The sequence below is a fragment of the Miscanthus floridulus genome, chromosome 12, assembly GCF_019320115.1.
Source record: "Miscanthus floridulus cultivar M001 chromosome 12, ASM1932011v1, whole genome shotgun sequence".
Classification (NCBI taxonomy): domain Eukaryota; kingdom Viridiplantae; phylum Streptophyta; class Magnoliopsida; order Poales; family Poaceae; genus Miscanthus; species Miscanthus floridulus.
In genome coordinates, this window is record NC_089591.1 from 33,646,401 (window position 1) to 33,717,367 (window position 70,967).

The 70,967-nt window shown below is 42.4% G+C and overlaps 2 protein-coding genes and 1 pseudogene across 2 annotated transcripts; 2 read left to right on the top strand and 1 right to left on the bottom strand.

The window, feature by feature from the left end:
* Positions 1-23,262: 23,262 nt before the first annotated feature.
* Positions 23,263-28,348, top strand: LOC136496639 (protein NUCLEAR FUSION DEFECTIVE 4-like). The gene is made up of 4 exons (XM_066492369.1): positions 23,263-23,749; positions 24,862-25,793; positions 26,217-27,273; positions 27,423-28,348. The coding sequence occupies exons 1-3, from the start codon at positions 23,414-23,416 to the stop codon at positions 26,725-26,727; spliced, it is 1,779 nt and encodes a 592-aa protein (XP_066348466.1). The 5' UTR covers positions 23,263-23,413; the 3' UTR covers positions 26,728-27,273; positions 27,423-28,348.
* Positions 28,349-29,081: 733 nt separating this feature from the next.
* LOC136496821 (uncharacterized) lies at positions 29,082-32,975 on the top strand (annotated as a pseudogene).
* Positions 32,976-34,003: 1,028 nt separating this feature from the next.
* LOC136496410 (uncharacterized) lies at positions 34,004-37,910 on the bottom strand. The gene is made up of 3 exons (XM_066492073.1): positions 37,707-37,910; positions 34,467-34,580; positions 34,004-34,345 (listed from the first exon to the last, which is right to left on the bottom strand). Exons 1-3 carry the CDS (start codon positions 37,831-37,833, stop codon positions 34,299-34,301), a joined length of 288 nt encoding a protein of 95 aa, XP_066348170.1. The 5' UTR covers positions 37,834-37,910; the 3' UTR covers positions 34,004-34,298.
* Between the last annotated feature and the right edge of the window lie 33,057 nt (positions 37,911-70,967).

The window sequence follows — 70,967 nt, forward strand, 5'->3', positions numbered from 1 at the left end:
GAAGGTTTAGATTTTGGAGGGACCTTTGCACCGGTTGCAAGATTAGAAGCCATCCGTATCCTTCTTGCATATGCATCACATCATGAAATGAAACTATATCAAATGGATGTGAAAAGTGCATTCTTAAATGGCTTTATAAATGAACTAGTCTATGTTGATCAACCTCCTGAGTTTGAAGACCCTAGATATCCTAATCATGTTTATAGGTTGTCCAAGGCACTATATGGGCTTAAGCAAGCCCCAAGAGCTTGGTATGAGCGCCTTCGGGACTTCCTTATTGAGAAGGGCTTCACCATTGGGAAGGTCGACACCACACTATTCACCAAGAATATCTTTATTTGTCAAGTATATGTTGATGATATCATCTTTGGATCATCAAATGAAGACTCATGCAAAGAATTTGGTGAATTGATGTCGAAGGAGTTCGAGATGTCAATGATTGGTGAGCTTACATTCTTTCTTGGTTTTCAAGTCAAGCAAATGATAGAAGGCATCTTCATCTCTCAAGAGAAATATACAAAAGATCTTCTCAAGAGATTCAAGATGGATGAATGTAAGCCAATCAAGACACCAATGCCTACAAATGGACATCTCAACCTAGATGAGGGAGGTAACCCGGTTGATCAAACTCTCTACCGTTCTATAATTGGTAGCTTGTTATATTTAACCGCATCTAGGCCTGACATCATGTTTAGTGTGTGTATGTGTGCTAGATTTCAAGCTAGTCCTAAGGAAACTCATTTAATTGCCGTAAAAAGAATCCTTAGGTATCTTAAGCACACTCCAAGCATTGGCCTTTGGTATCCCAAAGGAGCTTTATTTGAATTAATTGGCTATTTTGATTCGGATTACGCCGGATGCAAAGTTGATAGAAAGAGCACATCCGGAGGGTGCCATTTGCTTGGTAGATCACTTGTGTCTTGGTCCTCCAAGAAACAAAATAGTGTGGCTTTGTCCACCGCCGAAGCGGAATACATTACCGCGGGTGCTTGTTGTGCACAAATATTATACATGAAACAAACTTTGCTAGACTATGGAGTAGTTCTAGAGAAAGTACCTCTTTTGTGCGATAATGAAAGTGCGGTAAAACTTGCAAATAATCTGGTTCAACACTCTTGCACCAAGCATATAGATATCCGCCATCACTTTCTAAGAGATCATGTGGCCAAAAATGATATATCACTAAAAGGTGTAAGATCCGAAGATCAATTAGCGAATATCTTCACTAAACCGCTAGATGAGGCTACATTTTGTAGATTGCGGAATGAGCTCAATGTACTCGATTTTAGTAACTTCACTAAAAATTGAGCTTATGTTGTCCCTTGCATTCATTGTAATATACAACATGTTTAAATTTGTGGCAATGCATATAGGGCTTGTCTAACATGGTTAAGATAACCGCCGAAAAGCATGTGAAGAAGCTTAACCTTGGATCAAACTTGACAAGCAACTAGATTTACTTACAAGTATTGCATATGCATGAATGTTGTTTTGTTGTTTTGTTCCATTTGCCCTCTTGTTGCATATTTTCTTAAAAAGAATTATAGCCTAAGGCAAAATATTTTGAAAAATATGAGGGTTTGAGAGAGGTCACTCACATCAGTCCTAATTGGTGTTTATTTGGATCTTATTCAAGTTGGGACTTGATTGGGAACAGGCAGCGAGAAGGAAGTTTGAAGATTTGCTAAAAAAGGTGCACCGGACGCTGCACCGGACGCTGCTGTCCAGCGTCCGGTCAGTTCATAGGAGGTGAACTGCTAGTGAAGGAGTGACCGGACGCTGCGTCTGTGCATCCGGTCAAGAAGGGTTCAGTGTCCGGTCGATCGAAGGAAGACCAAGTTGTACTGACCGGACCCTGCCTGCGTCCGGTCATGGACCACCGGACGCGTCCGGTCCCAATTCTAGAGGATTTGGACCTCTCTGGAATCGACCAGACGCTGGGTGGTAGCATCTGGCGCTACCACCAGAGCGTCCGGTCAGTGGATCTCGCGCGTATTCTGGACTCCTTTCTCTGTTTCCTTTTCTGTCGCGTTTGGGGGACTACTTAACCATACCACCGCATCCCTTTTCGTATCCCGCCGTGACCTATTCTCTGAGACCTAGCCTACACCGCCACCAACTCACTGCCATAGCCTAGCCCGCCGCCATGCTCTTGCCTCGCCACGCCACCGTGACCCTGCGCCGGCCACCTCGCGCCCACGCCGCCGTGCTCAAGCCTCGCCGCGCCACTGCGCCTGAGCCTTCCCGCGTGCCACCATGCCAGCACAGCCCGCGCCGCCGTAGCTCATGCACCACCATGCTCGCTCGGTCATCTCGCCACCGTGCCACCTGAGAAGCCCACTGCCAAGTCTCACTGTGTCATCTCTCGCCGTGTGCTCTAGCCCTATCACCTTCTTGATTGGTAAGGCAAAAAAAATTTCCTTTCAATCTTGATCTATACAATTGTGACCTAGATCAAATTTTCAATGCACTGATTCCCCATTGCATTTAGGGCTGTTTGACCTAACCCTAGCCGGTTCTGAGGTTCCCCGCGCGACAACTTATCTTTTCTCGGTTCATGGATCGTCAGGTAGAAAGCCATTCGATTCAAGTTCGCATCTACATTGCTTTCTCTATTAGGGTTTCGCATCTATTAGACATATTGTATTTATCTATATATCCATCTATTCTATCATGCAGCGAGTCGGTTCCATTGTGGTTCTTCTGGTAGTTGGCAGTCATCTCGGAGCCAAGCTCGTGAGTAAGGATCGAGGCCAAGCCTCGAGAGGTTCAGTTTGTCTGTTGATCCTCATCAGCGTCAGTTCATCATCTTGTCAGTTCAGATGGCCTGCACCAAGAATGTTGGTGGTGGCCTAGGTGATGATGATTGGAGGCCCCCGCCTCGCCAGCCAGCCAGATCAAAGGGCAAGTCAACCAAGTAGGTGACATCCAAGAAGCGGAAGTACCTCGACGTAGAGACAGTGAGAGTAGCAGCTATTGCAGAGGCCGCAGAGCGTGCCGAGAGAGGTGGTGCCCGCAGTGGAGTTGTCATTGTAGATTAGCCGGTTTCACTAGCACTGAGAGCTGTGATTGAGGATGTTGAGCGTCATCACGGTTGTCCAGCTAGGACTACCATGTTTGTAGGACGATGGGTTGCCATTGAGGATGGTCCGTCAGCAGCGCAGGAGCCAGTTCAGTAGACCCAGCAGACCGAGGAGACCAAGCCGGCACCTCAACTACGCCGCTCGAGTCGTACCAGTGCTGTAGTTCCACCAAGGCCAGTTACACAGTGTAGGGTTCATGCCCTCCGCCTAGACCATAGGGTCTGCCTCTAGTGGTACACCTCGACTTGAGGGCCACTACAGCCAAGCAGGTTCAGCAGCTGTGTTTTGTTGAGTTTGAGGTTTGGTTTCCTCCAAGGAGGGATGAGAGAGCAGCTAAGGGTTTCTACACGCCACTACAGGAGGATTTCTACAATGCTTATCTCAACAGTGGGGCAGTGTTCAGATCTCAGAGAGTTTGTCAGATAGATTCTATTGTGGCAGCAGCCAGAGAGAGCATTCAGCCATACTTATCATATTTGCTAGGACTGACAGATTTGATTGGACGGACAAGAATATATGTACCATCTTGGGTTCATCAGTTTTATGCTTCACTCTTCATTGATCCACATCACAGGTTTATTCACTTTGCTTTCAGAGGCAAAGACTACCGAGTGATGAGTGGCAGGGCTAGAGAGATACTGAGGCTACAAGAGCAGCCTATCAAGATGCATGAGGTTTGTTATGGATAGCAGGGGCCTCCCAAGCGTCCTCATGGAGGGCAGGTGCCCCCTACAGATTTAGTGTGTCATTGCTTTAAGGAGCCCTTTGGTGAGGGGTCAAGCAGGAACCCCAATGACTTGACTCCTACAGCGAGAGTGCTAGAGGCCATCATCAGGAGGACACTGCTTCCTAGGTTGGGATACAGGGAGGGCCTGACTCGCTTACAGCTCTGGCTTCTCAATGCCATCATGCAGCAGACAGTATTTGATATCTAGGATCTCCTGCTTTCAGAGATGGAGGACACAATAGCTGAGGGATTCAAGGGTCGCAGGCAGCTTCCCTATGCTCACTGGATCACGTTCCTCATCCGCAGAGTTATGCTTGATAAGCCCCCTAGTATGATGGATGAGTATACAGGTGCCACCATAGAGTTCCCAGCTTACAACCTGTCATAGAGGATCAGACACACCACTCCTCAGGCACCTAGATAGCCTAGCCATCGTCCTGACATGCCAGAGTCCGTAGCTCAGTAGGATGAGATCATCAGAGGGATTGCAACCACTGAGGAGGAGGAGCTAGAGGCACAGCAGGAGGTGAGCGAGTACAGTGATAGCTCTAACGACGACTACCAGCCTATACCTTAGATGCCTCCACACAGACACGATGCAGAGGCTGGTAGCTCTAGTTCTGCTCCACCTGCTCCGCAGACAGACCCCGCTCTCATTACTATTCTTGAGCAGATGCAGTAGGATCAGACACGACAGGCACAGGAGATAGCTGCCAACTTCTCATAGTTTCAGGCTCGTCAGGATGAGTTTTAGCGGCAGCAGCAGCTCCTTCAGCACCAGCAGTTACTTATGCAGCAGCAGCTCATGGGATGCATGCAGCATGTAGTGACAGCCATTGGGGTCCCATTGCCATAGCCTTTGCCCCAGCTTGCATAGCCTCCTACCACTTCAACGACTCCAGCAGTACAGCCCAGTGGGCTCCAGAGTCAGGGACAACCTCTAGCTCAGTTTGCTTCACCTCTTGTACAGGTGTCCCAGTGGTTAGCCTCACCCATGGTAGCCCCGCAGTTCACTCCATTTCAGACGGGCTTCACACCAGAGCAATCTTCCTCGCTATTCGTGCCTGAGACGTCAGTCTCCAAGAGTCTTGGAGCATCCTTCAGCGAGTTGACCGGCATGCCTACTCCGCCTCATATGCATACCGTCGGTCCATCTACAGCAGCTCCAGTCACAGTGACTACTCAGAGGCTCCCTTCGTCTGTCGCCTCGTCAGATCCTACGACAGACATACTAGCAGCTTCACAGGCAGCACCAGCCCTAGCTCAGACCCAGACCACTTCAACGACACTTCCTGCCACAGAGGGTTAGTTAGTTCAGAGCTCAGGGTCAGATGATGATGGTGCCTAGTTCCAGCTTGCCCCACGTACTTCAGCGCCCGACTCGTCCGCTGCAGCCCCGCCGACCGTTCCTTAGGTTTTGGTGCTTGACGCCAAAGGGGGAGAGGGTTTGAGTATGTAGACTCAGGGGGAGCGAGTTTTAGGGGGAGCTAGTTATCTAGTATTAGCTTATTATATACATTTGGAGTTTTATTTGTGTGATACACTATTACTTATGCATTCGTGAGTTTACTTTCATGCATACTATTATATATATGTGATAGTGCTATCTACGTGATTGTGATATATGACATGTGTGATTTCTACTTTGCATTATCTATATGTCATATCACTTGTGTTATGCTCATTTGCTTTTGCTTCCGCATTTATCCTCCGAAGCAAATGAGCTTTGTTACTTGTACTCATGCTTAATTCATATCCTTTGAGTACATTGTGTTGGCTTGGGTCATATAAGCTTGCCTGACTCTCTTGTTCTTATCGACAAAAGCTTATATGAACCAAGCCCATCAAAAACCTCACTCTTTAACATACTCGAGGTGGTATTGTCATCAATCACCAAAAAGGGGAGAGATTGAAAGCATCTAGGCCCCTAGTTGGATTTCGATGATTAATGTCAATACAAGATAACTATGACTAACGTGTGTTTTGCAGAGGCAATTAAGTTAGGTCATGGTAATGGAGATCGACTGGGCAATCTAGTTTGTCATGCCCCTACGATGGAAATCGTTTCGGTTTTCAAAGGATGGACTGACAAGGTTAAGGATAACTAGTTCTAAGTGTCAATTGAAGTTGGAGAGACACTTAGAGTAGTTTAGGACTTTGTTTTTCCTTTGGCCATACTATGAAGGGGGTATGAATGGGTAGCTTGACCTAGTTGAGTCTAGTGAGTTAGGTGTGGTGCACACTTGTTAAAACTAGCTCTAGGTAGCTCCTATGAATGCCTAAAATCCTTTGGAGCAAACTTCATTCACATATGTTCGAAAGTTGGAAGTGAATGGAGGGTCAAATACTGACTGGACGCTGGCTCCGGTGCGACCGGACGCTGGCCGCAGGGTCCGGTCAGTTCATTTGACTGAGGTGATCAAGTCTAGTGTGACCAGACGTTGGAAGGTCAATGTGACCGGACGCTGAGGGCCAGCGTCTGGTCGACTCTAGTAAGGGTCCAGACTTGAGAAAGTGTGACCGGACGCATCCGGTCAGTGGTGACCGGACCCTGAGTATCCAGCGTCCGGTCGATTACAGTAAGCATCCAAGAGCGACTGGACGCGTTCCGGACAGTACTGACCGGACCCTGACAGCGTCCGGTCATCACGTGAAAACTGTTGCGCAGGTTGAACTGACTGAAGCGTCCGGTCAAAATGATCAGAGCGTCCGGTCACCCCACAGAAGCTCATAACGGTTCGTTTTTTAGGCTACCTTATAAATAGAAGCTCCACTCGTGAGTGGAGTCACTTTTGCTCATTCCAACAGCTGAGAAACATGTTTGTGAGTGCCAAGAAGAGCAAGGTCCTAGTGAGGTGTTTGTGATTTGAGAATCCAAGAGTGAAACCTCATTAGTGAATCAAGAGTAGACAAGTATGCATCCATCTTCTCATTAGGCTTCGCGTGGTCAAGTGAGAGTTCGTGCTTGTTACTCTTGGTGATCGCCATCACCTAGACGGCTTGGTGGTGATTGGGAGCTTAGTGATCACCCGGCGGAGCTTGTGGGTGACCCAACTCAAGTTGTGAGCGGCTTTGGGTGATTCGCCGCAACGGAGTGTCGAAGAATCAACCCGTAGAGAGCACTTGATCCTTGCGCGGATCAAGGGGGAGCTACACCCTTGCACGGGTGCTCCAACGAGGACTAGTGGAGAGTGGCGATTCTCTGATACCTCAGTAAAACATTGCCGCGTTCCTCTCTCCATTTACTTTGAGCATTTACTTTGAGCAATTCAATACTTGTCTTTACATTCATAGAATTGCCATGCTAGAGTAAGTTTAGAACATAGGTTGCAAGTCTTTTGTGCGTTGATTTGATAGAAACACTTTTCTAGGCACAAGGGGTTAATTGGGCTATCCGTAGGATTTGATTATTGTAAGAAAATTTAGAATTAGCCCAATTCACCCCCCCCCTCTTGGGCATCTTGATCCTTTCACCTGCGTCTCCAACCAGGGTATGCAAAAACCCTGCTCACTGCTCTTCTACGACTAGCGCAACCAGAGCCAACTGGGACTAACCGACCTGGGGACATCCACTCAGAAAGGATCTAGGAACGGATAGAGAAAGCAGGGCAAGGAGCACACGTCAAACCACGATACTAGGGACTATACCCTGTACGCCTGTAGGAACAGTACTCTACAAGCACCCTAACACAAACAGTGTTGTAGGCGCCTACATTTCCCCTATAGTATTGTGGGCGCCATTAAACTCCATACGGTAAGGCTCTCCCCACATGCCTCTAGGCATCGACAGTGTTGTGGGCGCTGGGATTTACCGTACCGAGTGCACATGGTGAAACTCCTCACAATGCCTCTAGGCATCAACAGTATATACAGGTACCAACATCTGCCATACCCAAACAAGGACGATGGAACTTCCCATGTGCATCTGACATCCAATAGTGTTGTGGGCGCCTACCATCATCCTATACCCATCGGCGTGGGCAACAAGGCTTAGAAGCATTCGTACTCTCTCCCCCTCACTTGTAAGGCCATCCCTTCATCTATAAAAGGAGATGCACTCTCTCCCAATAGACCCTAGTTGATTCAAATCAAGACAAGTTAATCCAGATCAATCAAGTTCACTAGCTCACAATCACAGAACTACCAGGTTTGGACCTTTGGCACATGCTTGAACACTTAGCCCATAGCGGAGCTCCTATCGCTCTTAGCCCTTCCGACTGGACCTCTCGTACACCCTATCTTTCTCCTTCTCGTTTGTAACCCCACTACAGACTTCGACCACCTAGGCTCAGGAATAAAATCATCGATGGACTCAAACTGGACATAGGGCACATTGCCTGAACCAGTATAAACCATGTGTCATTGAGTGCTAGGCCACCTCCGATCATAACGTACGACAAAACTACAAATATTTACATGTTGGTCACTTTCTGCACCGACAAGAAGTTTGAGTACTTCACACCAAATGATGTACTTGGGAGGATCTTGACCTTTGACATGCAAAGAGAATAAGCAAATGAGAGGAAAAAACTTGGAGAATTGCAAGCAAAGTTAGAGGGCATCAAGATCAAAGATGTAGCTCTCAAGGCCAACAAATCAAGGAAGTAAGGCTCTACAAGCAAGTCCAAGATCAACCAACAAGCTTCAACTAGCAAGCCCCAAGCAAGCAAGCAAGTTCAAGAAAGAGTAGAGACCACATCATCTTCAAGTGAAAGTGAAAATGATGATGATCAATATGAGAAGATTGATGATGTTGCTCACATGGGTCTAAAGAAGCAAGGCTACAAGGTAGTGAAGAGAAGCTTTCCAAACAAGAAAAAGAGGACATGCTATAATTATGGAAGCACCGATCACTTTATTGCCAAGTGTCCATATGAGATCAAGGACAACAAATACAAAAAGGACAAGAAAGACGAGAAGGCCGACCAAAGAAAGAGGAAGAAATACATGGGAGAGGCTCATATTGGGTATGAATGGGACTCAACTAGAGAGAGCACAAGTGAGGAGGATGAGAAGGTTGTAACCATTGCTATTCACAAGTCATCCCCTACACTAAGGATCTTCAACAACATGTCCGATGATGGCTACTACTCCCCTCACATTTGTCTCTTGGCAAAGGGTGAGAAGGTAAAATCCAAATCGAATGCCAAATCTCCTCCACCTCCTAGTGATATCTCTAGTAGTGATATTAGTGATAGCTCTAGTGATGATGAATCTAGTGATGAAGAAATAAACATGATAACTAAAAATTTGGATGGAAAGACCAAATTATTCATCACTAAGCTAATGGAGGATTTAGAGAGTGTCCAAGCTGAGCTAGAATCTAGAGAAGAGACTCTTGTCCAACAAGAGGATCTCTACATTGCTAGCAAAGAAGCTCTTGCATTAGAGAGAAGTGAGGTGGAATCCTTGCGTAAGGCTTTGTCCAAAGAGCAAGAGGACCATGATATTACAAAGAAAGCAAATAAAGCTCTCAAGAAAAAAGTATTATGACTTGGATGAAAAGCACAAAGAACTTGAGATGTAATATGGCATTCTTTGGGATAGCAACTCACATCTCCCTAAGGCAAAAGAAAACCTCTACTCCCTCCACTAGTCAAGGCTTTAGAGAATATTTTAATCTTGATTTGAATGCCTATTCCACTAACCTTGCAAACATGGAGGCTATAAGAAAGGAGATTACTAGGCTCAATGAAATCATTGGAAAAGGGTGGATGGGTGAGACCCAATCCAATGACAAGAAGAATGATGAATCAAAAGGGCCACAATCCAAGCAAGAAAGGCATCCGTCAATCAAGGATGGGCTTGGACACACAAAAGGAGCCAAGACAAATGGAAGAAGGATAGTGAATGGCTATGAGTGTGTGTAGTTTGAGAGGAAGGGCAAAATTGGTACAGAATAGCCTACACAGACCGTGGTAGTACAGCGTCCCCAAGCGGCAGTGCCACAGTGAAGGGCGGCAGTGCCGCGCCCCTCAAAAATGGGAAGGCTACCAATTCTCCTCCTGATCAAACTAAGCCCTAAGAAGAAGGTGTACCAGGAGAAATAGGTTTTCTAGAAGCCTAAAAAATTAGTGTAGGCCACCAAGAATAAGTATGCCTATCAATCGAAGACTTATATACCTCGATAAAGCTTGACATCATGCTTGTTTTGAGGAACAATAGCAGTGGGAAAGTGGTTGCAAAATGTGTTGGAAAGGAAACCAACATATATAGGAATACTTCTATTTGGGTTCCTAAGATTCTTGTGACTAACATGCAAGGCCCCAACTCAAATTAGAGACCTAAATCTAGCAACTAAACTTGTTTTATAGGCATACTCCTCCGGTAGATCAAGTTGGGTGCTTGATAGTGGATGTACAAATCATATGACCGGAGAAAGAAGTATGTTCTCATCATATTCCCCTGATGACGCACTCAAATGAAAATATTGTCTTTGGAGACAATTCAAAGGGGGATGTGATTGGTCTCGATAAAGTTGCTATAACCCTTGAGCATTCAATTACAAATGTATTACATGTTGATTCATTGAGTTACAATTTGTTGTCTGTTTCTCAATTGTGTGAGATGGGCTACAATTGTCTCTTTTCAGATAAGGGTGTGGAAGTCTTTAGAATGGAGGATTTCTCTATTGTCTTTATGGGCCAATTAAAGAACAAGCTTTACTTAGTTGATTTCAACAAAAGTAAAGCTAAGCTTGAGACTTGTTTAGTGGCAAAATCTAGCATGAGTTGGCTTTGGCATCACCGACTAGCCCATGTTGGGGTGAGGAAATTGGCCTAAACTTCTAAAAGATGAACACATCCTTGGACTAACAAATGTTCACTTTGAGAAAGATAGGATTTGTAGCGCTTATCAAGCCAAAAAGCAAGTTGGAGCACCTCACCCACCAAAGAGCATCATGACCACCAAGCAACCATTGGAGCTAATATATATGGATCTCTTTAGACCGATCGCCTACCTAAGTATCGGGGGTAACAATATGGTCTTATTATTGTTGATGACTATTCCCATTTCACTTGGATATTTTTCTTGCATGACAAGTGCCAATTTCAAGAGAAGGTGAAGATATTTGTTAGAAGAACTCAAAAGGAGTTCGGTCTTCCCATCAAGAAAGTGAGAAGTGACAATGGGACCGAATTTAAGAATACTCTAGTTGAGGAGTTTCTTGATGAAGAGGGCATCAAGCATGAGTTTTCAACTCCATACACCTCTCAACAAAATGGTGTAGTAGAGAGAAAGAACCGTACACTCATTGACATGGCAAGAACAATGCTAGATGAGTACAAGACGTCGGACATCTTTTGGTGTGACACCGTCAACACCGCTTGCCATGCCATCAACCGCCTCTACCTACACAAGAAGTTGAAGAAAACTTCATATGAGCTTCTAATCGGTAACAAGCCTAAGGTGTCCTACTTTAGAGTGTTTGGGTGCAAGTGTTTCATACTTAACAAGAAACCTAAAATCTCTAAGTTTGTAAGTGTTTCATGGTTATGGATCAAATGAGCATGTCTACCTTGTCTTCAACAAAACCTCCAAGCAATGTTTTCCTAAACGGTAAACGGTCTTTACACAGTCGCTCTTCGTTTAGCGTTTAGGCTATTTACACGGTGTTTAAACAAAGTTAAACGGTCTAAACGGTTTTTTACTTTTAAACAAATATATATATAATTATATATGTGCATGTGAAAAATCAAGTATTCTAGAATTTATACATATTTATCCGAGTAAAAATCAATTATTTTGGTACGTATATATATTTATGCATGTGAAAAGAACCAAATATAGATATTTATGCATGTAACATATCAAGTGTACACATTTATAAATATAATAAACTTAAGTATACAAATTTATCCATACAAAACTGAACTAGATTTACCTCATGTTCGTCTAAACAACCGTTTAAATAGCTGTTTAGCCCGTTTAATACTGTTTATCTCCATTCTATTTAGGCCGTTTAGACCGTTTTTCTCATTTTTTGATCGTTTAAATGGTCAACCGTTTAATTTTTGTTTACCCCATAAACAAAACAATTTACCACTGTTTACCATTTAGTGGCCGTTTAGGTGAACACTGCCTCTGAGAGAGTTGAGATTGCAGTAGACGTGACATTTGATAAATCTAATGGCTCTCAAGTAGAGCAAGTTGATTCAAGTGTTGTAGGAAAGGAGGATCCACCATGTGAAGCAATCAAGCAATTGGTAATTGGTGATATTAGACCACAAGAAGATAAAGCCACTAAAGTGGAGGTTCCTCAAGTTGCTGATGCACCAATTTTTCGCTGACGTACCTGATGCTATACTGCAGCAAACACCTGCTACAACTCCAAAGCACGACAGTGCCGCACCTACACAGTCAGCAGCAGCTGATTCGACTCTAGCTCATGGACAAAACCTACAACCCATATTTGAGCAAGATGATGATGAAGATCTAGAAGATGAATAAGAGGCCATTGAGCATCCAAGGCTAAGGCAAACAATACAACAGGATCATCCCATTGATAATATCCTTGGAAGTCTTCAAAAGGGGATAACAACTCATTCACATTTAGCAAACTTTTGTCAATATTACTCATTTGTTTCCTCTTTGGAGCCTATTAAGGTAGAACAAGCACTTGGAGACCTAGATTGGGTGATGGCCATGCAAGAAGAGTTCAATAACTTCAAAAGAAACCAAGTGTGGACTTTGGTGGAACGACCCAATACCAATGTCATTAGCACCAAGTGGGTCTTCCGCAACAAGCAAGATGAGAATAGAGTGGTGATAAGGAACAAGGCAAGGTTGGTTGCTCAAGGTTTCACTCAAGTAGAGGGCTTGGACTTTGAAGAAAATATGCACTGGTGGCAAGACTTGAAGCAATTTGAATGCTTCTAGCCTATGCCACTCATCACAACTTTAAGCTATATCAAATGGATGTGAAGAGTGAATTTCTCAATGGCCCTATTCAAAAACTAGTCTATGTTGAGCAACCACCGGGCTTTGAAGATCACAAGTTTCCCAACCATGTCTACAAACTCCAAAAGGCATTCTATGGGCTTAAGCAAGCACCAAGAGCATGGTATGAATGCCTTAAAGAATTCTTGCTTAAACAAGGCTTTAAAATAGGCAAAGACGGTCCTACCCTTTTCACTCACAAAGTTAGCAAAGATATATTTGTGTGCCAAATATATATCGATGACATAATATTTGGTAGTACTAATCATTCTTTTTGTGAGGAATTTAGTAGGACCATGACCAAGAGATTTGAGATGTCCATGATGGGTGAATTGAAGTTCTTCCTTAGATTTTAAATCAAGCAAGTGAAGGATGGAACTTTTATTAGCCAAACGAAGTACACCCATGATATGCTCAAGAAGCTTGACGTGGTGAATGCCAAGCCTATCAAAACTCCCATGCCAACAAATGGACATCTAGATCTCAATGATGAAGGGAAAGCCATGGATACTAAAGTATATCGCTCCATGATCAGCTCTCAACTTTATTTATGCGTATCTAGGTCCGATATTATGCTTAGTGTGTGCATGTGTGCTTGATTTCAAGCTAACCTGAAAGAGTGTCATTTAGTGGCCGTTAAGAGAATCTTGAGATATTTAGTACACACTCCTAACCTTGGCTTGTGGTATTCTAAGGGCCCTAGGTTTGATCTACTTGGATATTCGGATTCCGATTACATCGGTTGCAAAGTAGATAAAAAAGCACTTCGGGGACAAGTCAATTCCTTGGATGGTCCCTAGTATCTTGGAGTTCTAAAAAGCAAAATTGTGTAGCCTTTTCCACCACCGAGGCCAAGTATGTTGCAGCCGGTGCATGTTGTGCTCAACTATTTTAGATGAGGCAAACCCTTCAAGATTTTGGATGCCACTTTACAAAAATCCCACTCTTGTGTGACAACAAAAATGCCATAAAGTTAGCCAGCAATCCCGTAAGCCACTCAAGAACTAAGCACAAAGACATCCGACATCATTTCTTGAGAGACCATGAAGCCAAAGGAGATAATGAAATTCACCATGTGAGCACCGAAAAGCAACTAGCCTATATCTTCACTAAGCCTCTTGATGAGTCAAGGTTTTGTGCTTTGTGTAGTGAGCTAAATATACTTAATTCTTGTAACATGGTTTAAACTATAGCACACCTTGATTGATGAACTAGCATGGATAGGAGAAATAAATTGCAAAAATATAAATATTGTGCTTAAAATGTTTTATCATAAGAAACAAGTGCATTACGATCACTGTTTGTATTGATTATTTATTGCAGATCATAGTGTGCTTGAGATATGTGCCAATATCCTATATATATAGAGGTATTTAGTTAGTAGCTAAATTTGCTATACTAGGGAGTGCGGTTGTGTCGCACCTACCCTACAGTAGTGCTGCACTACAGCAGTGCTGAACATGGCGAGCGGCAGTGCCGCACTTTGAGTTTCAATTGAAATTCGGCCCAAAATAGCAAGTTACTGTGGGGGCCCATCCCTTCTATCTGGCCCCCAGGTAACCCTCTCTTCCCTCACTTCACCCAGCAGCCGCCGCCTCTCCTCTCGCACGCCATAAGCAGCCGCGTCGCCGTAGCTCTGTCCAGCCATGCTACCACCTCTGGTGTTGCCATGGCCTGCTGCTGTTCTTCTACATCATCATCAGTAGTAGCCCTAACTCATGGATGGAGCCGATTCATCTATTTCCTCCTCAATCCACAAAAACCAAGGTGAAACCCTAAATCCTTCCCGATCTATGCAATGTGTCGATTCTAGTTGTCTTGGATGGTTGATTGAAAGATATCTAGTAGTTTGGATGGTGTATTGAGGATTGATTGAAGTAGAAATTGTGATTCAACTTTGTAACCAAACTGACTGCTGTGGTAGTGCCGCACACTTAGTGCGGTAGTGCTGCACCTCTATGGCAAAGATGTCAATGCTACACTCCTAGTTCGATGGTTGACTCACTTTATCTATTTCACTCAGCATCTAATGCTAAGATTCATGATTACTAGGCTTTCTCTTAATCATATCTAGATGAATCGATGACATAGACATGCATATGCTTTCTGAGACTGTATAGTGGGCTAGGAGTTAAATTATGAAGTAAGTTCAGTAGACAAGAAGATGCAAAGTGCAGCCATGGTAAAACAGCTGGTGCAGCAGTGCCGCACATCTGGGGATAGTACTTCATTAGTTGCTTCTCTCGCTTGCATGTTGACTCTTCTTAATTACTTAACTTGCTTTATAGGGTAACTCATACTCTCTATTTGTATAGTTTCTCATTTTGGTCTATATTTTTGCGTAGATGGCCTCCAGAGGTGATGATGACTAGAGGAGGAAGAGGAAGATGATAGAGCCTCATGATAAGTAGAGCCCTCGTCATGGTCATGGTAGGACCACAAGGGGCAGTAGCAGTGCAACAGGTAGAGATGTTGCCAGAGACAGGGGCAGAGAGATCAGATGATCTAGGATGAGGAGAACTTAGAGAGGGTTGCCACACTATTCCTCCAGGTGCTTACCCAGATACTCCACCTCATATTGAGGAGTTTGACAGGAGCTACATTAGAGAGTATTATGAGGTTTGACTATAGGTTTTGGAATGAGTTTCATTCCAACTTCTATGCATCTGTGAACTTCAACTCTAAGAAATCCAATGTTGTCAAGATGAAGTATGTTGATTGGGAGGAGATGAAGGCAAAGAATGAGCCAAAATTCAATAAGGTGATCAAGGCTTGTGAGTTATTTGGCCTCACTAATATTATGAGCTTTAGATATAATTAGAATGAGGAAGTGTTAGCCTAGTTCCATGCCACTTTCTTCTATAGTATCTACACTAATGAGATTCACTGGATGACTGGGGGACGGTATTATAGAGTTGATTTTATGACTTTTAGCCGGATCCTTGGTTTTGGAGAGGAGGAGCGAGGCTTCACTTACATTCATGATGAGGCTAGAGCTAAGATCCATGACATTCCATATATGTGGATTGATAGGAGAAGTGTAGATGGGAAGGTCAGTGGCCTGAAGAGCTATTATTACATTCTAAACAATTTGATTAGGCACACTATCAATCCCAAGGATAGAGCAGCTTCTGATCTTAATGGATATGTGAGGAATATGCTTGCTAGATTTGCTCCTAGAGGTGATAGATTTAATGTCTCTTACTTCATGTGGCATGAGCTAAGGAACACCATGGAGGATGGGAGAAAGGGGATACCCTATGCCCCCTATCTCATGTTTATGATTGAGAGGGATCTCTGGCTATAGATTTGAGAAAGATAGTCTTCACACCATCAACAAAATTGAGAAGACCTAAGGGGCAGGTGCTAGCAAGGCAGTGAGACACTCTTCATTAGTTGAGGACGTGCCTGAGTCATCCCGATCTAGGCCTCGCAAGGGAAAAGAAGATGGAGAAATTTGGAAAGTGGATCAAGGCCATCTTCACCACATGCACCTATGTAGCGAGGACCGCATATCAGAACCGATTAGAGAACCGTGAAGCCAACTGGGAGGCTAGAGAGCATGCAGGGCTGTCACCTCTTTCTCTAGTTTAGTCACTGCCGAGGTTTGATAACCTCCCTAGCCTATCTGACACAAATTTGGAGGAGGAGTAGGAGCAGCCAGAGCTTGATCCACACACCAGTTTGAGATCCACCTTGTAGTCCATGAGGAGGAGCACCAGACAGTGAGCGTCACACTTATACCACCCATCACCAAGGAAGGGCGGTGGTGTCTTCTTCTTCCTCCTCCTCTGACAATGATGATGGTGGAGAGGAGGATGTTGCAGGTGCTAGTGGAGCTGCTAGTGGGGATGATGTCGATGGGACACCATCCAAGAGGATGAGGAGTGAGTGTTGGTCTTTCTTCTTTTCTTCTCTTTTTGGCGCTTTATGCCAAAGGGGGAGAAATTAGAGGGGTCAATAACTTTTTCGACGCCATGGAGAAGAGGTTGTTGTAGCTAGAGTCATGTTCATATCCGTTTAGAGTAGTCTTTGTTAGGTGAGAGTTTGAGAGTCCATTAGAAACTCTAATTATGTAATAATGCTACTTAAGTACTTTATATATGTGTGGGATATGGACATATATTAATCTATACTGTCACTTGTGATACAATTGTGCTAGAACATATATCTTTATATGTATCACATGTTGTGTGGTGTCTGTTCTGATCTGTACTATTACAAGCAAGTGCGGTAGTGCCGCACCGAGCTGCAACAGTAAACCATGTTGTGCATAAACTATCATTTGCATCACGTTTTACATACCTGACATAGTATGTAGCACCCCACAGGACCATGGATGTTGGGGGAGCCCCATCACTTTCACTAAAATGTGAATCTTGACTTCTTATGCCAATTTGAGAATTCAATTCTCTATTCACATACTTAGGGGGAGGCTCTACACCCATGGCTCGAAAATCTCAGTATTTATTTTATATCTTTTGTAAGCTCTAATTGGGTTGTCATCAATCACCAAAAATAGGAGAGATTGAAAGTGCAATCAAGCCCTAATTGTGGGTTTTGGTGACAACGACCACGCAATTAGAGAACTAATGAGATTTATCGAGATGACAAGCAGGGAATTCATGTTCGAGGATTCTACACGAAACAGAGGAGCCCCCAATTACAAATGTAGATGGCTTCAAACTCAAAGGAGGTTTAAATTCTTTTATATTTTGAATTTGAGTATAGGAAAAGCCATACTATAAAGGGAGACACAATGCTTAAGCTAATATATGCTACCAACTGCTCAAACATACACATGCATCCTCAGATTCACAGCCAAGACAGTCTACACTTCACTCTTACCCTTGTTGTCTTACGTGGTGTGGCACTGCCGCACTTGAGCCGTGGCACTACTGTGACTTAAGTGACCGTTGGGGGCTAGGGGTATTTATACCCTTCCTCTTCCTCTTCAACGACTCTCTGCCTCTTCTTCCTTACTCTAGCTCATCCAAAATAGAAAGGGGCCTCTCTCTCTCTTTCTCTCCCTCCATTAGTGACCTTAAGCTCTCAAGCAAATCCATTGATTTTCCCATCAATGCTTGAGAGAAAAGGGTTCAAAACTCGATTAGAGAGTAGCTCCATTGATTCCTCAACTCAAAAGATCACTTGGGTCACGTTTTGGCCGGCGGTTGTGTTTGTTACTCTTGAAGCTTAGCTCCTAGCTGGCTAGAGCGTCGCCCGTGGAGCTTAGCAACTTGTGTGGTAGCCCCGGGAGATTTATAACCATCTCTTGAAGCTAGTAAACTCACCCCTCACCTCAAGAGTTAAGTCTCTTGACTTGAGAACGAGGAAGGGTTAGAAAGCCCTAAGCCTTAGTGGCTAACCTCAACAACATGGAGGTAAGAAAGCCTTGGTGGCGAGCCGAACCACGTGATAAATTATTGTGTCACTTGATCTTAATTTACATTACTTATATTTCATATTGTTGGTTGAGGTGATTTCTAGGGTTTCTAGTCAATCTACTTGTGTGCGGTGTTCCTATAACTTCTAGCTTTGGATCTATGACTATCATACCTGCAGTAGGCTGAGAAATTTCTCCGATCTAAGTTTCTGTTCACTGATTTTGAACTGTGACTCGAAGTTGTCTACAGATGCGGCAGTGCCGCTGTTCTGGTCCGGCAGTGCCGCCCTCTAGAGCAGCAGTGTTGTAGGGTGAATTTGGTAAAAGTTTGAGTGTTTGTTTTGACAGGCCTATTCACCCCCCTCTAGGCTAACCAGAGATCCTACACGCCTCAACAACGAGGACGTAAGCACAACTTTGTGGTGTGACCGAACCTCAGGATAAATCATTGTCTCCGTGTACTTGTAATTTGTGATTGCATTATTTGTTGTGGTGGCTAGATATATATTATGTGAAGGTGGAGGACCAAGCAAAAGGCGTGGATTCACTTAGTACTCCTACTCTACTTGTGTGGTGAACTCGATTTAATATTTGAGCATTTCAATTCATAATTATTTAGTTCACTACTCTCCGGAATTCGAAAATTCGGTCCTCACCGTAATTTTGGACAAGTCCACTAATTTCGCTTGGGACCAGAAATTTCGATACCCGTGATTTAATCCACTGCAAAAGTTTGTGAATGTTAGGAAACATCTATTCACCCCATATAGGCATTTCGATCCTTTCAGTATGAGAGGATCACAGGCGATTGAGAGACCCATCTATCCAATCGTTAGAATCAATCTGCCTCCTTTTTATCTTCTAGCTGAAGCTCTTCCAACCTCGGCCCCTGTTGTCGAGTATATCTATCTACAAGATTTGTTGGTGTTCTAAGTGACCTTGCCGATCCTAGGGCACCTTTGCTGTGCGTCTCCCCGACAAGTCTTCTCGGAAGGTGTTCGTGGGTTTTTCAAGTGAAGAAGGAGCACCTTATCATCATCGTCGACCTATGGGTCGGCCTCATTGTTTAGACCTTGCTCTGCTGCGTATCTAGGTCATATGTGGCCTCGGGGGATCTAGCCCCTATCATGTGCTGATCAACTTTAGCGTCAATGTTAGGCTTTCCTAAGACCACAAGTAAAAAGGTATTCCCTCCATCCTAAATTATAAGTCATTCTAAGAATCTTGGAGAGTCAAAACATCTCAAGTGTGACCAAAATTATTGAGAGAATTACAAAGATTTGTGACATCAAATAGGTATACTACGAAAATATAATTAATAAAAAATCTAATGGTACTTAGTTGACATCATAAATGTTATTATCTTATCGTATAATTTTGGTCAAATTTGAGATGCTTCGACTTTTCAACATTTTGGAATGACTTATAATTTGGAATGGAGGGAGTACTCGGCAACATTTGCATTAGCAAACAAAAGTCTTCAAGAATCACATCATCGTCTTAGAGAGGGTTTGACCATCATGTGATAATCCAGTAATGTTAGGCCATGCTCAATGTGTATGTTGCAGTATGACCTTAAGGGCGGACCTGTTTTATTTGTTGATAGTGGCTCAAAAGGTACTGCACAAATCATGCAATATTTTTTCAGTAGATATTTGTCTCAATAATTCATGAACGTACAAGCCATGTGATACTTCCAGCGTCGTGTCCTCGTTGATGTTATTACGATGAAAGGGGCTACACGTGATTTCAATGTAAGGTGTAATATAATAACTGTTATAAGTGATGCTAAAAAAATCTAAAACGACCGGCATATATCACGTAGGTTAGATCGAAGGACAATTAGGACTTGTTTGTAACCATTAACGTTAAAAATTAGCAGCTAAAATTAGTATTAGTAAATTCAAACAGACTTATCAATAAACATGCTAATTATTAGCTGGAGGGTTGCTAACTATTAGATTCATTAGTAGGTTTAAATATGCTAATATGTGCTAATAGTTCATTTGCGTCTTTAACTCACTATCCAACCTCCTATTAGCATTAGATCTAAACAGCCCCGCTAAAAACTAGCTAGCTAATGACCGCTATTTTTAGTACTAAGAGCATTTCTAAGAGTATCTTATATTTTCTTTCCCAAAGCATGGTGTTTTTCAACTCCTAATAAAAGATTGGGATGAATAAATTAGATCATCTTCAAGGCTCTGTTCGGCTGATCTATAAGCCGTTTATGCTAATTTGTACGACTGATTTGTTGGGAGAGAAAAATATAGCCGACTTATAATGACAGCCGAATAGAGAGTACCTAACCTAATGATTCACTTCTAATCTAAAAATTAAAATTTAGTCGCACAAGAACTTTTTTTCCTGTGGCAGTTGCTTTGTTCGCACGACATCGGTACGCTTCGCCGCCGCCTACTTCCATGCTCGTGCCGATCCCCAGCAGTTCCCAGTCGGCGGGTAGCAACCAGGCAACCAGCAGCCGGCACGCAAGCAAGCAGGCGCTCGTCGTCCCCTCACTGGCACACGCCTCGCCGCTGGGGAAACTGGAGTCTGGAGGTCGGTTTACTGCACTCGTGCTCACAGGCCGAGGAGATCGTGCGCAACGCCATCTGCCGTAGTATCGCACGTGAGCCTGGCGTCGGCGCGGGACTCATCCGCATGCACTTTTGCTTCGTCCGGGGCTGCGACGGCTCCATATCTTTTTAGCACCAGGCGGCCACAGCGAGAAGACTCGATCCAATCGAGGAAAAGAATTCCAATTGATAAGGAAGCCACGCGATGACTGCCTTCAGAAGTTCCTAATCGATTGACCCCGAGGCCAGGCGCGAGACCCCGAGGGTTCGTCGCAAGACACCGCCATGGCCTACCCATACCCAGCGGAGGTGTGTGCGTAGAGAGTGAACGCAAGGCGGGTCGTACTTGGCGTTTAGAGATGTAGCTCGGACGCACATGCACGCGGCGGAGGACAACGTAGCGCGGAAGGAGACCGCGCGGGGAAAGAAGTGTGCCGAAGGTGCACGATTTTTACGCACGATGACGGCCGTGTCGAGTGCCAAAGTAGAGAAGAGATAAGAGATACTTTTTAAAATGGGGTTTTCTTTTTTTTTGTAAAAAAATATGGATGAGGAAAGCAAGAATTTGGCGTACTCTTGGAAGATGCCCTTATGGATGCAAACATTGTGCCAGTGCCCTCGAGAATCTAAAAGGAGGGGCTATAAAACAGCTCGTTATTCACGTTGAAAGTGAACCGGAACGGTTGCGATGAGTTCATGAGAGTGAAAACGGACGGGTTCTATCAACACTCAGCATTGTATATATCTCTTGTCCATTCAGAGCGTCGCGTGGAGCCGTGGACCGAGACCAGCACCTGCACCCCCCAGCTCTCATCGCTCATCATTAGCAGTCCCGTTTGTTCAGCAGGGGGTGTCCTATTCCTATCGCTGGTTGCTTTCAACCGGTTCATTTGATCGTAAACGATCATGGATTATAAGTTAGACACTAGTAATTTTTTTTTGACACCAATCAGCAGCAGTAATAATTCACGATCGAAACGAACTGGCTTCCTTTTGCGTAATTTCGGAAACCGGTTCTGGCGTTAAGCCGGTAAAGCTCTCCCCTTTCTGATCCACATCATCTCTGCGCCGACTCTTTGCATTTCATAATCAGAAGCCACTCTTTTCCAGCGGATTAATCCTTCCTCGTTTTGCGCTAAAGCAGTCCAACTGCTTGTTTAGTTCCTAAAAAGTTTTCAAAAAAGTGCTACAGTAGCCATTACATCGAATCTTGCGATACGTGCATGGAGTATTAAATATAGACGAAAAAAACTAATTGCACAGTTTGGTTGGAAATTGCAAGACAAATGTTTTGAACCTAATTAGTCCATAATTAAACACTAATTGCTAAATAAAAACAAAAATACTACGATAGTCAAATTCTCAAAATTCGTGAACTAAACACGCACCAATTAGCATTGCTCGCTCAGGGCGTCCCAACGAGACGTTTTGTCATAGATATTTGGTGCTCAGAATCTTACGTGGAGGAGAGAGTGTGTTGAAAAACGAATCGCTAGCGCTTGGCTCCTCACCAGTCTCGCACAGTTTTCAAAGATTCTACCGTCTCTGCTATCTCAGGGCCACTTCACCTCCATTCATTTGTTTTATTTTTCTATTCTTTCTGCTGCCACGTCAGGCTGGCGAAGTCGCCAGTGCCACTGCGGACGCGGCTGTCTCTGACCTATTGCGCACGATACCTACGGTCAGAAGACCCTAGCAGACGTAAGCTAAATTTAAATATCCTCTCGAGAGGATTTATTTACAGAGAGGATTGTCTTTTAAGGTTTTATTGTCAGATAATATCAAAATAAGTATTGAATTGTTTCATCCTATTTATTTAATTTATAAGTTATATTTTTTCAACGAATATTCATTTAACTTATAACTCATATTTTTTCAATAAATAAATAATATTTTTCTCCCGTAACTCATAACCAAATGAACAGGGCCTTTAACGCTATCTAAAGAAGCAACAGGTCTTCTATTTTGGGTGGAAGTCTGTTGGGACAGCATTGAGCACTTTCCGCAGGCTGCAGCAGTGTGTATTCCTTGCTTCCCGCAATCAAGGCCTCGTTTAGTCCCTGTTTTGTTGCCAAAAAATTTTGCATAGTAACTGTCACATCGAATCTTGTGGCACATGTATGGATAAATGTAGACAGAAAAAAAAACTAATTACACAGTTGGTCGAGAAATCGCGAGACGAAACTTTTGAACCTAATTAGTTCATAATTAGACACTAATTACCAAATACAAACGAAATGCTACAGTGAGCCAAAATCCAAAATTTTTTTATCTAAACGCACCCTTAGTTGCGGGCGAAATCGGTGCCGGCGTAGACACTGTAGCCACAGTAATCACTGTAGCACTGCGTTGGTATTTGGTAACCATTGTTCAAACGATGATTAATTAGGCTCAAAACGTTTATCTCGTAAAGTATAATTAAATTGTGCAATTAGTTTTTGATTTCATCAATATTTAGTACTCTATGTATGTACCACAAATTTGATGTGATGAGAAATTTTCTTTTTGTATAGTGTCAAAGTTTGGATTTTAGGTGAACTGGGCCCAAAGCTGCCTCCTTTTCTCGGCTCCAAATCCGCGACGTTTTCGTCCATTTGGCAATCTCGCTGGTGCTTATCAAGCTCTAGGATCAAAGCCTGACCCCTAAATTCCAGCACCAAAATCCCATCTTTTGCTTGCTGGTGATTCCGTGGCCAGTCCGATGGGGACGCTCGGGGACAGGCTGCGGGCCTTCTCCACGAACCGGTGGCTGGTGTTCGTCGCCGCAATGTGGCTGCAGTCCATGGCCGGCATCGGGTACCTCTTCGGCAGCATCTCGCCGGTCATCAAGGCCGCGCTGGGCTACAACCAGCGCCAGGTGGCTGCGCTCGGCGTCGCCAAGGACCTCGGCGACTGCGTCGGCTTCCTCGCCGGCTCGCTCTCGGCCGTGCTGCCGTCGTGGGCGATGCTGCTCATCGGCTCCGCGCAGAACTTCCTCGGCTACGGCTGGCTCTGGCTCATCGTCACCAGGCAGGCGCCGGCGCTGCCCCTCTGGATGGTGAGTTCGTCTTTTGCTTTTTTCCTTTTTTATTATGGGATGGGAATCCTTTGCTCCGTTCAATGGTTGTTCGTGTTGCGAACAGTAGAACGGTTCGGATTGGCCTTTTTGTTTATGAGGAAATAACTGCTCTTGGTCATGAAATCTGAAGATTACAGGAGTTACTATCAAATTACAGCACAAGTAGTCAACTTGTTGGCTGTCAAATTGTTCTGTTCCCCAGTGACAAAACTCGATCTGTTTCTATTTGTGCTGTGAACTGCTCATTTGTTTATGGAATTGCCAAGTAGGTGGGCCTAAGATGTGACCTGATGATTAAAATTAACAGCTGGACTGAACGAGCTGACGAACGAGTGGATCGTAGATCAGATCAAGTGCAATGATGACTTTTCTAAGCACATTTAGTTTACTTCTGAAATTGACCAATCAAATCACATGAGTGTACTGCTGAGGGTATATTCGTTTTTAGTGTCCATATTTAGGTTGTCGTTGTCACTAATGTTGGGCCATGTGCACAGCGTTTTGTAATTTTAAACAGTTGCGTAACTATTATGAATTGAGAAATTTTATATCGACAGTAATGGGTTGCTACCTTTTCTCAATTTCAAGTTGTTATTCATCAAGAAATTGTGCCGTGGAGTTTTTTTTTTTTTAATTCAGAAGTAGGCTGTTTCTATGTTTCTGTTGTAGCAGAAACTCTCCCTCGTTCCTTCCTTCTCCTGCTTGGTTGTCAAAATAGTCTAGCCATACTTCCTCAACCTAACATTGTGTTGGTTGGCAAATGGGAATGATGCAATGCAGTCATTTTGCTGTAGTTGCATTTTTTGTTCATATTTTACCATCATCTTAGATCTGTAAATCTATCCACTTTTGCATTGTATGTGTTCAGGTTTGCAGTATATAGCAGCATGGGCTTCTCAAATTACAATTGACAGACTAATCCCGTTGCTATCTGCATACCAACTTATGTGGAGAACATGGCACACGCATACCAAACTATGTGGAGAACGTGTGGAGTTTTCTACTCTCTGCTAGCAAATATTATGAAACTGTGTAGTTATATGGCTTTATTTTCTGCGGCTAATTGTAATGTTTCACTGTTGTTTATTCAGATGTGTGTTATTATCTATGTTGGGACCAATGGCGAGACATTCTTCAACACAACTGCACTTGTTATATGCATCCAAAACTTCCCCAAGAGCAGAGGTCCAATAGTGGGTATTATGAAAGGATTTGCAGGCCTTAGCACTGCAATCTTGACACAACTGTATGCAGTAATGCACACACCCGACCATGCAACACTTGTATTCATGGTTGCAGTCGGTCCATCATTGGTTGCCATTGGCCTGATGTTTATTATTAGGCCCGTTGGAGGTCACCGCCAGGTGCGTCCATCCGACAAGAACAGCTTCTTGTTCATCTACACTATCTGCTTGCTCCTCGCCTCATATCTTGTCGGCGTCATGCTAGTCCAAGATTTCATGCAACTGAGTGACAATGTGGTTAATTTTCTCACTGTGGTTCTACTCATACTTCTTGTTTTACCAATCGTGATCCCTGTGACCTTGACACTATTGTCCAAAACACAACATCCAATTGAAGAGGCTCTCCTTTCTGAACCATCAAAAGGAGAGACAAGCACTTCACAAGAGAAAGAGGATCAACTAGAGGTCTTTTTAAGTGAGGTGGAAGAGGAGAAGCCTAAGGACATTGATTCATTACCTCCATCTGAAAGGAGAAAGAGGATCACAGAGTTGCAGACCAAGTTAGTGCAAGCTGCAGCAAGGGGTGGGGTTAGAATCCGGAGGCGACCCCGCCGAGGGGAAAACTTCACCCTGATGCAGGCATTGGTGAAGGCTGATTTTTGGCTTATTTGGTGGTCGCTCCTACTTGGATCAGGATCAGGTCTGACAGTGATCGACAATCTGGGTCAGATGAGCCAGGCTGTTGGGTTCAAAGATGCGCATATTTTTGTGTCATTGATGAGCATATGGAATTTCCTTGGTCGTGTTGGAGGTGGCTACTTCTCTGAGATTATTGTCAGGTATTGACACTGACCTATCCACCACTGTTTGTAATTGGAAAAAGGGTCTGCTATTGTTGTTTGGCATCATAATTTTTTCACCAATACGAAAAGCTTTTTCTATTTTGTCAAGTCTAGGCTGATGTGCTTTACTTCGATTCAGTTATTCTGGATATCAGTATGTTAACATTAGAGATTTAATCCACAGCGGGTATTATTTTTGTTTTAACTTGGAAGTATGAATGAATTGTCCGTCTTTCCCCATCAGCTAGCTTTTGCATTGAACTGGTCGGTGCATGCAACTAGTAAATTGCAATTCTTCTACTTTCAGTTAATTTGTTCACCTTGTAACTATTGTTTAGGTTTGATAAAGCTTGAATTATTCCTTTGTGCATATCAAGTTTCAGAACTGTTAATATCTTGATTTGATGTTCTTCTAATCAGGGAACACACATACCCAAGGCACATAGCGCTGGTAATTGCTCAGATCCTGATGCCTGTTGGGCATTTCCTCTTTGCAATGGCTTGGCCTGGAACTATGTACATCGGAACCTTCCTGGTTGGACTCGGATATGGAGCTCATTGGGCTATTGTGCCAGCTGCTGTCTCTGAACTTTTTGGCGTAAAACACTTCGGTGCAATGTACAACTTCCTCACAGTAGCAAACCCCACAGGGTCACTCATCTTCTCAGGCCTTATTGCTAGTAATTTGTATGACTATGAAGCTGAGAAACAAGCACAGCGCCATCAGATAACAGCATTGACATCTCCAAGATTGCTTCACAACATGGGTTTTCTTGCAGATGGACCGCTGAAGTGTGAAGGAGCTATCTGCTTTTTTGTCAGCTCACTGATTATGTCAGCGTTCTGTGTTGTTGGAGCTGGCTTAAGCCTGATGGTTGTTTACAGAACCAAAAGGGTTTATACTCACCTCTATAGTTCAAACCGCACATGAAACTTCCATGGATAGGATATGTCATTTCCTCTTGTTGTTCCATGTACCATAAATTTTGCATATATGTGTCATATACACACAAAATTAAAGTTTGCCTGTATATTCTCTAATCATTTCAGAGGTTTTACCACACGAACTGCTGTTCCCAAATAAATTTACACGCCTCATGTGTCTGGATAGCCAGGCTGTAGTTCAAGCTTGGACCATGAATTCTGTAATAAAGGCTTTGTACTAAGACGTACATGTCCATTCAGCTCTGGCTCTACTGTAATTTTCTTTTATGTGCATAATAGAATCTTCTATGATTCTGTCAAATCTAGAAGCTCTAGTTGTTATTTTGATGTTTTCTTTTGCGATGTATCAACTTGTTACCAGTAATTCTTGCTTCCTGCATAGCTTTCCTGTATGCTCGGTTCTATATAAACTGTACTTGGGAACAACGACCTGAAGAGACAAGAATCAGGATTGTTACATTGAGCATCAACTTGGACCACGGAGTGCTTCCACTCTTGTCGAATTGTGTTATCGGAGCTCCAAACTTACCAGGTATGTACAGTTCCTCTGAACTGTTTCCATTCTGAAGCTGGAACACACAATGGATTATAAGTTCCAGTGCATTTTGCAATACTAGGCATATCTCTGTTCTTATACATATTGCCGTTACTAGCTGCTGATGAACATCATGGTCTTTGCAGAAGTGCTACAGTAACCTCCGAAACACCCACTGCTTGGCATTTGCTCTGACTGAAAAATGATGATCCCTATCCCTTTTTCTTCCTGAGCTTCTGAATGTAACATTTACCTAAGTGATCTTATTTTCTTATGAGATCTGTGTGGTCTTCCCATTCAGCTGAAGGATCAACACTGGCTATTTAGAATCTAAACTAGTTCCACAGCTGTACACTGTAATATTAAGACTCAGCCTCTGGCTGCTAATTGGCCAACAACTGAAATGTTTGAACAGGATGAGAAGGACCTACTTGCTCAGTTCTATTTCTCTACACCTGGTCACCCGCATCTCTGAATCATCTCCTACATTTTTCTTGAGCACTTTTCACCTTTTGGTCATTGGGTGAGTAGCTCTCATTAGCAATTCCAGCTCCAACTCTTCAAGTTCATCCCTAAGGGGCAACAAGAGTATCTTGCTGCTGCAGGTCCATAACAGCAACAGCACATCATTACAGTCCTCACCAGCAGTTCCATTATAGGTTCTATTGTGTCCAGCTACTTCTGAAGCGTGATCTCGTTTAGCGTTCTATTACAGACTCTAAGGACCTGGAGATCTTCAGGGCAGGCTACCCTTATGTTCGTCCATATCATCTGCTGCCTTCTGGAACTGGGTGCAGCTTCAGCTCAAGGCTGTAGTTTATTGCAAGTTCATGTGGCAAATGCTCATGTTCTTTACTTTGCAGGCTCAAACAAATAATCCATATTATCACGTATGAACCAGTTTCAGGATCATTCTGTCTGTGAATTGTTATTACAGTGAGAGAAGAAATGTCAACAGTGTTAGTACTTGCTCTAGATATTTGTGTTAGTGCTGTTTATTTTAGTATTGTATTCCTTCTTCAGATACCAGTACAGGAAAAAAAAAGTGCTGGTGAGTGATGATGTAGAGAGGGAATGCTTAAAGACTAGTAACAAGGAGAGTGGGACCCACACTTGGCAAAAAGGGGTTCTCACACAGCCATATGTACACAAGGTATCTTCTTCCGTGGAGGAAAAAATTAGGGTTAAGAGAGGAGTGAGAGGAACCTTTTTGTGGCTGGTGGTTGTGATTTTAACCCTAAGCATTATTGCATGGGAAATTCCTGATATGTCCCTGGCATTTGATTGTTCTAACACCAGCACCAGGTTACCCAACTGCTGTGATTTTACACAAATAGCCCCTAATAAAGTGTTACGTACACGCGTATATGACTAGTATATCACATAGCTGTACACAAGCAAATTACCTCATGGGTGCCTTTGTATGTCTGAAGTGATGTGGGGCCCGCCAGGAGGACATTAGAGCCATTTCCCATATCGAGTGCCCTTGTGCTGGCGTCAAATCTCCAGCTAAAACAGTAATCAGTCGCTTAATCCCCAAATAAATTCGGCAACCATCTTCTTTGCTTTTATATATATACAAAAGTATTTTTGTGAGATAAAGGAAAAAAAGGCGGAAATCCCGAGAAAGCCCCTGAGTTAGGGCTGAACCCGTTGTTTGGGGCTGCACTGTTACCGGAATTAATTTGGGGCATCGAATAGGGGCAAAGTTCGAAACTTTTGGAGCAAACAAAAAACAGAGATGGAATAATTTATTTCCCTTTTTACAGGACACACATGACCTGACCTACTCTTTTTCTACTCCTACTGCTGCAGCAGAGCTACATGACCCTTCTCAGCACATTGCCATTGTGTATTGCAAAATTTTGGAGGCTTTGACTAAAAAAGCTTCGTTTTTTCGAGCTTGCTCCTCCCCCGAAATAAAATTCGGGGGCCCAAAAAATTCGCAATTCCGGGGGCACCCGTGGCCTCCAGTCCGCCCGAATTAGCGCGCCTCCCGGAGATGATCCTGCGCCGGTGAGTCCCCAGTCGATCCCTCTCGCTGTCAGCTTCTGGTTGAGGTGCGTCTCGCCGCTGGCCGCGGCCGGCCGCGGCAGATCTGGCGGGCGCCTAGGGTTTGGGTCCGGCCTCGCCGGGAGTCCCCGATTCGTGGCTTCTGGAACCCGTGGCTCCGTTGGGTTAGTTCCTTGTCTTCCTGAGGCTGTGGATCACTCGGATCGAGGCGTTTCTTGGCTCGTTTCTAGCTGGGGTTTGGGAGAGGTACTCGTCAACTGGTTTCAAGGTGCCTCCTACTCCTAGGGGCTTGGTTTGTTCCTTTCGCTGGGTTTTTTGACTTGCTATTGCGGGTGGGGTTCGTGATTTGTTGACTTGCATAGAAAGACACGATTTTTGTTGTGGGTATTGTTGGAGGAGTTGCTTGATCTGCTTCACTTAGCAGCTGCAGATCAAGGGTGAAATGCGGGGATGCTCGGGGGTTCGAATTTTAGTGAAGTTCCGCGTAGTGGTTCGATGGGAGCACATGCTCTGTCCGAGCTGAAGTTAAATGTCAGTTCTCCGTGAGATAGAACTAGCGATAAGTATTAAGTGAAGCGCTCACTTCTAATTTGCTTTGGATCTGAAATGATTATTTCAAACGTGGTAGCTTACTTTTCTGGGACCTCTTCACTCTTCAGTGCTTGTTTGCATGCTCGTTGGTTTCTCACTTCAGTGGATCTCTATGTTTTGTAGTATATACTGTTACGTCATAGTGTTCTTTCATTTTTTTATGTTTTGTCGTTGAGATTTCTAACCTGGATGTTCTTGACTGCAGGCCAAAGCAATGAAGATTTCTAATCTGGATGCACACTTAATCTTGTCCAGTTATTGATCTTGGGCTTCGCTGCTCCCGCTCAAGTTAATTTGTTGGCCAATCGAGTCCAGAGGCACAGATGAGTGAGGAGTACAATATGGATGAGGCCCTGAAAGCCAAAAATGTTGCTGAGACCAAGTTCCATGCCCGTGACATCAGGGGTGCTCGGAAGTACGCACTCAAGGCCCAGAATCTCTGCCCGACACTTGAAGGCATATTGCAGATGGTCTCAACGCTTGAAGTTCACCATGCAGCTGAGTCCAAGATTGATGGAGAGAGTGACTGGTATCGGATATTGTCTTTAGGCGCCTTTGCAGATGAAGAGGAGGTGAAGAAGCAATATAGGAAGCTAGCTTTGCTGCTGCACCCAGACAAGAACAAGTCAGTTGGTGCTGAGGAGGCCTTCAAACTGATCTCTGAGGCTTGGAGTGTGTTGTCAGATACTAGCAGGAAGGTTGTTTATGATGAGAAGCGAAGAAACCATTCTGTTGTCAACGTAACCAATGGCATCTATACTTATGATAAGAAGGCAAACAAGAGGGCTCGAAAGAATGCCGCTGCTGCAGCTGCTGCTGCCGCCGCCACCGCAGCCGCAGCTGAGGCTACTACTCGTCCTGTTGGGGTTGATACATTCTGGACATCTTGCAACCGCTGCCGGATGCAGTATGAGTACCTAAGAATTTATCTTAATCATAACCTGCTGTGCCCAAATTGCCATCATGCATTCTTGGCATTGGAGACTGGGTTCCCTTGCAATGGAAGCAGTTCATCATTCTCCTGGTCAACCAAGCAGCAGCCGCAGCAGAACCACAATTCGACCAAGCATTCATATGGCTCAACGAGCAGGACTTCTAGCATCCCTGGGACAGGGCATGGGGGGTACCAGCAAGATAATACTTATGATTCCTACAACAATCAAGGCTTCCAGTGGAATCAGTACTCCAAGACAACACCTGCAGCTGGTACTAATGCTTATAGTACACAGGCCTTGGAGAAACAGAGAAGGAAGCATGATGAGAGCTACAGCTACAACTATTCTGAAAGCGGCAACACATATGTCCATGAGAAAACTGCTTCAAGGCGTGGTCGCTTCTCAAAGCGGAGAAGGCATAATTATGATGCTTACACTACTGTGGATTATGGTGGTGATAACAAAGAAACAGTTGCCGTAAGCACAGAACCAACTGCTGTTTTCACTGATGTGGGGCGGGTCAATGGTACTTCAGTGGAAAGGTTTAGATCTGCAGTGAGTGGAAGAAGAGCAAATATTCTGGGTGAGATTACCCAGATTGATACACGAAGTCTACTTCTTGAGAAAGCCAAGGCAACTGTCTGTGAAAAATTGCAGGAGTTAAACATCACATCATCTTCACGATTTGCAGAGAGAAGAGGATCTGAAGGAAAGCTATATCCTTGTGACAACAACATAAAGGTCAATGGTGTCCTCTCTGACAAACCTGGCAAGGGAGTCAAGCTATGCAACTCAAGAAGCATGGAAATCCATGTGCCTGCTACTGATGACAAGAATCCAGAGCAGCGCCGTGTACCTGTGTCAATTGATGTCCCAGACCCTGACTTCCATGATTTTGATAAAGATCGAATGGAGAAGGCTTTTGATAGTGATCAAGTATGGGCTACATATGACAGTGAGGATGGCATGCCTCGCCTATATGTAATGGTTCAGAAAGTTCTTTCAATGAGGCCTTTCCGGATCCGCATGAGTTTTCTCAACTCAAAGTCAAATATTGAACTGGCACCTATAAACTGGGTTGCCTCTGGTTTCCAGAAGACATGTGGTGATTTCAGGGTCGGGAGATATCAGGTCAGCGAAACGGTCAACATATTTTCACACAAAGTGAGCTGGACTAAAGGCCCCCGTGGCATCATCAGGATTGTTCCCCAGAAAGGGGATACATGGGCCTTGTACCGTAACTGGTCTCCTGATTGGAATGAGCTTACGCCTGATGATGTGATATACAAGTATGAGATAGTAGAAGTTATTGATGATTTCACCGAGCAAGGTCTGACTGTCATCCCATTGCTGAAGGTTGCCGGATTCAAAGCTGTCTTCCACAGACACATGGATCCCAAGGAGGTCAGGAGGATACCGAAGGAAGAGCTGTTCCGGTTCTCGCATCGAGTTCCTTCTCGTCTTCTGACCGGTGAAGAAGGCAACAATGCCCCAAAAGGTTGCCATGAGCTGGACCCTGCTGCAACTCCAGTGGACCTTTCTTAAGGTTATCACGGAGCTCAAGGAAGACATGGTGGCACAGACTGCTAAATAGGAGGAGGGCAACTCTGAACATTGAAGATAGGTAGCTGGATGTCTGAATGATCAGGTCCCACTTGGTTAACGACAACGTGCCAGCACATGATGGTATCTAAAGCTCTACTACGTCATCTTATTTTTGGCTGATGACTTGGACAATACTGCCAGGGCAAGCGGCCTGTGTGACGGACTTCTGACCTTTTTAATTCTTAGGCATTCCTAACATTTGATTTTATCACTACACAAAACGCCACGTAGATTAAATGGCCATTGGGAGGAGGCCGCACACGGCATTGGTGAGGAGGTTAGTCAACGGGAGGTAGGAGAGGAGGGTGAAGGTGTTTACTTGTTTGTGTTGCCACTCTGTAATGTAGGAGGCAAGTCTGAGTCGAGGGAAAGAGCTGCTAGGCTTGCCTTGCCCATGTACCCCGCATTTGTGTACCTGTTTTTACTTATGATGTTGTATTTCCTTCGGTCTTATAGTAATTCATCGCCATGATGTTGAACCTGATAATTGTACTCTGAACTCTGGTAACCATGTCGGAAAATCTAATGCTTTTATATCTAGTGGATGCTTCTGTCTTTGACAGTGTACTGTTTGGTTGTACACCGGAATTACTGATCGATTGGTTGATTCGAGGATGAATGCTGACGCATGCTGTATCCAAGAATGAACTCCTGGTATCACGTGGTGTTGTATCAATGTTGTATTCATACTTTTGTGTATTTGGTTGTGAGTTGCTGCCCCTGCAAAGATCCAAGTAGATATGCACTCTGCAGTCTGCACAGTATGATGCGATTTTCTGTTGCTCGGTAGGTAAAATGTGGTAAAGGACAGGAGGAAAGAAGAGGATTGGACATGAATGGCTGATGCATTAATTAACTCCCCAGGCGGTACAGGAGTTGCTGAGGCTGATGAATTCAGGGAGAGTACAGGAAGCAGGGACAATCAGACATCGCATCGCTGGAAACACTAATGGTCGGTCTTATGATCTTATCCGTATGAGGCTCCCTCGAGACCGAATTGTGGCCACAAGTATTTGGAAGATAAATATATGCTTGTTGCACATTAGAAAAAAGCAGCCCCGAATAAATAGATCTTTATCAGCATGCATTAAACTCTCTATTATCTCCATATTGACAAAAGAATAAAGAAGGAAACGATAGAAAGTGTGTGCCTTTACAAAGACAGCAGTGGTGTACGATACGAGACTGAAAAGAGACAGGCATGATCAGAGGACACCAGGACGGCCAAGCAGCAGTCCTGAGGGCAGTCTTCAAGCTTTTGCATCTGACGCGTCATCGCCCAGAGTGCTCGTCGTCCATCGGCGAATGAATAGATAGAGCACGGCGAGCCAGGGTGCTGTGCCGCGCCAAGGCGGCGCCGCTGGTGGCCGCGAAACGGCTACCAGCCGGCGAGAGTGCCTCATCGGTGCGGTGCCTATCTGGAACGTGGGAATTTGTTCCTATTCCTGCATTTTTCCTCCTGCGTTTCGTTTTTCCTCTATACAATTCCTGCGTTCCAAACAGGAACCGAAGAATTGTTTCTGGGCGTTGTTGGGATCAAATCGACCACAGGAGTCTAAAACTCAAAGCAGATCACAAAAACATTGACGAATCGATACCGACCATTAATGATGAAACGACATAACGCAGTGCTGCAAACACAATATCTTATCCATATCTCTAAAGCAACACCACATATACATGGGAAGCTGAATAAATGTCAGTTACATCAAAATAGCATCTGACACGCCCATGAAACCGTGCGATACATTTTCCCTTTCCCCAACTTCATCCAGACAGCGAGTACAGAGATTGAAAGGATGCATCAGAGTCAGAGCGCAACCAAAGTTAACAGCTTTGAAGTTACACGACACAAGGGAGGACAGGGCTCCAATCCGTCTATGCGCCATCAGTACGGGTCCACTTTGACGTGCTGATGTACAAAACTGCATTTGGACAACAAGTGTCAGGATATATACACAGAAGCAGAAAATAAAATGGAGACAATGAAACAGTTCTCAGGGGAGGAAACATTCAGAGAATTGGATTTGGAAATCCAGGTCGTACCGTTGTTGCCCCTTATGAAGGCATCGCCATACTTGTTCTTCAACTGACCATTCACGTACTCCTCAGTCTGCTCCATCGCGATGTTCATATAACCATCCAGACAAGCCAATATACCTGGTTATCACAAGAATTTGGAAAAAAGAAAATTAGTGAAACTAACAATCAAATCCAATTCTCTGTGAGCCATGACACTGCATTTACCAGTTCCTTGCCAGCACTTGATATCATATAGAGCTGACACTATTTATCATTGAACAAAGACATGCCAGGGCCAGATGGAAGAAATAAAATGGATTTAGGATAGATAGACTCCAAATGTACGTGCCAACACTGGAAAACAACATTCTATTATGTACACTAAAGAGATTCCACATATACAGGTCTACACCAAGGCAAATGCAACAGTGCAATTTTCTACATGCATGATATGCATAAGAGCAAGTAGAGTCTGATGAGTTATTGCAGTGTCCAAAATTCATAAATTCAAACAAATCTTTTGGTGACAAAATGTTTGTTCATCTCACGATTAGTGCTGCAGAATCAATGAAAAGTAAAATGTGTCTGATTGATCTATCTTCTACATAATGGCAATTATCAAATTCTTCATTTAACCAAAATGCTAGCAGCCCCATATAATCAACAAAATATGTGTATATTGTTGTTGACTAAAGTACCGAAGACTAATACTCCCTCCGTTTCATAATGTTTATTAGGCCCACTGTCCACATACCTAGATATCATCTTATCTTATTCAATTAAAAAAAGGGCGTACCCAGTGCAGAGAGCTCCCGCTCTGTGCGGGGTCTGGGGAAAGGTGTTAGTGGCAAGCCTTACCCTCGCCTGTGCAATGCGAGGAGACCGCGACTCGAACCCGGGACCTTCAGGTCACAGGCGGTAAGACTCTACCGCTTGCACCAGGCCCGCCCTTCTTATCTTATTCAATTACTTTAAAAAAATGTCTAGTACTCATTGGATATATCAACAGTCCATCCATCCAACGAGACCAAGAACAATCTGATTTCATCTCATTGGATATATCAACAGTTCATCCATCAAATGAGACCAAGAACAAACTGATTTCATCTAAAGTTGCTCAACTTTCGAGTAGAAGGGCGGGCCTGGTGCAAGCGGTAGAGTCTTACCGCCTGTGACTGGAAGGTCCCGGGTTCGAGACGCGGTCTCCTCGCATTGCACAGGCAAGGGTAAGGCTTGCCACTAACACCCTTCCCCAGACTCCGCACAGAGTGGGAGCTCTCTGCACTGGGTACGCCCTTTTTTTTGCTCAGCTTTCGAGTCTCCTAGGTATGCAGACAGGACAAACGTTGCGAAACAGAGTAGTAACAGTTAAATGTTTTAGCTAACACATGTTAGCCAAGATATTAAATAACATCAGACTATCAGAGTACTACAAATTACTTTACGACATGCCAGGTAATATGGACAATATGCAACTTGGCAGGTGCATATTTAGGAAAATGGATGGATAGTCTAAAAGAGGACAGCATACTGCTTCGAGGAGCAACATATGTACTTTTTCCGCGACGAATCATGTTATTGGCCCTTAGCAGCAATAAACGATAATGGAATACTTTCGTAAAGATAATAAAGTTATCAACCGGTTTGATCACAAACTTATTTCAATTTGTGAAGGAAGATACAGGAGTTAAGTTCCTAATACAACCTTTTGGTTTTCTACAAGAAACCTATATTGATGAGATGCAATCAACCAAATAGGAAACAGGCCAAGAACACAGGATAGTAATGTCTTTGCATTCTGAATACATATGATGCTTGTCAAGCAACATGCAACAGGAAATAAAAACTCAATAAGAATTTGCTTGTTTGATACCTCACAAAATACAGTAACCAAAGGATACATTAAATTCTCAAATACGCACAACCAAATATTGCAGTTTTGCAAGTACCAATTTTAATGAAGTATTTAACACCTACTGTGTTTGAAGTGAAGCGCTCACTGAGGCTACCAACATTCATGTTCTTCCCAACGATATATATCTTCTAATATAAGTGTAACATTCATGTATAGGGTTCTCAGTTTGTTCTTTAAGTAAACTACATGCAGTTGCTCAAAGGACTCAGCCTCCATTCTTCAACCATCTGGTCCACATGACATAACTTAGGTCCTAACATATGAATGGTAACCACCTATGTGATCGTCTGCTTATAGGGTCCATTAGCACAACAATATTGCACATTAGATTCTGAAGTTCCATGTCTAGTGAAACAATATGGACATTTAAACAAACTATCAAGATGTATGATGTGCCAAAATGTAGAACATTCTGGTAAAACTTTCTAAACTCAATTGCCTATAAATCTGAATGAGATCTGGTACAGGCAAAGGCTAAAAGGGACCTGACTGATGGCATTGAAGACTCAGAGAGGCAAGTGGACCATGGTAGTCATGCAGGAAAGAGGAACTCAAGGAAGTTCTTGCCAGAGATAAGCATTACTGTCTTAGCTCAGCTGATTCTTGGCAGCTTTGAGTTTGTAAAGGCAAACTGCACATGTAAACATTAGAATACACAGAAGTATGCTACAACAAATAGGTCAAGCTTGACTGGTAAAAATGGAATCTCAAGCTGAGCTTCAGGTAGCTTATGGAGTCCATGCTTTTTGACGTCCTACAGGACAAAAGGACCTAGTTTGTGTTCTTCTATTTTCGCTAGACTTACTTTTGTGTTTCCCCAAATCACATTACAATATTCAAATGTTCATATAAAACTTCAACACTTCATGATAATTTGCCACACAACAACCTTTCTGTAACCAGAATATGATGTCGTTAGCAAAGCCTAAAAGTCATGTGTTTGATTTTACAACGTGGGCTAGTTCTACAATTGCAACACTGCGCTAATGTGCTCCTTTGTTCGTGAAGATTGAAGTTCACAACGATATTAGAAGTGAGAAATTACCAATTCATACAACAAGTCGACACCGTCCCATGCTCGCCCATCCAATCACAGATACAAAACCCTAGAAGAGTACCCATAGGCTTCAAAACTAGATATTCAAGAATTACTTGCCTCACCGGGACGGTGTATATACTCAGGGTGTTCCTAGCAACCCCAATTTACCTTACCGAACCCCCTAAAACGCGGAAATCAGCTAACTATCTGCCCACTGACATCCCCGAAACTCAGAGTTTATAAAGATTTACGACCGCCCTCTAGGGTTTGGGCAGAGTAGCCGAAACGCGAGAAAAAGCGTGATTGATACCTCTGTAGTCGACGCCGGAGTTGAGCTTGACGACTACGGGGCGGCCCCTGATGGACTTGAGGAAGTCCGACGGCGTCTTCACCGCGCCGCCGCCGCTGCCGGGCTTGTCCGCACCGCCGGTGCTCATCGCTCGAGTTGGTGGGCGCGACGAAACTGCGAGGGTTCGGTGGGTCCTGGTGCTGGGCCTAAGGTCCAGCTTCTGCTTGTGTAGGAGGTTGGTTTGTATTCGGTAATAATTGTCCGACTAATTATGCTTAAAATGTTCGTCTCGTAAAGTACAACCAAACTGTATAATTAGTTTTTAATTTCGTCAACATTTAGTACTCCATGCATGTACCGTAAGGTTGATGTGACGGGAAATCTTCTTTTTGCATAGTGCCAAAGTTTGGATTTTGGTTTTGGTGGGAACTAAACACCCCCTGATAAGAAATTGCTTGGCCTACCGTCTTGCTATCTCTTATCTAAGGAAAACTGGGCCGATTTGAGTTGCCATCCGGACGGCTGCACCGCTGTCCCTCGTTTTGCATTCCGCGTCTGCCCGCAAGCACGTGAGGCCGCCCACGACAGGGGGGCTGTCTCCGTCTTCCCACGCCCAACACGAGATGAGATAGCAGAAAGGTAAAGAGAGATATAACACTCGATTTAGTCCCTATTCGCTTGAGCTTATCAATCAGAATCAATTTTATTTTTTAGACATGGGAACAATATTTTTCTCTCACAACAAATCAGTCCTACAAATCAGTCGCAGGAGGAATAAGTCCTGCTGAACAGGGCCCTAGTTTGAAACATCCAAATGCAACAAGTATAGCATACGTCTAAAAACAAATGAAACATACGTCTGAAACACTTGCAAAAATACCTGAAAAACACTTAAAATCATTACGTCTCACCAGCTGCACCCGCCCGCAAGCACGTGAGGCCGTTCGTGCCAGTGGAGATCGCCTTCGCCTTCCCGCGCCTGACACGAGGCGAGATAGCAGAAAGGCGAGGAGAGATATGCAACACTCGATCTATTTTAAACATCTAAATGCAACAATTACAACATACGTCTGAAAAACAAATAAAACATTTAAAACATATGTCTGAAACACTTACACAAACACCTAAAAAGCCTTAAAGTCATTGTAAACTATACCAACATCAAGATAAAACACTTGCATCATATGTGTGAAAACATATACAACATCCAAATAAAAACACTTCCAACATACGCGTACAACTATTGCAACATCTGCAACATCCTAATCTATTTTTGCAACATTCGTATGAAACACTTGCAACATACCTCTGAAATATTAGAAACACTTGAAACAGACGCTTGCAACATGCAATTTTCTTGGAGAACGAAGGCTCATCGCCACGTGGAGTTCGCCGGATGCAGCGGCTCAACGGTGCTTGTAGGCAGCGGCTTGGCGGTGGCTGCGTGACAAGGCAGGGAGGCAGCGGCCTAAAAAGGACCGAGGATGCTGCCTGGGGCGATGAATAGGCGGTTCTAAAAATTCAACCCTTTAAAATACGGAAACGGTTAGTGAAGGATCGGAAATTCCAAATCAGAGAAATGAACCCCTCACGAGTTAAACATAAAGTGTACAAGGTGTAGAGAAAGTATCTAGAAGGTACAACCCTGCAACACAAAGTTAGAGCAATCAAATAAATAAAGTTAACTTAGTCCTCAAATACCGGACGTGTCTAGTACCTATACCGAATGCGTTCGGTATAGACGGGTTCAGCACTCCAGCTCCCAACTTTCTCCTTTCGATTTCTGCTTTCACACCAAGTTGCATACCACTATTGATAGCCTATTGACAGGATCAAACAACACACAAAGATCACAAATACCAAATGTAAAGGGAGATCAAGACACGGTATTTGTTTTACCGAAGTTCGGACTCCGTCGAGTCCTACTCTCCGTTGAGGGGGCTACGAGCGACCCAATAAAGGTTAGCTCTAGAGAACCACGAAGGATACTCTAGCCGAAGTCTTTTTCAACTCATTTTTCTCCTTCCACTAGTTGATCCCTTCCCTTACGGCGGTGGAATCAAACCATTATAAACTTTCTAAGGCACACCATAATCTCTTGGGTGATCTCCAGCGACGCCTAGCTGTCTAGGACCAAAGGGTCTAAGAGTAACAAATGCAAATCACAAGATCGACAAATATGCACAAGTGCTCAAGGGTGGCTTGCTCTCAATTTTGAATCTCACTCAACCCACAAGAAGGATTTTGCAAATTGGATCAATCACTCACTAAGAGATTGTTGGAGAGTATTCTTAAGGCTCAAAAATGTGTTTGAATGTTAGCAAAATCAACAGCCCCCAAAGGTGAAAACTAAGGGATATTTATAGCCTCTTTGAAAAACTAGCCGTTATAGAGCTGTTGAGAATACCGGACACGTCCGGTACTACCCATACAACCCCAACGGTCACTAAGTCAGTGGCGCTGCGAGGCGTCAGAACTCCTGATGAACCAAACCGAGAACACTAAAAAAATTGCCACGGCTAAACCAATACCGGACACGTCCGGTATCATATCGGACACGTCCAGTATCATATCGGACACGTCCGGTATTTCCAGCTGCAGCAAAGCGAGTTAGCACTTGTGTCTCTCTTTCACTCAAACCTCACATGGGTTGGTTTGAGCACTTATGAATAATCATCTATCAACATGATGCATCCCTCTTCATAGTACAGCATACCTATGAAGTCAAGATCAAATGAAAATGGAATTGAGTCGCTTGAGTTGATTTGTTTCAAACCAAATGTCATAGCTTCCGATCTTTGACAAGTGAGGGTGTCAATCATGTTAACTTTGATTTTCTCCTTGAGCAAAGCTATCTTGAGCATGTGACTTGATTACAAACAACAAATGTGAGTTGACTTCAAATGTATCAAGTCACTTCAACAATTCATCCAAGATTTGATACTCCACTTCAATATGACCAACACAGTTTGATTAGTACCTCGACTAAATGCAAGTACTTCCTTCTTCACCCTAGCTAGGTTCCTCGGTCACCAAGCCATCGCTTGCCCTTCACCTTTGCTTAGTACCTTGAAGCCTTTTCCTTGCTATCTTCACCATATCAAGCCGTCAAGTCACACCTTGTGTTGAATCATCCATTAAGTTCAATTAAAATTGTTTTTCAATCTAGCAAGCTTTAGAATGTAAAACCATTCCATATGCAATCCCTCATGTCTTGTTAATAAAAAACATCAATTGTTTGCTTTCATATTATTCATAGAAATCCCACAATGAGTAAGCCTTGCATGAATATCTTTTGCATTGTTGTCTTGTGTTTGAACTAGATTGTTTATACATCAGTACATCATTTTGGCTTTCATCAACTACCTGTGAGATAACCCATTTCCTGCCCAACACTTAGCACATAGGTTAGACATTTAATCATTTTGTCATTCAATCATCCAAAACCCACTAAAGGGCTAGATGCTCTTTCAATCTCTCCCTTTTTGGTGATTGATGACAACTTGGTTAAAGTTTACAAAAAGATATAAATATTTAAGTTTTTGGGTTCAATGATTTATGAGAAGCTCCCCCTTAGTATGTGCTTATGAATAGAATTCATAAAATGACCTCAAATGTTAATCGCACATATTTAAAACACATACGAGACTCCCCCTAAATCATTGCATCTGTGAGGTGCAAGTGTGTGTGAAAAAATAAAAACCGTGATGCATATGATAGGATATATCACACAAAGAAGGAATATAAAAGCATCACATCATACAAATCCACTCTAAGCATGTATGGTTCTTATGAAAGTAAATACAACATGTATATCACACACATAGCACTCATCACAAAGATTTCTAAAGTCCATTGTTGATGGTCAATAACACTAATTATAAACCGTCAACATAACCTGCATTTATACTTAAATCCATCACCAAACATAGGTATAAGGGTTTAAACTAATAAATTTCATGAGTTTTGGTGAATCTGTGTTTTTAGCAGGGTTTATCTAGAAAACCGTCAAGGGGACCTATTCGTCAAAGGAAATTATGGAATTCCATCGCTGTAAATAGCGTGGGAAGATTCTAGAAGACTCCAGAAGGCTCTCCACCGAAGGAGACCCCGAGGGGCTATCATGTGGGGCCAGCTGGCCCCACCTGCAGGCTAGGCAGCCTGTGGGTCCCACCAGTCAGCCTTCGCTCCAAAAGTTGGTTTCTCACTACCATTGAGATCCAATCTTCACCGTTTATTCAAGTTGGTTTGATCTGAGGGCTCAAAATTGATGCTCCAGCCTATATATATCAGCCCCTACCCCCTCCCTCAGCAGATCCCTAAAACCCAAATTCATATCTTCAGGATCAGAGCCAGCTATCAAGAGAAGATGAGTCCTCCATAGGATCTAGTCTTGTAAATAATAGTGAGATGGAGAGTGAGGAAAGAGTTTGGAGGAAGTGTCAGCCTATCGGTGCCCTCTCTATGGCTTGTACCTTGGTGGATCCAAGTTCTATCTGAGCTTGCCTCTAATATTTCTCTACTAATCAACTTCTAATTTAATTAAGCTTCTTCTTTATATTATTCATATGGTTCACAACTTGTTTGAGTGCTTTATTCTTTATCCGAGAAGAGTAAAGTAGTAATTGTAGTGTAAGCATGGTGCTTAGACTCTAGGTTGCTTGTGGATGCATCCTATATTCTGGATCTGTGGTAGCTCACGAGGGTGGCTCTTATAGCCTCATTGAATCCTTTGCAGTCCACCTCTCGTTTGTAGGGCAAGTAGGATGCGGTTACTATGGGAAGCATCCTTTGCTGGTGTCTTTCCTTAAGTAATGTTCCCAGTTGAGTAGTAGAAAACATAGCTTACCCAAGTCAGAACTAGAGAACCTTAGTTTTCTAATCTACGCTCCTATTTATCTTAACCTTGTTGCTACCCCTAGTTGAGTTAGACCATAGTTAGTCTCACATGTGTCCCTATGGATATGATACTTGGAATACTTTCGGGTGAAAACTATAGTGGTATTCATGCGCTTGTAGATTTATCTGTGTACGTTAAATATACCAACAAGCTTTCTAACGCCAGTTGCCGGGGAAACGGTTGCTGAATTAACTACAAGCCTAGATTAATCTCTTATCTTTTATTCTTTTCCTTTTTATCATGGATTCCACTCCTATCTACCTATACGCTGCACCTACGAGCATGCGCCTAGAGCCACCAAAATCTATAGAGTCTATCCTTACACTTGGTTATGAGATGCACCCATGTTTTATAAAACTCATTCGGGATCAATCCTTCTCAGGAGAAGGCAACTGAAAACCCATACTCACACCTACAAGAGTTTGAATAGACCTATGCATACTTGCGTATCGCTGGCATGTCTGACAAAACCTTAAGATGGAAGTTGTTTCCATTCTCTTTGATGGGAAGAGCTAAACAATAGTATAGTCAAACCGTAGGAAGTGATGTCGACTAGGCCCGATCTTTCGAAAGGTATGATAGCGTCGATTGGTGGAGACTTAATGTTCACTGATCTAGGCTTTGAACCAAGACTGATTCAGACCCCTGCAACCATTACACCACTGCTCCATTGGTTATCAACCACATGAACGTGATTGACCTCACTGAGAAGGTTTTCCCTGCAAGCGAATCAAGAACACAAGCAAGAACGAGATGAACGTAATCTGAAATTGCAAATAAATATAAGGCTTATGATAATGAGAAGGAGTTCAAGTCTTTATTTGAAAGGATTAATCGCCACAGGCAAACAAGATCAAGAACTGGGGCCCTGGTTCACAGCAAGCGGCCTTGGCGGCGACAGTTGCATCAAAACGACGTCTGTTTCACGAGGAAATCAAGAACTAAATAAAACCCAAACCCTAAGGAGAGTGATGGCTAGGTATTTATAGAGTCTTGGGCGTTACCCCCTAGACGTGCCCCCTAATGGGCCCAAACACGATACACGGTCCAACGGACCAAAAGACGGTGTCGCAGCACCCTGATAGATTTTGGATGTTGACTTGTTTCGAAGATTCACATTGATTCCGAAGGGCTTTTGATGTGAGACCATTGGGTTGGCTTTCTTATCCAATTAGCTTTCCATCCATATGTGGATCATTCGAAAATAGAGTCCAGATGCATCCTGGGTGACCTAGTTTAAGGTAGACTGGTCCTAGAGCCTGAGCTGGACTCGAACTTGAGTTGGACTTGGATTGGACGCCCATGCAGGACCTCCTCCTCTCCTTGGCTTGTATGCGATGAAGTAGTGATGTCCTCATCATCCTCCCTTTCTTGAATTGAAGTTGTCCTCCACTGAAGTAGATCGTCTCCTCCATTGGATGACAACAACGATAGTTTTGGAAGAAGACGTTCATCTTGGCGCCCCATCCTTCGCAAAGGCGGCTACCAAGGTGGCTTCCCTGTTGGGAATTCATCCTCCTTCTCCTGCAAAAGGTTAGTACCAACAAGAGGCATAGCACTAGGAGTAGGACTAAGTGAACATATAGGCGATGTACAAGTTAAAGCATAACAAGGTTTATCATGATCAGCAAGAACATATTTAAGAGCAAATAAAACTTCTTTCATGTTACTTGATGGTTCATTTGTTGGTTTGCTAAAGTCTTTATCATGGTCTTTCTTTTTGTTTTCAGCAAGTTCCTTTTCATATTGCACAATTTCAGCAGGTGTTAAAGGAAGTAAAGCAATGGTCTTTCCTTTAAATATAAAAGTATATCTATTTTGCCTACCATGATGTACAACATTATTATCATATTTCTAAGGGCGGCCTAACAAAAGTGAACAAGCTTGCATAGGCACTGACATCAAAATCAGCATAATCATGGTATGATCTGATAGAAAATTGCACACGAGCAGATTGTGTTATCTTTGCCTTACTACTATTGTTGAACCACTGAACATGGTATGAATGTGGAAGAGCACGTGTAGATAAACCAAGAGTCTTGACAAGTTCAGAACTTACCAAGTTGTTGCTGCTCCCTCCATCAATTATAGCACGAACACGGAAAATTATTGACAATGAGGAATATTTAAAATAAATTATGGTGTTGTAGCTTGTCTACTGGCTTAGGCCCCGTTCGGCTTACCTCATATTCGGCTTGTTGCTTGTTTTTTCAGCCGGAACAGTGTTTTTCTCTCACAATAATTCAGCCAGAATAGTGTTTTTTAGCCAGTTTTAGCCAAGATTCAGACCAACGAATAGGGCCTCAACTTGTGTACTCAAATCACATTGAACAATGATTGATTTGTAGTCTGCAGTGCATGCCACACTATCAATTACCTCATCAGGATCTTCAGCACTATCCGCAAATTTATCTGCATAAAGATCAGTTGCAAGTGCAAATTTATTCTCTTCATCACTAACACTAGCATACCCACCATCATCAGTAGCAATATATGCGCGTTCGCTAGGGCATTCTTTAGCAATATGTCACATGCCCTTGCAGCGGTGGCACACAACTTTAGAAGAGCTGCTAGAGGAAGGTGTAGTAGATCCACTAGAAGGTGTGATAGGAGAATTCTTCTTTACAGACACTGGTAGTGTCTACACATTAGAAAATTTACTCACCTCGGTTGAACGTGAAGGAATGGATGGAGTCGTGGATCGCCTAGGTTGTCGTCCATGTACTTCCCTTTCAGCTTTAATAGCATAATGATATAATTGGGAAAATCTAGTCCATTCTTTATAGTCAAGAACATCCTGTATTTCACGACGTAAACCTCCAAAAAATCTAGAACACTTATCCATATCATCCTCTTGTATGTTACTACGTGCTAGACCAATTAAAAGCTCCTGATAATATTCCTCAACAGTTTTACTACCTTGATTTAAACGTTGCAGTTTTAATCGCAGATCACGCTGATAGTATGGAGGAACAAATCTTGATTTCATTCGTCATTTAAGTACAGTCCAGGTTTGAGGTATTTGAGCATTAGCATTAGCATTATTGCAAATATCATTCCACCAGAAAAGAGCAAAACTAGTAAACTCACTAGTAGCAAGTCTAACTCTATATTCTTTAGGTACTTGATGGGAGCTAAATTTTTTATCTATAGCCATCTCCCAATCTAAATATGCTTTAGGATCAGCAGAACCAGAAAAAGGAGGTATCTTAAACTTAGTTTTAGAGAAAGGATCATTATTACCTTGGTTGTTACCTCCCATACCATGTCGGTTAAAGTTCAACCGATTACAGTTACGTGCATCCTTAGCACATCGTTGAGCTTCGGCTTCAGCCTCCGCGTCGCCATCGTCCTCCTCAGAGAGATCATCATCTTCATCTTCAGGACGTGGTTCAGGATGTCGTTGTTCAACACCTTCAATCCTCTTGGCCAAATTGGTGATTTGTTGAAGGATCTCATTAAACTTGTCATCAAGAACGGCATGAAGCTCATTCTTAGAAACATAGTCATTGAAATCTGTAGGTGCATCCTCATTTCCTTGGCCGCTGCCTCTGGCTTTTCCTGATATGGTTAGTAGAAAGGAAAAGACAACATAAATAGTATTATCCCTACCAACTACTTAGGTTGTGGACAAGGAAAAATAAGGCACTCAACTCTCAAGCGTCTTACCACGGTCTTACAAGTGTTCTTATCAAAGCAACATGCGGTGCAATCGGTCGATGACTGTGATACCGTTGTAGCTTGAGTGTAACAGTTGTAAGGCGAACCTGTACTTGGTTAGAAGAAAGTGGAGCTTGGACAGGCACAATATAGTAGCAAGGAAAAACAATATTTGCAACTAAATAGCAAAGCTGAATAAGTATCCCAAGTACTTGTCTTAGTTACTGGCCTACTCATGTTCCAAGTACCAGATGTATCAAGTAATGTGAACAGCAAGAATATGATTAGGAACAAGGTAGAAATCAGCACACACAAACATAGCTCAAATGGTGCTCTCTATGTGCTTCTCTAGATATTGTTCCTCTTTTGCCCCTCTCTTTTTTTCTCTATTTTTAGGCTGTCGTTGTTTTTTGGGATTCTTTGACCTTTTCTTTTTATTTTTTTGATATTTTTTCTTCACTTAGGAGCACAAAAGAAGTAACCATAGAAAATATGAGCTTAAACAAGTGAAAGACGTGGCCTGAGGAATTTTTAGAAGACGTGCTCGAAATCGACAAAGACCTTATGACCACGAAAAGAGGATCTTGTGACCACTTTTTGACCAAAATAAAAATCTCCAACCTTGGCAAAGCAAGGGATGGATGGATCTGAAATTTTTTTCTGATCAATTTTGATATATGGAACGTCGAAATTTGAGTTCGTATGTGAAAACTAGACCAGTTTTAAGAACAGACTCCGAATTAGAGGACAAAACAGGAACAATGCGCCCAAAATTGGTCATGGCAGCAAGGATTTGATGGAAACAGTGAAGACAAGTGTAACAAATAAGATGGCGTGGACTAGGGTTTGATGAATATAAAGGAAACTCAACAAGACTTGGAGATGTTCACGGATTATGATGAAAAACAAAGGGGAAAACACAAACTAGACTAAAAAATGATCTAAAACCAGAAACAAGAACTTGACCTAGGGCACAAACTCAACAACGCGAAACAGAGACGAAATTGCACGGCACAATGAGGCTATAGGACAGGGAATATGTGATGATGTATATATTTTTTTGGCTTTTTGTGGACTATAGGTAATGCAAAAATAGTAACAATCTAAAGGGGAAAACAAAGTTATACCTAACGGGCAACAAGGTCTCTGATACCACTTGATTTCGACTAGGCCCGATCTTCCGAAAGGTATGATAGCATCGATTGGTGGAGACTCAAAGTTCATGATCTAGGCTTCGAACCAAGACTGATTCGGACCCCCGCAACCGTTGCACCACTGCTCTGTTGGTTATCAACCACGCGAACGCGATTGACCTCGCCGAGAAGGCTTTCCTGCAAGCGAATCGAGAACATAAGCAAGAATGAGATGAATGCAATCTGAAATTGCAAATAAATATGAGGCTTATGATAATAGTAAGGAGTTCAAGTCTTTATTCGAAAGGACTAATCGCCATAGGCGAACAAGATCAAGAACTGAGGCCCTGGTTCACAGCAAGCGGTCCTTGGCGGCGATAGTTGCAGCAAAACGACGTCTGTTTCATGAGGAAATCAAGAACTAAATAAAACCCAAACCCTAAGGAGAGTGATGGCTAGTATTTATAGTCTTGGGCGTCACCCCCTGGATGTGCCCCCTAATGGGCCCAAACATGATACATGGTCCAACGGACCAAAAGACGGTGTTGTAGCACCCTAATAGATTCTGGATGCTGATTTTTTTGATGATTCCTATTGATTCCGAAGGGCTTTTGATGTGAGACCAATTGGGTTGGCTTCATTATCCAATTAGCTTTCCATCCATATGTGGATCATCGAAAATGGAGTCCGGATGCGTCTTGGGTGACCAGTTTAAGGCAGACTAGTCCTGGAGCCTAAGCCAGACTCAAACTTGAGTTGGACTGGACTTCCACCATGAAAAAGATGAATTGGATGCCCATGCTGGACCTCCTCCTCTCCTTGGCTTGTATGTGATGAAGTAGTGATGTCCTCATCAGGAAGTATACAAGGAAATTGAGAAATGCTATGTTCTAAATTTTGTTTATGTTTCTTTCCCACCTCTAAAGTAGTTAGCCTTCAAAAAGAGGTACTAAATTTTAGATAACTAGAAAAAGAATCTCTTGGCGCATCATGGGATCATTTTATTGATCTCATCATCACTCTAGACCCAATGCTCCTTCAACATTTTTACATAGGTCTTAACAAGGATTCCATGAAATCCATTGATGCAGCCTCTAGAGGAGCTTTCCTTCATCTATCTGCTATTGAAGCAAGGTCTATGCTTGATATGATTAGTGGAAAAACTCCCTGCACTAGCAATCATAATAAACTCCTCAAGGAAGAGAAGGAATCATCTCCTAAATAAGAAGAGGAAGTTTTGATGGCCAAATCACAACCACTTCAATCCCAAGGTTTAGCTATCAATCCTGAACCATCTATACCCCAAAATCAAAATCCTCCAAAGGAAGAAGAAATTCAACCTTTTCAAATTTCTTATGATGATGATCTTTGTGATGATTTTGGGAAAAGCTTAAACTTCCAGTTCCCCAAGAGACCTTCGAGTGAATATAATTCAATTCCTCTCAAGAAGGAATCTCTTAGAAAGCGTCCTTATTCTCATTAGGACATTGGGAAGAATTCATGGATGGCATGTCTAGTGAACCCATAAAAGGAGAGCCAAGTCATTTAGAAGCAATTCCTATCTTCTTCCCCTATATGCCCACATTAGATGTCTCATTCAAACCCATCCTTGACCCTGATGATTCCTCTTATGCTCTTTCCCCTAAAACTTATGATGATCCTAGAAATCCACCAAGATACCCAAAGTATAGGAGTCATAAAGGACATAAGGATGACCATAAAGAGCAATGATAATGGTTGGAATGTATTAAGAACTTATATGCCATTGCTAAAGAATGGATGGACAAGGATGAAGCCTTATGGATAGAATCCAAACATGGCTTAAATCCAAACGGTGAGCTTAAATCAATCTCTTTAATAAATATGACTCATCCAAGTTCGGAGGAGGCTTTAGACAAGATCAATCCAAGAGCCACCAATCTATGGGAAATCTTGGACAATAAAATGACCAATGAATGTCATAGGCATGGAATGATAGAGACAATGTTTTTGCCTATAGACATTCATGAAGAAACACCCTTGGAGCTTGAAAAGGAAGATGGCATCGATGAGCATGGAAGTTATTTCATGAACTCCTCATCAAATCCATGTTCACTAATTAGAAACACAATTTGAAGGTTTCCTTATTTCATGAACACCTCATCAAATCCATGTTCACTTGAGAAACCTCCTGAATCAATTGGTCTCTCCAATATTGCCATACACGAGATCTTCAAACCCCTCATGCTTCCTATTCATAATTTTTTTGAAAGGGTGGTTGTAGATGCATATGTTTATCACAAATATTGCAAATGTCATTGGCATGAATCTTGAGATAGGCACCCAAAGGTTGGTGTTGGAGGGAAAACCACTTCACTAATTAGAAACACAATTCGAAGGTTTCCTAAGGATGAGCTTCTGTCCTAAAACAAGCACTTTTAGAAGATAATATGAGTTTTCACCTTCTGTTGTGATACCCTTATGAAATGAGCATAGAAACATAATTGTGAAAATATTCCTTCAGGTATTATTGTCACTAACCATTCCAGGTTTGAAGCAAAAAGGATGAACGATGATGACTTAAGGTATGTCCAACCAATCATCATGCAACATTGAATCACATCTATCCAAACTTGATTTTGCCTTGCAAAATTCAAGTGTGGGGGATGAACTTCTCTGAAAAATCTTATGCCATGCTGCTAATTCATCTTGGTTGTCTCTACCTTTAAGCCATGCCCAATTTGTTAAATAACAGTCATTCTCTTTCATCTCTATTTGAATAAATCTCTATAATGCTTTCATGCTACCTTTATTTACTATAGTATGCTTAAGGTTTGAGTATGATCTTACATCTTCTAAATTAGGCATGGTGCTTAGTTTAAACTATTTTCCTGAATTAAATTAGGCAGGGTGTATAGTTTGATTCTTGAACCAAAAGGTGTATTGATTTTACTTCTAAAGGCTTTTTAAATTAAGCGTGGTGCTTAGGTTAAAATGCCTTCCTAAATCAAATTAGACATGGTGTCTAGGTTGATTTTTGAGTCGATAATATGCTTTAGTAGGCACTGGATATTTTGTGGACTAGCCCCTATAGGAAACTCTCACATGAATATTGGTAAGTCACGAGATGAATTTAAATCAGAGATGAAGCCAGGCACATGATGAACTCCAATAACATTGTGCAAAGAAGACACAACTCATTCATGATGGATGGAAGAACTAGATGAATGAATACGAGCTACGCCTGTTCATGGTTTGGCATGAATATATAAACCTAGCCACCACTACAGCTATGGAACAAAGAGGAAGAAGACGAGTGCATAAAAACAAAGGGTGAGGCAGAAGGACCAATGAAGTGGCAAGATCAAGAAAGTAAAAAGATGACATGACAAAAGTATGAGAAAGAAAATGTGCGATCTAGGAAACAAGAAGCTCATGAATAGCTCAAGATACGAGACTAGCTGAGCAAGGAAAACTTCAAGCAAAAGGAAAGAACCATCATGAGTCCTCTACCCTTCGTCATATGGTGTCTTCACGCTCTAATGACAAAGGTAACATTCTAAGGTAAATGGTTATTATTTAAAAAAACTTTTCTTGATTCTGGTAGGCACACAAATAAGAAATAAACATGTTTGGGTTACAACTCCATTACTAGATTTAACCTGATTAACTCAACATGTTAAGCTTATTCCTAGCACCACTTTCTTGATCTCATAGTCTTAACCAAATGAGTTAAAATGTGCATATCTTATCTCTAGAAGATGATAGTCATAATCATGTAAAGATTAATACATTATGTAGAGAAACACAATCCTTTAGTAGGTTAAGCAATTTAACCCTTTTGGCCAAATGTACTTAAATGTTATATTCATGCTCAATCTTCTGATCTTACCACCCATGTTACAATTAAACAAATCGCATAACATCAACTTCATCTTGTCCCATGTGCCTAAGGTTAGAGAAGAATAAATAAAGTTTTTGGTTCTGTTGGTGTTTTCCCACTAACAGAGCCCATGCACTTGATCTCTACCTTGTCTTATGAGCAGGACACACTTCAAGCAAAGTGTAAGGGAAAGATAGTCGACTCCCTAATTTCTACAAGTGAAGGTTCTGAACCTGTCAAACCAAAATAAAAACTCAAAACCAAGACAAGTTTAGTGAAATAAGGTGACATCACCATTAGAGGCACCACCTCTAGAATTCTCATCTTTAGAGCAAACCAAGGTATTTGATCAATGAATTTCACAAGGAGAAGTCTGATTCGAAGGACTTACAATACCGAACCCTCACCGAAAGAGCTAGCTTGGAGGAGAAGCACTCCCGTATATCCAGGTAAGTATTCTTCCCCTTTTTGTTTTAATTTTAGTTTCTTTTTAATAGTTAAAAAATGATGAATGAAAAACAAAATAAAAATTTATCTTTACACTAGTCATCTATAGTAATAATGTGTGATCTAGTAAAATTGAAAACAAAATAAAAAAGTGTGTTTAGTTTGCTTTAATTTATTTTTAAGAGTTGAATAAAATAAAGAGAACTCAAAATAATCTCTTAAAATGGAAATGATGAATAGTTGCTTTATTATAATTTCTTTCAAGTACCTAGTTTTCAGCCTTTAATTCTCCCGAGTCTTGGATAAGATTGTTTTGATATAAGGATTTACTCTGAACTTGAAACTCGTAGGTACCATATGCTTGATCTAAGTCTAGGTATTTGACAGATATGATATGAGAAGGTCTGAGCTACTATTTATCTTGTTTCAAGTGACACTAAAGTTCTAGAGATTTATCTTTTAAAAAACACAAAAATGTTATATGATGAGTTTCTGTTTGACAAAGCTTGAATTCCCACCAGAGCCATACATGTTATTTAGGCTAGGAAAACTTCCACATATATATTGCTTACTTTAGCATTGAGTTTTGTCAAACTTTATTGACCCTTATGAGAGATTTGTCATGCTCTTAAAATCAAGATCATGTACACACCACCCACATATGCATTACTCCTACATTAGGGGTAGCGCAAAAACATGCCTTCCATTTAGATCTATCCAAAAATATTCTACTCCTACACTGGGAGTGAACTCAAAAACATGCTTGTTAGGTTTTCCATCCACCAAATAAATGCTCTAGGTTCTTATTGATCTCTGTCTCAAAGTTTTATTGTTGAAAAGAGACATGGGGCTATACAAAAGTTATTCAAAAGTAAAAAAGAAAGAAAAGAAAAGAAAAAAAAAGATTGAAAAAAATGGACAAGTATCTGAGATATCTAAAACAATGGGTACTTAGATGCCCACCTAAAAAAAGATGAATAAGAAAGCCCCTACTCTCTAGCAAATGTTTCCAAGTTTCAAAAGAGATAAGTTTTCAAGGAGCAAAGTAGAATTAGGTTAGCCACCATTTATATCCACCATATTGTCACACCCCAAAATTTCTAATTTTGGGTTGTGCATAGAAAACACTAATTAAAATAAATGTTTTGATATTTGGATAAAATTTACCAATCTTAGTTTGAACTAGCGTGAACTTAGTTATAGGAAAAATGTGAATTTTCAGGCTTTTCCAAATTAATTTGATGAGCTATTGCTTGATGTGATGCTTGGTTGTTGATTTATTTCATGTTGTGAGAAAAGATTTTAAAAATGCGTTTAGTAAGTCGATCTTCTTTCTCCAGCAATTCTTAGTCTTTCTCACTGATCAAATTCTTTGTTTTCCGACTTAATATTTGCTTGAGAAGTATCCTAAAATCTTTTCTATGAAATCCAAATCACTCCTTCCTGCTCACTATTCATCAACCTATCTCCATGGATACCTCGGGAATTTCTTTGGCTTTTTCCGGAACCTGTTCTCACTTGTTTGTGAGCATAATCTAATTTTTAAATGCTCCAAAATATCTTTTCATGAGCTCCAAATACTTTATTTGGGTTTGTCTTGTTCTAAATTATCTCTGAGAATTTTCCCTGAATTTTCGGAGCCTTCGGAGTATTTTTCGTGGCTTAAAATTCAATTTTGGACTTTTCTAGAATTATTTTATCCATGAAATTAATTAATTCCGAAAATAATGAAATATCTCAAATTTCCTCATGCCCAAAGGCCCATGTCTTTATTTACTAATGGGCTTTAATAATTAATTAGGCCTATTAGTAAAGGTGGAGGGTGCAACATCAATTAGTACCATATTGCTAGTTGATGTAGATGTGGAAAGTTTTCTTCCTATATATATCAACCAACCCCTTGAGCAAAGCACACCAAAACTACCGTGGGGAAAATCCCCCGTGTAGTAAATTTGATTTTTCTCCTCGCCATCGCCGCCGCGCTGCTCGTTGCCGCCCCATCCCAGAGCCCACAACGCCGTCGCCAACTTTGGGATCTCGCCGATCGAGCAGACCACGTCCGCCACCACTGCATCGATCGTTGCTGGCAACTCATCGTAGCCAAGCCCCCACGTCGAGGTGACGAAGCTGCTGATGCTCTTACCTCCTCTCTTGGCCTCTTCCTCTCTATTTTGCTCACGCCGCAGTCCATGTATCGCAGGAAGCTGCCGCCGTTCCACCGAGCGACCTCTGCGGGTGCGACGTGACTCTACCAGTCTACCACCATCGAGAACCCCTATATGTAAGCTCCTTTGCCCCCTCAATCTCCCGGTATTGGTCCCATAGCAAAACGAGGCAAAACGAGGCATGTAGGTTCCTTTCATAGAACTCGGTCGAAGCTAGCTCCATCGCCGGCCATAGCTGCACTGCACCGTGCAAGCATGCTCTCTCCAGTTCCTAGCTTTGATGATATCTTTAGCTTTCATGACATCATATCTAGCCTTGATGACATCACATGTTGTTTTCTTGCCGTTTTCCTTTAGAAAAACAAATCCAGAAAATACAATGAAAATACATATACACATACAATCATCTTGAGCACATCTCCATATTTTCTTTCCTCGCTGGGAATTACACTATGCCTTGACTACTGCTGACACATATATGCATGCCTCATCTACTTATACTCAATCATGCGTCAATTATTTCTTTATTCAAAATTCTACCCGTTTCCTTCTAGATCAATGCAAAGTTATCTTCTTATATCAGTTCATCTTATGTCTTCAGAGCTCGTCGATATCCATATTTCTCTCTATATGAAAAATCCCAGACTGAGGCCCTTCCTTTACCTACGAGGACAGCAGTAGCCTCTCCAATGGCCAAGGAAGCTACGATCTGCAACAGCCCAAGCCCCTCCCCTGCGCACGTTAGCAGCAGGCCATCACCATGCTCAGGCTCAGATCGGGAGGATGACACAAGGTACAAGACGATGTAATTACGAGTTTGCCACCTAGTCTTTAAACTCTGTTTCTTCGTTTTAAATCCGGTTCGAGTAGTTCTTGTCGTGTTAGTTTTGTAAAGTCGCGCTCTAAGCAGTAGCACTAACGTATCTTATGTCACCCAATTATGAATTTATTGATTTAAATATAATTTGATTAGTACTAATTTAATTGTTTTCTAATTAAAAGCAACGTAGAGTTGTAATTCCATTCTTTTTGTGTTGCGACCATGCCGATGTAAACTATATGATAGCAATGACTTTAATCATGTTACATGCTTGTAAATTTTATAAATAGAATATTAAATGGATTAATATGCCTGCGACTAGTTTTCCAATTTAAAAGTCATATATATGTATTATAAGTTTGCTTAGTTTAACAAGACGTCAGATACAGTTCTATTAGAGGTTCTCACATGTTCTTTTATTTTGAAAAGCTAAAGTTTATTTTGGTTAAATAATACATGCTAGTTTATACATTAAAATATGATTAGTTTAACCATATTACATATATTAGACGTAGATGCTCTCAAATATTTATTTCTTTTGTAAAGTAAATTTAAAATGACTTTAATATGTTTTTCCATATATAGTTAAACATGTTGGTTTAATTTATATATACATGCAACTAGTTTCATAACTAAAAATCAATATATAGGTTTTATACTTTGGTATTTTATATATAAATATTAATATGATTAATTGTTATCATCAATGTACTTTTGAGTTATAAGTTATTTAGCTTAAGCCGCATGATATGTAGTTTGAGTAGGTTTTTCACATGTCCTTTTATTTTTCAAAGTTAGTGTTTAATTTGCTTAAATATATAACAAAATTGATAGGTAACATATGACTAGATTTAACTTGGCTTTTAAATTGAATTATGATTTGACTAATCTGAACTAATAACCACTCTCTGATTTTGTTTAACTAAAATTAATCGAGCTTGTAGTCGTCTCTTTTCTTGTATAATTTAAAACTCCGTTAGTCGTTTCTTTTAAAGATAGTTCGGTTATCGGTGTTTCTTGCGTTTCTTTGACCGTAGCAACGAGCACTCTCTTAGCACGTTGTTTTAAAGCTCTTGCTCTGCTGTTCTTAGTCTACTTTGTTTCCTTGTATGTTTGTTGGTGTGCTTTGATCCACGAGTAGAACCAGAATTGTTGGTAAGCGCCAGTGATCAGAAGCTGAGTACCGAAGCTACAGAAGTTGCAGAATTGAAGATAGAGTGAGGCTTCTGAAGCAAGTTGCTTTGGGTGTAAAGCAAGACTAAGGCAAGTATAGCTTGGGTTTTCTTTCTATGACCATGATCTTGGGCTTGTTTAATGAAATGTGATATAAACATAAATGATGAATGTTATCCTTTGGCAAAAGCTGGGATTTATAGTACAACTGTGAGGGCTATATGGCTCTGGCTTTAGCTCAGTATGAGGTCTTTTTCTAGCCGGCTTAGAGGATACTGCGAGTTGGGTATAGGACAGCCTCTGTCCTGTTGAGCCTAGCTATGGAAGCGGCCTTTTATTTTTTGGAAGGGGGGTTCCTATATCCGATGACCCTGCGGCCCTTCCCGGTTAGACGGAACCTTTGAAAGGCTTCATAGTGAACCCTACCAACCTTCCTTGGTAGTGGGTTAAGAGGCTGATCACCTCGGGCGAAAGGGCAAATCATGACTCACAGTGAAAGTGTACACCTCTGCGCAGAGTTTAATAAACTGGTATACTAGCCGTGCCCACGGATATGGGCGGCCCGGAAAACTGAGGGAATTGTTGTATGTTCATTTAAATTGTTTATGTGCAATTCATTATTCAATTACACTTGATCATGTGGTTATGGAATACACTACCTTGTTGTTATATTTGCTGAGTTCGACATGGACTCACTCTTGCAATTTCCCCCACACCTCAGGCCAGATAACAGTTTGTTAGAGACTTGAGAAAGTTAGGCTTGTGATCAACCAGTCAGTTTGGATCCAGTGGAGTGAAGTCTGCACCCGGGGATCAGAGTTGTCTATCCATTGATTGCTTTCTAAGGTTATTTCTTTTGCTAAGTTCGCTATATATTAAGCATTACGATTTGATACTGCCCCTTCATTTGTAGCTATATGTGAGGTTTGATTACCAGGGCTCACATATGGTGTGCATCAGGTTTTGTCCTTAAAATCGGGTGTTACACATATATCCACACACATGCACATCTTGATTTGATTATATGACTCAACTCTCTTTGGATCCGTTGTCTAACTTTACAATATATACATTACAAGTATGCTCTAGCTTTCTCCTTACGTATGAACTCCACATAAGCCTTAGTAGTAGAAAGAGAAAAGGCATAACATCATTATTGTCTTAGTGAGGATCTACAAATACCACATATATTGAGAGACTTGAGAGTGTCATACAATGAGATCTCTGAGTTTTATTTTGAAAACTTATAAAAACTCTAGAACAATGGTGGAACAAAGAACTTGAGACATAGTGCTTGATTTGATTGTTTTGTCTCTCAAATGCTCAAGACCTAAGTGAAGGTTAAGAAGCCCCATGGTTGAAGGTAATATGAGTAAGTTTAAAAGTAAGATTAGTTTATTTTAATCTAGAGGAGAATTTTTAATTGAATGCATGTGTACTTTTGAGGCATGAAAAAAATTGTAGCAACTCCTAATCTATTGTCAAGTTTAGCTTTGCTCAGGGACTGGCAAAGGTTAAGCTTGGGGAGCTTGTTGATGGTCACTAACACCAATTATAAACTGTCAACATAACCTACATTGATACTTAATTCCATCACCAAACATAGGTATAAGGGTTTAAACTAAAAAATTTCACGAGTTTTGGTGAATCTATGTTTTCAGCAGGGTTTATCCAGAAAACCATCAAGGGGGACCTGTTCGTTAATGGAAATTACAGAATTTCATCGCGTAAACAGCGTGGGAAGATTCTAGAAGACTCCAGGAGGCTCTCCACCAAAGCAGACCCCGAGGGGCTACCATATGGGGCTGGTCGGCCCCACCTGCAGGTTGGCCGGCCTATGGGTCCCACAGTCAGCCTTCGCTTCAAAAGTCGATTTCCCACCGCCATTGAGATCCAATCTTCACCATTTATTCAAGTCTGTATGATCTGAGGGCTCAGGATTGACGCTCTAGCCTATATATTAGCCCCTATCCCCCTCCCTCAGTAGATCCCTAAAACCCCAATTAATATCTTTAGGATCAGAGCCAGCTATCAAGAGAAGATTAGTCCTCCATAGGATCTATTGTTGTAAATAATAGTGAGATGGAGAGTGAGGGAAGAGTTTGGAGGAGGTGTTGGCCTATTGGTGCCCTCTCTATGGCTTGTACCTTGGCGGATCCAAGTTCTATTTGAGCTTGCCTCTAAGATTTCTCTGGTAATCAACTTCTAATTCTAGTATGCTTCTTGTTTATATTATTCATCAGGTTCACAACTTGTTTGAGTGCTTTATTCTTTATTCAGGAAGAGTAAAGTAGTAATTGTAGTGTAAGCGTGGTGCTTAGACTCTGGTTGCTTGTGGATGCATCCTGCATTCTGGATCGGTGGTAGCTCACGAGGGTGACTCTTATAGCCTCGTTGAATCCTCTGTAGTCCACCTCTCGTTTCTAGGTCAAGTAGGATGCAGTTACTATGGGAAGCCTCCTCTGCTAGTCTATTTCCTTAAGTAATGTCCCCATTTGAATAGTAGAAGACATAGCTTACCCAAGTCAGAACTAGAGATCCTTAGTTTTCCTCTCTATGCTACTATTTATCTTAACCTTGTTGCTACCCCTAGTTGAGTTAGACTATAGTTAGTCTCACACGTTTTCCTGTGGATACGATACTTGAAATACTTCCAGGTGAAAGCTATAGCGGTATTCGTGTGATTGCGGATTTATCTATGTGCGTTAAATATACCAACATCCACAAACCACTAAGATAAATTATATTACAAAATAACGATCATGATACATGAGTCTCAAAAGATACATCCATAAGGAACAAGTCTCACCACATACAGGATACAAAGACATGGCTCATATAATATGTCTCAACTAACAATGATACATCAATGAAGCTCACAAGACAAAGACAACATAGTTGCAGTACATATCTCTAGGTATAAAAGGTAAACAAATGAACCATCCTAAAGCTTTAATCAGTCTCTCCCCCCCTTTGTCATCTATCACCACAAAAGGTCATCAGAAAGTCAACAAAGCACAAAGGGGCTGCCAGTTGTATCTAAAAGCTAAGATCACTCCTCATCATCATTGTCATCCTGCCTGTCATCATCCTCATCATCTAATCATGGAGCACTAGGTGGATGAGAACCACCCTCACTAAAAGGGTCATAGCCACCAAACCCATAGTAGCCGTATCCACCAGTGAGGTCACCCCAAAAGTCTAAAACAAACTGCTCTCCTGCACTAGGACGGGGCTAAAAGTTTGAAGGCACTCTAGCCTAAAGTGGCAAGGTGTCAGGGTGCTACGGTGCCTGCTCCTCCTGCTGCTGCTGCTCCTACCACTGAAGAAACTCAGCAAACTCTCTATTGTACATAACCTAATGTTGTTCCTCAGTCTGATCACTGGTGTCCACATCTAAAATAGGAGACCTAGGAGGATCTAGCTCAAGCCTCTGAGAAATCTATATGAGTGTCTGGGTGTCCTTCTTCCGAGCCTCCTTCTCCTTCCACTGCCTAATCTAAATATATCTGCACATCCCAAAGATAGCACTAAACATCTTGCGAATAGGGGAAGGAGGGCTGCGATGATGCGTGGAGGAACATGAAGGAGCATGTGGTGGAGGAGGTGCTCATGCTGCTGCTGCACCACCCTCAGGTGCATCTACCTATGCTACTGCTGTTGCTCTTGGACCCAGTGGAGGAACTCCAACCTCTGCTAGATCTGCTACTATCTTAAGTACCTTATGCTTCTTGTTATACTCAAATGTGTGTCCTGTCACTTTCTCAATCATATACATCACGTATGGAGCAAATCCACAGCCCTTGAGGTGCCTCTCACCAACGCTCTTGATCTCAGACCAGATGAAGTCAAATATACTAAAAGGTTGTGCATCTAGCGCCATCCTATGGAGAAGGTTCCTAGAGTAATCTACAATATTTCCCTTGTCTCCACCCTTGCATTCTATCATCTTCCTAAACATCATGTCCAGGTACCTATAGGTGGGGTGAAGACCATTTAGCTTCCACAATAAGCCACCCCTGTACATGTAAGCAACTCTCTCAGGATGTAAAATACCCTCAGAGTGAATCTTCTCCTGCTAAAGATCCCCCTCTCTATGGCTTGTACCTTGGCGGATTCAAGTTATATTTGAGCTTGCCTCTGAGATTTCTATGGTAATCAACTTCTAATTCAAGTATGCTTCTTGTTTATATTATTCATCAGGTCCACAACTTGTTTGAGTGCTTTATTCTTTATCCGGGAAGAGTAAAGTTGTAATTGTAGTGGAAGCATGGTGCTTAGAGTCTGGTTGCTTATTGATGCATCTTGCATTCTGGATCGGTGGTAGCTCATGAGGTTGACTCTTATAGCCTCGTTGAATCCTCAGTAGTCCACCTCTCATTTCTAGGGCAAGTTGGATGCGGTTACTATGGGAAGCCTCCTCTGCTAGTGTATTTCCTTAAGTAATTTCTTCAGTTGAATAGTAGAAGACATAGTTTACCCAAGTCAGAACTAGAGAACCTTAGTTTTCCTCTCTATGCTACTATTTATCTTAACCTTGTTGTTACCCCTAGTTGAGTTAGACCATAGTTAGTCTCACACGTTTCCCTGTGGATACGATACTTGGAATACTTCTAGGTGAAAGCTATAGTGGTATCCGTGTGCTTGCGGATTTATCTATGTGTGTTAAATATACCAACATCCACAAACCACTGAGATAAATTATATTAAAGATAATGATCATGATACATGAGTCTCAAAAGATACATCCATAAGGAACAAGTCTCATCACATACATGATACAAAGACATGGCTCATATAATATGTCTCAACTAAAAATGATACATCAATGAAGCTCACAAGACAAAGACAACACAGCTGTAGTACATATATCTAGGTATAAAAGGTAAACAAATGAACCATCCTAAAGCTTTAATCAGTCTCTCTCCCCCTTTGTCATCTATCACCACAAAAGGTCATCAGAAAGTCAACAAAGCACAAAGGGGCTGCAAATTGTATCTAAAAGCTGAGATCACTCCTCATCATCGTTGTCATCCTACCCATTATCATCCTCATCATCTAAGCATGGAGCACTAGGTGGACAAGAACCACCCTCACCAGAAGGGTCATAGCCACCAAACCCATAGTAGCCGTATCCACCAATGAGGTCACCCAAAAAGTGTGAAACAAACTGCTCTCCTACACTAGGACAGGGCTGAAAGTTTGAAGGCACTCTAGCCTAAAGTGGCAAGGTGTCAGGGTACTATGGTGCCTGCTCCTCCTCCTACTGTTGCTCCTATCACTGAAGCAACTCAGCAAACTCTCTATCGTACCTAACCTGCTGCTGTTCCTCAGTCTCTGGATCACTGGTGTCCCCATCTGAAATAGGAGACCTAGGAGGATCTAGCTCAAGCCTCTGAGAAATCTATTTGAGTGTCTAGGTGTCCTTCTTCCTAGCCTCCTTCTCCTTCTGCTGCCTAATCTAAATATATCTACACATCCCAAAGATAGCAGTGAACATCTTGCGAATAGGGGAAGTAGGGTTGCGATGACGCGTGGAGGAACATGGAGGAGCATGTGGTGGAGGAGGTGCTCCTACTGCTGCTGCACCACCCTCAGGTGCATCTGCCTCTGCTGCTGCTGTTGCTCTTGGACCTGGTGGAGGAACTCCAACCTCCGCTAGATCTGCTACTATCTTCAGTACCTTATGCTTCTTGTCATACTCAAATATGTGTCCTATCACTTTCTCAATCATATACATCATGCATGGAGCAAATCCATAGCCCTTGAGGGGCCTCTCACCAATGCTCTTGATCTTAGACTAGATGAAGTCAAATATACTGAAAGGTTATGCATCTGGCGCCATCATATGAAGAAGGTTCCTAGAGTAATCTGCAATATTTCCCTTGTCTCCACCCTTGCATTCTATCATCTTCCTAAACATCATGTCTAGGTACCTATAGGTGGGGTGAAGACCATTCACCTTCCCTAGTAAGCCACCCCTGTACATGTAAGCAAGTCTCTCAGGAGGTAAAAGACCCTTAGAGTGAATCTTCTCCTGCTAAAGGTCCCCCTCTCTATGGCTTGTACCTTGGCGGATGCAAGTTCTATTTGAGCTTGCCTCTGAGATTTCTCTGGTAATCAACTTCTAATTCTAGTATGCTTCTTGTTTATATTATTCATCAGGTTCACAACTTGTTTGAGTGCTTTATTCTTTATCTGGGAAGAGTAAAGTAGTAATTGTAGTGTAAGTGTGGTGCTTAGACTCTGGTTGCTTGTGGATGCATCCTGCATTCCGAATCAGTGGTAGCGCACGAAGGTGACTCTTATAGCCTCGTTGAATCTTCTATAGTCCACCTCTCGTTTATAGGTCAAGTAGGATGTGGTTACTATGGGAAGCCTCCTCTGCTAGTCTATTTCCTTAAGTAATGTCCCCATTTGAATAGTAGAAGATATAGCTTACCCAAGTCAGAACTAGAGATCCTTAGTTTTCCTCTCTACGCTACTATTTGTCTTAACCTTGTTGCTACCCCTAGTTGAGTTAGACTATAGTTAGTCTCACACGTTTCCCTATGGATACGATACTTGAAATACTTCCAGGTGAAAGCTATAGCGGTATTCGTGTGCTTGTGGATTTATCTGTGTGCGTTACATATACCAACATCCATAAACCACTAAGATAAATTATATTACAAGATAACGATCATGATACATGAGCCTCAAAAGATACATCCATAAGGAACAAGTCTCACCACATACATGATACAAAGACATGTCTCATATAATATGTCTCAACTAACAATGATACATCAATGAAGCTCACAAGACAAAGACAACACAGCTGTAGTACATATCTCTAGGTATAAAAGGTAAACAAATGAACAATCCTAAAGCTTTAATCAGTCTCTCTCCCCCTTTGTCATCTATCACCATAAAAGGTCATTAGAAAGTCAACAAAGCACAAAGGGGCTGCCAGTTGTATCTAAAAGCTAAGATCACTCCTCATCATCATTGTCATCCTGCCTGTCATCATCCTCATCATCTAAGCATGGAGCACTAGGTGGACGAGAACCACCCTCACTAGAAGGGTCATAGCCACCAAACCCATAGTAGTCGTATCCACCAGTGAGGTCACCCGAAAAGTCTAAAACAAACTGCTCTCCTGCACAAGGACAGGGCTAAAAGTTTGAAGGCACTCTAGCCTAAAGTGGCAAGGTGTCAGGGTGCTATGGTGCCTGCTCCTGCTGCTGCTGCTCCTATCGCTGAAGCAACTCATCAAACTCTCTATCGTACCTAACCTGCTGCTGTTCCTCAATCTTTGGATCACTGGTGTCCCTATCTGAAATAGGAGACCTAGGAGGATCTAGCTCAAGCCTTTGAGAAATCTGTTTGAGTGTCTGGGCATCCTTCTTCCTAGCCTCCTTCTCCTTCTGCTGCCTAATCTAAATATATATGCACATCCCAAAGATAGCAGTGAACATCTTGCGAATAGGGGAAGCAGGGCTGCGATGACGCATGGAGGAACATGGAGGAGCATGTGGTGGAGGAGGTGCTCCTGTTGCTACTGCACCACCCACAGGTGCATCTACCTCTGCTGCTGCAGTTGCTCTTGGATCTGGTGGAGGAACTCTAACCTCCGCTAGATCTTCTACTATCTTCAGTACCTTATGCTTCTTGTCATACTCAAATATGTGTCATATCACTTTCTCAATCATATACATCATGCATGGAGCAAATCCACAGCCCTTGAGGGGCCTCTCACCAACGCTCTTGATCTTAGACTAGATGAAGTCAAATATACTGAAAGGTTGTGCATCTGGCACCATCCTATGAAGAAGGTTCCTGGAGTAATCTGCAATATTTCCCTTGTCTCCACCCTTGCATTCTATCGTCTTCCTAAACATCATGTCCAGGTACCTATAGGTGGGGTGAAGACCATTCACCTTCCCTAGTAAGCCACCCCTGTACATGTAAGCAAGTCTCTCAGGAGGTAAAAGACCCTCAGAGTGAATCTTCTCCTGCTAAAGGTCCCCGCTCTCTATGGCTTGTACCTTGGCGGATGCAAGTTCTATTTGAGCTTGCCTTTGAGATTTCTCTGGTAATCAACTTCTAATTCTAGTATGCTTCTTATTTATATTATTCATCAGGTTCACAACTTGTTTGAGTGCTTTATTCTTTATCCGGGAAGAGTAAAGTAGTAATTGTAGTGTAAGCGTGGTGCTTAGACTCTGGTTGCTTGTGGATGCATCCTATATTTCGAATCGGTGGTAGCGCAAGAGGGTGACTCTTATAGCCTCGTTGAATCCTCTATAGTCCACCTCTCGTTTCTAGGTCAAGTAGGATGCGGTTACTATGGGAAGCCTCCTCTGCTAGTCTATTTCCTTATGTAATGTCCCTAGTTGAATAGTAGAAGACATAGCTTACCTAAGTCAGAACTAGAGAACCTTAGTTTTCCTCTCTACGCTACTATTTATCTTAACCTTGTTGCTACCCCTAGTTGAGTTAGACTATAGTTAGTCTCACACGTTTCCCTGTGGATACGATACTTGGAATACTTCCGGGTGAAAGCTATAGCGATGTCCATGTGCTTGCGGATTTATCTGTGTGCGTTAAATATACCAACATCCACAAACCACTAAGATAAATTATATTACAAGATAATGATCATGATACATGAGTCTCAAAAGATACATCCATAAGGAACAAGTCTCATCACATACATGATACAAAGACATGGCTCATATAATATGTCTCAACTAACAATGATACATCAATGAAGCTCACAAGACAAAGATAACACAGCTACAGTACATATCTCTAGGTATAAAAGGTAAACAAATGAACCATCCTAAAGCTTTAATCAGTCTCTCTCCCCCTTTGTCATCTATCACCACAAAAGGTCATCAGAAAGTCAACAAAGCACAAAGAGGCTGCCAATTGTATCTAAAAGCTGAGATCACTCCTCATCATCATTGTCATCCTGCCTGTCATCATCCTCATCATCTAAGCATGGAGCACTAGGTGGACGAGAACCACCCTCACCAGAAGGGTCATAGCCACCAAACCCATAGTAGCCGTATCCACCAGTGAGGTCACCCAAAAAGTCTAAAACAAACTGCTCTCCTGCACAAGGACATGGCTAAAAGTTTGAAGGCACTCTAGCCTAAAGTGGCAAGGTGTCAGGGTGCTGCGGTGCCTGCTCCTACTGCTGCTGCTCCTGTCGCTGAAGCAACTCATCAAACTCTCTATCGTACCTAACCTGCAGCTGTTCCTTAGTCTCTAGATCACTGGTGTCCCCATCTAAAATAGGAGACCTAGGAGGATCTAGCTCAAGCCTCTAAGAAATCTATTTAAGTGTCTAGGTGTCCTTCTTCCTAGCCTCCTTCTCCTTCTGCTGCCTAATCTAAATATATCTGGACATCCCAAAGATAGCAGTGAACATCTTGTGAATTGGGGAAGCAGGGCTGCGATGACGCATGGAGGAACATGGAGGAGCATGTGGTGGAGGAGGTGCTCCTGCTGCTGCTGCACCACCCTCAAGTGCATCTGCCTCTACTACTGCTATTGCTCTTGGACCCGGTGGAGGAACTCCAACTTTTGCTAGATCTGTTACTATCTTCTGTACCTTATGCTTCTTGTCATACTCAAATGTGTGTCCTATCACTTTCTCCATCATATACATCATCCATGGAGCAAATCCATAGCCCTTGAGGGGCCTCTCACCAATGCTCTTGATCTCAGACCAGATGAAGTCAAATATACTGAAAGGATGTGCATCTGGCGCCATCCTATGAAGAAGGTTCCTAGAGTAATCTACAATATTTCCCTTGTCTCCACCCTTGCATTCTATCGTCTTCCTAAACATCATGTCCAGGTACCTATAGGTGGGGTGAAGACCATTCACCTTCTCAAGTAAGCCACCCCTGTACATGCAAGCAAGTCTCTCAGGAGGTAAAATACCATCAGAGTGAATCTTCTCTTGCTAAAGATCCCCCTCTCTATGGCTTGTACCTTGGCGGATCCAAGTTCTATTTGAGCTTGCCTCTGAGATTTCTCTGGTAATCAACTTCTAATTCTAGTATGCTTCTTGTTTATATTATTCATCAGGTTCACAACTTGTTTGAGTGCTTTATTCTTTATCCGGCAAGAGTAAAGTAGTAATTGTAGTGTAAGCGTGGTGCTTAGACTCTGGTTGCTTGTGGATGCATCATGCATTCTGGATCAGTGGTAGCTCACGAGGGTGACTCTTATAGCCTCGTTGAATCCTCTATAGTCCACCTCTTGTTTCTAGGGTAAGTAGGATGTGGTTACTATGGGAAGCCTCCTCTGCTAGTCTATTTCCTTAAGTAATGTCCCCAGTTGAATAGTAGAAGACATAGCTTACCCAAGTCAGAACTAGAGAACCTTAGTTTTCCTCTCTACGCTACTATTTATCTTAACCTTGTTGCTACCCCTAGTTGAGTTAGACTATAGTTAGTCTCACACGTTTCCCTATGGATACGATACTTGGAATACTTCTGGGTGAAAGCTATAGCGGTATCCGTGTGCTTGCGGATTTATCTATGTGCGTTAAATATACCAACATCCACAAACCACTAAGATAAATTATATTATAGGATAATGATCATGATACATGAGTCTCAAAAGATACATCCATAAGGAACAAGTCTCATCACATACATGATACAAAGACATGGCTCATATAATATGTCTCAACTAACAATGATACATCAATGAAGCTCACAAGACAAAGACAACATAGCTGCAGTACATATCTCTACGTATAAAAGGTAAACAAATGAACCATCCTAAAGCTTTAATCAGTCTCTCTCCCCCTTTGTCATCTATCACCACAAAAGGTCATTAGAAAGTCAACAAAGCACAAAGGGGCTGCAAGTTGTATCTAAAAGCTAAGATCACTCCTCATCATCATTGTCATCCTGCTCGTCATCATCCTCATCATCTAAGCATGGAGCATTAGGTGGACGAGAACCACCCTCACCAGAAGGGTCATAGCCACCAAACCCATAGTAGCCGTATCCACCTATGAGGTCACCCAAAAAGTCTAAAACAAACTGCTCTCCTGCACAAGGATAGGGCTGAAAGTTTGAAGGCACTCTAGCCTAAAGTGGCAATGTGTCAGGGTGCTGTGGTGCCTGCTCCTGCTGCTGTTGCTCCTATCGCTGAAGCAACTCAGCAACCTCTCTATTGTACCTAACTTGCTGCTGTTCCTCAGTCTCTGGATCATTGGTGTTCCCATCTGAAATAGGAGACCTAGGAGGATCCAGCTCAAGCCTCTAAGAAATCTGTTTGAGTGTCTAGGTGTCCTTCTTCCTAGCCTCCTTCTCCTTCCGCTGCCTAATCTAAATATATCTGGACATCCCAAAGATAGCACTAAACATCTTGCGAATAGGGGAAGCATGGCTATGATGATGTGTGGAGGAACATGGAGGAGCATGTGGTGGAGGAGGTGCTCCTGCTACTGCTGCACCACCCTCAAGTGCATCTGCCTCTGCTGCTGTTGCTCTTGGACCCGGTGGAGGAACTCCAACTTTCGCTAGATCTGTTACTATCTTCTGTACCTTATGCTTCTTGTCATACTCAAATGTGTGTCCTATCACTTTCTCAATCATATACATCATGCATGGAGCAAATCCATAGCCCTTGAGGGGCCTCTCACCAATGCTGTTAATCTCAGACCAGATGAAGTCAAACATACTTAAAGGCTGTGCATCTGGTGCCATCTTATGGAGAAGGTTCCTAGAGTAATCTGTAATATATTTTCCTTGTCTCCACCCTTGCATTTTATCGTCTGCCTAAATGTCATGTCCAGGTACTTGTAGGTGGGGTGAAGACCATTCACCTTCCCCACTAAGCCACCCCTGTACATGTAAACAAGTCTCTCAGGAGGTAAAATACCCTTAGAGTAAATCTTCTCTTGCTAAAGATCCCCCTCTAAACAACCAAGCAAAGCTACAAAGGTGTCGTAGTCAATGCTATACCATGAACCCTCCAACATCCAATGCATATGCTTCACATCCTCCTCAAGATACAGCATGGCATAGAACTAGGCTACTACCTTAGAGTTCTAATCCTGCTAAAACTCCATGAGCCCATATATACATGTGCGCTCACAAATGGCAATGGCTTCATCATGAGATCACTTCTTCAATTCTCTAACATGCGTCCACTCAATCCACTGTGACTTTGCCACAATAGGGTTTCTAGAAAGAATCACACTAGTATAATAATCAAATTGAAACGTAGTGTGAAATCGATGATCATATGGGCAACTCTCTGGTAGACTCCTAGGATCAATCCTCCTCTGCTCTCTAGCTCTCTCAGTCATACCATTTGCTTTGTAGTTCACTCTAGCAACATAGCTTGGTACCTGGGTGTGATGTACCTTAAGCATACCAAAGTGAATACCGTGAGCTGGCTATCCTCCCTAAGGTGGGTGCTGGACTGGAGGTGCCTCCTCCTCCTCAATCTCCTGCTCATCATCAGGACTATCATCATCTTACTATCTATTGGTGCTCTTCCTCTTACTAGGCTCAACTCTAAAATCATCTATATCATCATTAGAGTTTGAGGCTAATCTACTTGTGTGTGGTGTTCCCACCACTTTCAGCTATTGATCTGTGATATACTACCCTACAGGAAGCTAAGAAATTTACCCGATCTAAATTTCATTCAGTAGATTTTGAATTGTGAACTAATCTCTCCTGCAGGTGCGATAGTGCCGCGCTCATAGAGCGGTAGTGCCACGGGTGAATTTGACTTTGGTTTGAGTTGAATTTTTACATGCCTATTCGCCCCCCTCTAGGCATTCCAGAGATCCTACAAGTAGTATCAGAGCTAGGTTACCTTGTGTGCGCTTCACCACGTGAGGTATGGAGCTCGAGGGAGGACCCCATGTTGTGAAGCCCATCAACGTCGATCTTGAGGATGTTGGGCTACATGACACCGATAGCAGTGAGCTTAGGGCCTCTACAACGAGCAACTCCATGCTCCTACAACTAGAGGCAACCGATGCCAAAAAAGCTCAAAATGAAGAAGAAGAAGAAGAAGAAGGAAGAAGAAGGGCAGCTAGAAAAGAGAAAAGAGAAGCAAGAGAAGAAGAAGAAGAAGAAGAAGGAGCAGCAGCGGTTAGAAGAGAAGAAAGCAAGAAAAGAAGAAACAAGACTCAAGAGAGAAGCTAGAAGAAAAAGAAGAGAAGCAAGAAAGAAGAAGGAACAAGAAGCAAAGCCTCCAATGCATCTTCAAGTGAGCTATCTAGCAGCTCCGAAGATGGTGATGATGATGAGTGCTATCAAGTGCATAGCAAGAAGGACAAGAAAGGAAAGGGCAAGAAGAATGACGACAATAAATATGCTGCCGTATCCTTTAACTATTCTTCTATGTCTATGACTAACCAAGATCACAAGTCTTTCATCAATGTGCCCACGGGCAAGTTACCTCATTTCGATGGGACTAACTTTACCAAGTTGAAGCACTTGATGAGAGCCTATCTTATAGGTATTCATCCCGGCATTTGGGAGGTTATTTGCAATGGATTTGAGACACCGGTTGATCCCAAGAATCCAACCATGGAAGAAATGAGAATCATCCACCTCAATGGTCAAGTTACCAGTGTGCTACTTAGTGCCTTGGATGGTGATGAGTACAATAGAGTGATTGGTGTGGATGTTGCCAAGCAAATTTGGGATACTTTGCATCTTGCACATGAAGGGGTTGACAAAGTAAGAAAGGCAAGAATTGATTTGTTGATGTCCAAGCTCAACCGATTTGTTATCTTGGATGGAGAAGGGCCATAAGAGATGTTTGATAGGTTGATGACAATGGAGGGCAAGATTAGAGGCTACAGTTGTGATGAGCTAGATGATCATAAAGTTGTCAAGATTATGTTGGAAGCTTATTCACCTAGAAATGAGACCGTAGTCACTCTAATTAGAGACAAGAAGAAGTTTGAGTACTTCACACCAAATGATGTACTTGGGAGGATCTTGACCTTTGACATGCAAAGAGAAGAGGCAAATGAGAGGAAGAAACTTGGAGAATTGCAAGCAAAGTTAGATGGCATCAAGATCAAAGATGTAGCTCTCAAGGCCAACAAATCAAGCAAGCAAGGCTCTACAAGCAAGTCCAAGATCAACCAACAAGCTTCAACTAGCAAGCCCAAAGCTAGCAAGCAAGATCAAGAAAGAGTAGAGACCATATCATCTTCAAGTGAAAGTGAAAATGATGATGATCAATATGAGAAAGTTGATGATGTTGCTCTCTTTATGAAGAGGTATCACAAGGGGCTAAAGAAGCAAGGCTATAAGGTAGTGAAGACAAGCTTCCTAAACAAGAAAAAGAGGACATGCTACAATTGTGGAAGCACCGATCACTTCATTGCCAAGTGTCTATATGAGATCAAGGACAACAAATACAAGAAGGACAAGAAAGAGGAGAAGGTCGACCGTAGAAAGAGCAAGAAGTACATCGGAGAGGCTCACATTGGGCATGAATGGGACTCTACTAAAGAAAGCACAAGTGAAGAGGATGAGAAGGTTGCAACTATTGCTATTAACAAGTCATCCCCTACACCAAGGCTCTTCAACGACATGTTCGATGATGACTACTACTCCCCTCACATTTGTCTCATGGCAAAGGGTGAGAAGGTAAAATCCAAATCGAAGGCCAAATCTCCTCCACCTCCTAGTGATATCTCTAGTATTGATATTAGTGATAGCTCTAGTGATGATGAATCTAGTGATGAAGAAATAAACATGATAACTAAAAATTTAGATGGAAAGACCAAATTATTCATCACTAAGCTAATGGAGGATCTAGAGAGTGTCTAAGCTAAGCTAGAATCTAGAGAAGATACTCTTATCCAACAAGAGGATCTCTACATTGCTAGCAAGGAAGCTCTTGCATTAGAGAGAAGTGAGATGGAATCCTTGCACAAGTCTTTGGCCAAAGAACAAGAGGACCATGCTATCACAAAGAAAGCAAATAAAGCTCTCAAGAAAAAGTATTGTGACTTAGATGAAAAGCACAAAGAACTTTAGATGCAATATAGCATTCTTTGGAATAGCAACTCACATCTCACTAAGGCAAAGGAAACCTCTACTCCCTCCACTAGTCAAGGTTGT

Excerpts from the sequence above, each read along its gene's own strand:
- LOC136496639 (XM_066492369.1), top strand. The coding sequence starts at position 23,414 with ATGGGGACGCTCGGGGACAGGCTGCGGGCCTTCTCCACGAACCGGTGG. Across the intron at positions 23,750-24,861 it reads CGGCGCTGCCCCTCTGGATG|ATGTGTGTTATTATCTATGT; the intron begins GTGAGTTCGTCT and ends TTGTTTATTCAG. Across the intron at positions 25,794-26,216 it reads TTCTCTGAGATTATTGTCAG|GGAACACACATACCCAAGGC; the intron begins GTATTGACACTG and ends TCTTCTAATCAG.
- LOC136496410 (XM_066492073.1), bottom strand. The coding sequence starts at position 37,833 with ATGAGCACCGGCGGTGCGGACAAGCCCGGCAGCGGCGGCGGCGCGGTG. Across the intron at positions 34,581-37,706 it reads CTCCGGCGTCGACTACAGAG|GTATATTGGCTTGTCTGGAT; the intron begins GTATCAATCACG and ends TGTGATAACCAG. Across the intron at positions 34,346-34,466 it reads CTTCATAAGGGGCAACAACG|TTTTGTACATCAGCACGTCA; the intron begins GTACGACCTGGA and ends GTCCAAATGCAG.